Source organism: Peromyscus maniculatus, chromosome 21, assembly GCF_049852395.1.
Source record: "Peromyscus maniculatus bairdii isolate BWxNUB_F1_BW_parent chromosome 21, HU_Pman_BW_mat_3.1, whole genome shotgun sequence".
Taxonomy (NCBI): domain Eukaryota; kingdom Metazoa; phylum Chordata; class Mammalia; order Rodentia; family Cricetidae; genus Peromyscus; species Peromyscus maniculatus.
Window position 1 is genome coordinate 26,452,648 of NC_134872.1, and position 70,532 is coordinate 26,523,179.

A 70,532-nucleotide genomic window follows, 5' to 3' on the forward strand; every position below is an offset into this window, starting at 1 on the left:
AAGAAGCAGTTCATACCCTTTCCATCCCTGCCAGCTAGGAGGCTGTGTTCTCAGGTCAGACTTGACTGAGGGGTACATGGTCTGAAGAGACCGCAGTCAGGACCCAGAGTCCTGGGGGCCATGTCTCAAACTCAATCTGAATCAGAAAAAAAAAAATGCTTTTATCTCCAGTACCAATCTTAATAGATTGATAAGAGCCTCCTACGTGGAAAAGCCTAAGTGTGTGTGTGTGTGTGTGTGTGTGTGTGTGTGTGTGTGTGTGTGTGTGTTTGCATGCATATTGAGAGTGCTACTCTGTCATTGATTAGTGATGTCTGCCAATGGTCTAGGCATAAGAGTGTCAGCATGTGTACCAACCATTTCCAGGCCATCCCATCTGAGGAAGGAACGATGGAAGACACTAATTGTTGGGGCCCCTGCTATCAGGAAGCCAGGTGACACACCGTGGTCGGGGAGGAACCATGGAGCTCTTCTCCCGGTCTTCTCATGGGGATCCTGCCATGCTCCAATGCCCAGCTCAGGGCCTCCTCTTTCTAGAAGCCTTTCTGAACTTTCACCCCCACCCCCACATCTCCACCAGTAACTTGTCCTCCTCTTCAAGTCCCAAGGCACTCACCATCTGCCTGCCTCCTTTGGCTTTCTGCTTGTGTTGCTGGCACCTGCTCACACAGTCAGTTCCCTGTGGCAGCTTGGCTCTGGGTTTCGCCTCCCAGAGAACTCAGTGACAGGTGTGGACTGGTGGACGGCCAGTGCGCTAGACCCACAAAAGGGCCCACAGTGGTCCTCCTCTCAGCTGCAAAGATCCAGGACATGAGGGAGGCATGAGCCTTGGTTGGATCACTGTCCTGCGTGAGCTTTGTTGCGGGTGCTCGGTTTCTGTGGTTACTCTCATAGTGACGATAGCCTGCTCTGAGTCCTCCATGCTGACGTCACACGGTGGGTGTCACTGCATCTGATTCTCATGATGACTCTGAGGCACAGGAACTGCTCTCCTTGTAGCTCAGATTTTAAAAGCAAATGTAGCTGGGGACGGTGGCATGTGATTGTGACCTGAGTGCTGGGGAGGCAGAGGCAGATAGAGCCCTACAGGTCCCAGCGGGAGACCCTGTCTCCAAAAGGAAGGTAGATGTCTCCTGAAGAACAACACAGGAGGTTGTCCTCTGCCTTCACACCCATGCACACATGCAGACGTGCACCTGCACATACCTGGACATGCATGCAAACGTGGATACAGAAGTGTGGGGATAGAAAGAAAAAGAATGGAAAAGAGCCCAGACTTATCCAGGTCTGTCTGGCCTTGGAGAAAGGCCAAGTAGAAACTGAACTTATTGATGGAATTCTCAAATTCTCTGAGATCTGAGGAATGAAGTCTGTTTGGGTCTCCAGCTGTTCCTGGAAGAAGTCAGCAAGCCAGATGTGGTTTGAGAAGGCCGTGGGGAGGCCCTGGCTCTGACAGGTGGCTGTGGCCTCTGCTAATCATAACCCTCACCAAATCCTAAATTCCAGGGTCACATGACCCTCCAGTGAGGCCCAGTAGCCCATCCTAGGGTACACACATCCTGGCCTCCACAGCCTGGGCTAGTTCTTATCTTGACCGTGTGACTTGTTTTGGTCATTAGCAAGTATCACACACATGGAGGCCTGATAAACACCCTGAGAACCCTGCCTTTGGAAGTCAGTTCTCATGCTACAGGGAAAGCCAGGAAGGATCACAGGATGTTCAGAGGCCATCTCAATGGTACCTGGAAGATGAGAGGCACTCCACCAAAATTCCACAATGCAGCCCCACAAGAAACCCAACCACGGGCTGGAGAGATGGCTCAGAGGTTAAGAGCACTGGCTGTTCTTCCAGAGGTCCTGAGTTCAATTCCCAGCAACCACATGGTGGCTCACAACCATCTGTAATGAGACCTGGCGCCCTCTTCTGGCCTGCAGGTGTACATGCAAACAGAACACTGAATACTTAATAAATCAATCTTTTTTAAAAAAAAAAGAAGAAACCCAACCACACAGCTAAGAGCAACAGAACCACTCAGCTGAGCCATGCCAACTAAGAGAATTCAGAGAAGTCATACATCACTGTTAAGACTTAGAGCTGTTTGCTGTGCACTTGTAGAGGACTGAGACACCGGCTCTCATTCCCAAGGTATCATTACTCCACACAGTTGAGTCCTGACCACTCAGAGGCAGGTACATGTTCTCACATATGCATCTAGACCACACAGGCTATGCACGGAGATCAGTACATACTCCTTTACTGGATACATTGGATACGTGTATGAGCATATTCCCAACACACACACACACACACACACACACACACACACACACACACACACACACTGCAGGGGCTGGGGAGAGCATGCACACATAGCCTGTGAATCTCCGGAGGCAAACCTGTTCATCTTGTACGTGTCTGCCTGTATGTGATTTCAGAAATGCACATCATCTCCTGTGCCCAAGATGGTTACTTTCCTATTGCTGTGAAGAGACACTGTGACCAAGGCAACTAAGAAAAGAAAGCACTTAATTTGGAGTTCACGGTTCCAGAGGGTGAGCAGATGAGGATCATGGCAGAGAACACAGCAGCAGGCCGGCACCGTGCTGGAGCTACAGTAGCTGAGAGCTACCTCTGATCCATGGGCATGATGTAGAGAGCCACAGAGAGACACTGGATAATGGTATGGGCTTTTGAAACCTCAAAGCCCACCCCAGTGACCCACTTCCTCCAACAAGGCCACACCTCCTAATCCTTCCCAAACAGTTCTACCAACGAGAGGCCAAGCATTCCAACATCTGAGCCTATGAGGGACATTCTCATGCCAACCCACCACAGTTCCCAAACACCACAGCTGATAGAGGCAAACACATGGGGTAAGAGCCTAAATAAACAGCAGCTGGGGAGCATCCACACACCTGCACCCACACTCCTGGAAAGCCTAACCACCCAACTGCTCCAAGCCCCTCTGCCTATGTGTTTTCATCAATGTAACCTCCACACCGGGCTCCGCTCTTAACTTTCCGAGTTTGGTATGGCTTCATTCAGTAAAGCTACCAGGCCCCTTTCCTGTGTACCTGCAGCTCCTGGCCTCAGCTCACACCTGTTCTGCAGGGTCACAGCCCATGACCTACTCCACGTGGCTGTGTGGGAGAGAAGTGGGGGGCTTCAGAGAAGGTATTTCCAGATGCCTGGTCCACAGTTCCTTCTCCTTTGCACCCGAGTTTCGGCCTCCGTGAGCCGCTCACCTCCCCCAGAGCTCCAGGCACTTCATTTTCTCCGGGCCTTTGCACAGGCAGGACTCTCTGCTCGGCATGCTCTGCCTAAGCCCTTCAGCTGCCGACTCTGCTTGCTCATCAGCTCCTACACCACAGGTCTTATAGGGGATCCTCTTCTGCCGTTCCCCCACCCCCACTGTGTCCTGCATTTCATATCCAATGACGTCAACCAGCCATTAATCCATCTTGTCCACAGCTGTGTCCCCAACACTATCACAGAGCCCTGTTCCAGAAAGGGCTCCGTGCATATTTGGTGGGTGAGTGGACTTTTGGCTCCTGTCCCCTCCACGGTCCTTTCCTTTCTGTGCTCACCAGCCTGTCCCATAAGTAGACACAGAGGCACCAGCTAAGAATCACCAGGGGAGAGCGAGGCCTCAAGGCCACCCACCCATGTGCCACTCACTTTCTTGTTCAAGCCCACCACCCCTTCTAGGGTGAGCCTCAAGGACCCCCCTGCCTGGCTCTGGGAAGTCCCAACTTAGGAAAGGACAGACATAGATGGAGTATGGATAGGATTCAGGCCACAGACAGCGGCTTCCATGTGCCAGGTGAAAGTTTCATTTTGTTTGGTAACTCACTGGACTCCACGAAGCCAACATGGCCCACATTCCTTCTCCCTCGACGCTTGTCTCTCACGGGACTCAAGAACAGGATTGAAAAGCTGGGCTGCCCTGCCAGTGACCATGAGGCTGGGAAAGAAACATGGACCAGGAGGTTGGGCAGGTTCTCAGTCTGGACCTACTTAACTTGGTTTTGCCAGTCATGGGTACTACTGGGAGTCATGGGTACCACAGGGATTCATGGGTACCACAGGGATTCATGGGTACTACAGGGATTCATGGGTGCTACAGGGATTCATGGGTACTACAGGCTTGAGTGAAGGGTGGCCTTGGGCCAAATCAGGTGATGTCAGGCCTCAGGCCAGGGCCAGCTGGGCCAAGATCATTGTGAGGAGAGGTCAATCATCCAGCAGGAGCCACAGGGTGTCATTGATGGCGCCAACCAAGGGACCAAAAAGCAGAAAGAACTGAAGAGGCTCCGTGGAGGAGAGGGAGGGGAACTCTCAGAAGCCCCAAGAAGGCAGCTGGGTGAGAAGCAAGGGGCAAGTGAGCTGGGGTGTGTGGGGGATGGAAATCAACCCATGGAGGACATATGAACTAACCCCCGCCCCCCCCCACACACACACCACAGTGAGGTGAAGGCAGAGCGGTGACTCCCCCTAGAGGCCTCTCCGATTCCTGGATGAGTGGGGTCATCTTGGAGCACGATGGGAATTTGTATCTCTGTGGTACTTTATCCACTAACCTCCAAGAGATCCCTAGACAGAGGTGGGTGGACACCACCGTGAAACTCAGCTCAAACTGGCTTGAACAGAACTGACTCACAGTTGGAAGAGTCCAGGCACGGACGAGCTGGTACCAGCAGCCACGAGTTCCTACGAGATGCCATTTATTGAGTGCCTACTGTGTGCTTTAAATTCATCTCCTCTGGCTGGGGGTGGTGGTGGTGGTGCACACCTTTAATCCCAGCACTTGTGAGGCAGAGGCAGGTGGATCTCTGTGAGTTCGAGGCCAGCCTGGTCTACAAAGTGAGTTTCAGGACAGTCAAGGCTACATAGAGAAACCCTGTCTCAAAACACACACAGAGATATAGACACAGACACAGACACAGACACACACACACACACACACACACACACACACACACACACACTTCATCTCTTCATTAAAGTCCTCCAGAAAAGCTAGATCCTTTATTATAAGCCCGTTTTATTTAGTTGGTTTTTCTTTGGAACAGAATCTCATACAGCCCACGCTGCCCTCAGACTCACCCTGTAGCTCAGAATGACCTTGAATTTGCCATCCTTCTGCATCTATCTCCCAAGGGATGATAGACATGTGCCACTACACCTGGTTTAATTTAAACCCATTGTCAGAAAAGGGCACTTTTGTTTTGATAGTTTTTCTGACTGCATGGGGTCTCTCAGAGCGTTGGGTTTAGACATTTTTCCCCCATTGCTGGGCTCGGCTCAGACTACCGTGACACCCTGAACCTTGAAATTCCAATCTCAACAATGCTGCAGCCCCAAACGTCTTCAGTGTTGCTGCTTCAGCTCCTTGAACACCCTGTTCGAGCCTTCCTTTAGACTGACCCAGGCAGGGCACAGAGAAGCCTCAAGTCGCTGCAGAGAACATCCCAGCTGAGAAACTCTCCAGCGCCCCCTAGCGGTCCTTAACGTGGCGGTCTTCTCAGACATTCGTACTGGTGGAGACATCTCTCGACAGGGCTGGGGTCACGGAAGCCTGCTTGTTAATGAGATAGATACACCAGGGAAATGCTGCCACAGGGACTTTATGGCCACCAGCCCTTCCCACTGCCTTGCTTCCTAGCCCTCCAGTTCTCCACGGTGGCTTACTACCTAGCAGGCAGGCTTACGTTAATTAGCGTGAGTACTACATGACAAGCTCCCGTCCAGAGATGTGCACTGTACACTAATGCATGCCTTAGATATTAAGCGCCCTCCCCACCACTCAACATGCAAAACGTAAAGTTTGCCCCGTTACGAGGAAAGGGCACCCACCCCAACAGCCCTGACACTTCCACATCCATTCCACAGCTCAGGGGCCAGCCTCCCCTCCCCTGCCCCATGCTCCAGAAAGCTCAACACACCATCTCCTTTGCAGGAATCTCTAGAAGCACCAGGAAATGAGAACTCGAGTGACAGAAGTCGCTAACGGGGAGAGGGTGAGAAAAGAGGAAAATTCCAAATGCAGACTGCCCAAAGGCCACTGAGCTCTTCTACAGAAGAGGAAGCCACGCAGGCCAGATGGGGTTAGTTCTAGAGGAGATGGGGGAAGAAGCTTGGGTGTGAGGGTGTGGTAATTGTTGGCCTTTGATGGCTTGGACTCCTAGGTAGTCTAATAGGCTATGGGTCTCAGATCAACATGGGTAAGAAAGGGAGACACCTTGCCTGTTAGACATCTTAGAGTAAACCTGGGTGGTGGGCTCGATTCCTGATACATTTCTGTTCTGTAATTCTTAAGGTCTCTGTCCTGAAAGAGAAAAGGGCGCCAATACCGCTGCCCCGAAGCGCTGGTTTTTCCATTCCCGAGTGAATCTGTGGCTGGTATCATGGTCCCACCAGAGACACCTACAAAGATACCTGGTTGGGGATGGATGAGGGAGAGATTGTCTGATGCAGTCGCGGCAGATCTCACAGCTCAGGACGTGCAGAACCATGCAGGTGCCCTGACAGTGTCTCAACGGGTTGCCTGGAGGGTCCTCGAGGCCTTGGGAAAGCAGGGTGCTGTGATGCTGGGTCTTGGGTGCCCGGAGGGTCCCCGATGTTCTGGGAAAGCGGGATGCTGTGATGTCGGGTCCCTATGACTTTGAGGAAGATGCCCCGGGTCTTGAGTGTGAATCTAAGCAAAGGAAGAGGAGCGCAGCCCCCCCCCCCCGCTCCACTCCACACCCCCTCCCCGCCTATAAATAACCCCAAGTGTCACTTCAAAGGGCACCGGGAGCTCAGGACAGGGGCTACGGGGGTCGGCGGGCCCCACACACCACGCCCCCCACCCCGGGCGACTTTGCATAAATAAACAAACCCCCAGCCGCGGCCCCGCGGGAGGCGGAGGAGGAGCGGGAGGAGGGCGAAGGAGGAGGGCGAGGGAGGGGCGCGGGAGATTAGTTTGGGAAGTAGCGCCCGGCGCTCATCCGATCCGCGCGGCCGCGCTGGCTGTGTCAAGTTACAGAGGCGCCGGAATCGGCCCCAGCACGGCTCACTGCGGCCACGACCCACCTCTGCCCATGGAGCCCTGCATGCGCGCCCCTTCGCCTGGGGACTGACACCCGCTCGCCCCGGAGACTCAAGACACCTAGTAGGACCCCGAGAGTCGCACCAGCCCGAGGACTCTGCAGAAGCGAGAAGAGAAAGAGCGGGAGAGGGGGTCAGATCCCCCAACTTGGGACAATCTTCGAAATAACATTTTTCCTACTTTGGCGTACCCCGATCGCTCCTGCTGGTGGCTCTCGGCTGTCCCCCTACTCCGACTGCTCATTTTCTGTCCTCTTTGGAGAGCAAAGGAAAGGGACGTCCTCCGGCCACGCTAGCCCCCCCGTTCCCCCTGCCTCACTGTTGGGATTGTGCTTCTTGGATCTCGTTTTTTTATTTATTCTATTTATTTATTTATTGGTTCTTAAGACGCGAGGGGATGGTGGCGGAGCGCGCCCGCAAAGCGGCAGCCACCGGCACTCGCGGCCCTGGGGAGCTGGGCGCGCCCGGGCCCGGGACGGTGGCGCTGGCGGAGCAGTGCACGAGGCTGCCGAGCCCCGGGTGCTGCGGACTGCTGGCTCTGGCGCTGTGCTCGCTGGCACTCAGCCTGCTCGCCCACTTTCGGACCTCCGAGCTGCAGGCCCGGGTGCTGCGCCTGGAAGCGGAGCGCGGGGAGCAGCAAATGGAGAAAGCTATTTTGGGACGAGTCAACCAACTGCTGGACGAGGTTTGTGCCCTTTGTTGCTGGCTTTTATCCCCTCCCCGCGGCGCCCCCTCGTACAGTCCCGGGGACTCCAGGAGCCGTTGCGGGCGGGCGGGCGCTCGCTGGCTCGCTTGCACGGTCGCCCCAGGTTGTCTGCACTAGGATTGAGGGAAGGGACCGCCTCTGGGCTGCCAGAGATCCAGAGCACCAGGCCAGCATGTGTAGGACCTCCCAGGTCCGGGAGACCCCAAAGTCTTTCTCTGGGGGCGCCCTGTGCGCACGACAGTCAGGTGGAGGAAGGCAGGGAGCGCAAAAGGTGCGCGGAGGCCGCCTGGGCTGGTGGGAAATAGGCAGGGGAGGCTTGCTGGGCTCTGGTGGTCTTCTCCATTCCACGAGGGTGGGTGCTGCCTGATTCTTACGGTCACGTTTGGAAACAGGGCAAGAGGGTGAGCCATTTAATGACCTAAAGGGGCAGCCTCTAAGTAGATTGCTCATTGCTGGTCCCTGTTTGCCGGTCCAGGCCCCTGGGGCCCAAGAGTGAGTTGCCTGTCTCTGTCCTCCTTAGGGTCCCGTTAACCTTTGATTCTTCCGGCTGTGGCCGCTGGAAGGGTCCTAACTTCCTCCTCTCAACTGGGAAAAGGATGCAGCGCTCCCTCCCTCCGTCCCTCCCTCCCTCCGTCCCTCCCTCCAAAGTGCTCTATCCCAGGCAGATCAAAAGTTACTAATGTGTCTTGTCTCTTTGCTGGGGCAGTCCTGAGAGGGCACAGGGAGGCAGTGGCGTCCTCCCTAGAGAGGCGGGAAAAGCACACTCTAGTGGGGCGGGGTGGGGGTGATCAGGAGGGAAAGCTGAGCGCCTCAAGATGGAGAGGGCTTGTGGCTTAAGAGAATCTGAACAACACGGAGGACCCAAGGTCCTGGAGGAGGCTGGCCTGGAATGGTTGGGGGGGCTGGGCGCGGTGGGGGGTATCTTTCACACAGTAGGAGGAGGTGTGGGATAGTAACCAACAGGGTGCTAAAAGCCAGCAGCCCTGGGGTTTTGTACCCACTCTGAGATTTATTTGGATGCTGTGCAACCTGGGACAAATACTGTACCCTCTCTGAGCTTACAGAACGATGGCAAGCATTAGCCAGGTCTAACAGGCTTGGGTCTCCTGTAGTTGGGTTTCTTTGGGGTACCTCTTTTAGAGTTCTCTGGGTGACCCCATGGGGGAAGTTGCAGGCCACAGCATAGAGGGTGGCCCCGGGACAAGTCCCTGCTGTGTGAGTGGCACCCCATGCCTCCTGCTACAGCTCATTGCCTAGACTGGCCAGAAGGCTCGGGCAGGCCACCCACAATTCCCTAGGCCTCGGGCAGTCTTGCTGGTTGGCTGAGTGGGGAGGGTACTGGCTGGACTGTGAAGAGAGTTGCAAACCTTCCCATGTGCGCCCAACCCTTGCCAAGCCCTCCCTGTGCCAGGGCTCCAGTGCTCAGGACCTGCCCAGGTCACTGTTGTCTTTCACGGGGAGTCCCCTGCTCCAAGCAGTAGCTTAGTTAGCTCATGACTTCAAGACCTCAACCTCTAGAATGGAGAAGGACCCCAAGGATGATCTGAAGTGACCCCATTTTACAGAGGGGGGAAACTGAGGTCTGGAGAAGGGCAGTAGGTTGCTCAGGTCCACGTGGTGGCATCCAGTATTAGAGCTAAGCCTCCCTACCCTGGCATCCGTTCCTCTTGCCACTATGTCCTGCTGCTGTTTACCAAGAGCTAGCTGACTGGGGGTGGGGGGCAGTCAGGGGTGGGGAAAGTGCCTTGGGAACACTTCAACCTTCCTGAACTTGAGTGGGACGCAGAGAGAAAATGAGTAGGCACCGTATCGTGTGGGAAACGTCACCGTAACGGAGGGAAAGTGGTCAGGAAATGTGTTACATTAATGTTATGGTGGTGGCACCAAGGTCGGCTTCCTGAGGAAGTGATTTTTAGGGCCAGGACTTAAAGAGTGAGTAGGAGTTTGCCTGGCACAAGGGGGTAAAGCATGAGGCTTTGTGCTAAGACACCCCACCCCCCAGGGAACGGGTTCTAGGGGCTGGGGGAACCAGCGGTGGGGTGGTGCCGCCTTGGGGCTGTGAATGAAGACCTAAACCATGAGGACCAGGGAGAGAGGCATGGTTGAAGGTGAGGCTGGATGAGATGGGCAACTCAGGTCCAGAAAGACCTTAGAGATTGCTAGATGGGTAAGGGGGAAATGGAGAACCACCAAAGGGTTGAACGGAAGGTACTTACATCCCTCCAATGGGAAATGACAAGGGGCTGCTGGGGACCATGGCTCTGACTGGTGTTGGAGACAGGGATGAGAGGACATAGCGGCTGCAGGGGTGGTGACTCCTGGAGGCAGTTGTCAGTGGGTATTGGAGGGAGCCGTCCTGCCATGGAACCCTGGCCAATTGGAGGCCTGCAGTCTGGGGGCTGCTGGAGGGATACTCAAAGGCCACATGGTGTCATCCTGTAATCACTAACATATGCGACGTATTCTATTGGAATTAAATAAAAATTGAACTGGAGTTCCACAAGCACTCTAGTCTCACGGAAAGGGCTTGGCAGACACAGGAGCCGGCGACCGGCTGGGCAGGCAGTGGATATGGTGACAGTCTCGAAAGAAGTCCAGATGGGGAAGCCCTGAGCAGGCTGGGTCAGCTGTGATTCTCGGTGCTGTGACAAAAATAACCCGCCAGAAACAGCAGAAGCGAGGAAGGGCTTATGTCCGCTCAGCTCACGGTTTCGGAGCTTTCAGTCCCTCTGGTGGGAGGGGACAAAACAGTTCTTTCCGTGTGTCCCTCCAATTCCCTGCGGACCTCCAGCTGCAGACGCTCACCCAGGCTCTTCTGCCCTATGTCATCCTCTCTGGAATCACCCTCACAGACACACCCAGGTGCACTTCCACTCATCTCCTGGACATTTCTTCATTCAATCAAGTTGATAAGACTAACCATTACTATGGGCAACTGTGAGGCCTGCCAAAGCGTCCCGAGTGCCACTAGAAAGGGAGGCATCCTTTGTCTCTCCCCCCCCCCACCGCCGGAGGGGGGGGTTTCCCAAGTACAGGCAAAGAAGCAGAGGAAGGGGTGAGAGCTGACAGGATGGCTCAGTGGGTAAGAGCATTTGCTGAGTAAGCCTGAGCATTTGCTGAGTAAGTTCAATTTAGAGTTGTATTCTGTCTCCACGGGCATGCATGTGCATACACACTTGCGTGTGTGCGTGCGCATTCACACACGATGATAAATAACTTTTAATTAAAAAATAAGGAATGGGTGAGGCATGACCTGGGCGAGAGAGGGAGGGCGCGTTGTTTTGTTTCAAAAGAGTTTTGTGACATGGTTGTGAAGTGAGCCCCTGCTCTTATGTCACCGACACAGGGAGCCAGAGGGCTTAGGGACTAAAATTAAATTCCCGCTGCTATCATGAGCCACACCACCCCCTGCAGTTAGGTTTCTTCTCTGCCAGATCCAGGCTCCAAGGCCATCCAGGTACTGCTGTGAGACCTTCAGGAGGCGGCAGACACCAAAATGCATGAAGCGGCCCCACCAGCAGGGGGTGATGATGCCCCGGGGTCCTGGGGTAGCAATTATTCCTGGGGCAGGTGAGCCTGAGCCCCTCCTTGAAGGAGGAATGAGGGTCTTCAGAAGGGGCCCGTGCAATGGTTTGCTGGTTCCCTGAAATCCAGAAAGACACCAAGCGGAGTGTGCAGAGGACAGAGATCAAGTCTGTCGGGCTGAGAAAGAGGGAGCTGCTGGGAGGGCAGGCCAAGCAGAGGGACCCAGTAGGAAGGACACTTGGTTCTGAAGAAGCAATCGAGGGCAGCTAGCTCCTAGGGGCCCAGGAGCTGGTAGATGGGTCATCACTGGACAAAGACCAACCTGTGGGGACTGAGAATGTGGTTTGACTCAGCGCCTCTCTATGGTCTGGGACCCTTAATGAGCACTCCAGCTGCCTGCCGGTTGATTTCCTTGCTGTGAAGAAAGAAACTGGAATGTCCCAAATGGAGAAAATCAGACGACACCTAGGCGAGGACTGAGCAGGAGATGGGGGGAGAGGGAGGAAGGGGATAGGGGGGAGGGGCAGGATTGAGATTAAAAGCAGCCAAATTCATTCCGGAGGCCCAGGATTAGAGAGGGCGGGTCTTGCAGCCCTGTGGACTCTGGGGGAGGCCAGACAGACTCCCACCCCAGTTACAGCGCTGTCCCCAGTACCCTTGCTGTCATTGTCTCCTGGAGTGGCTCATAGGGTGCACTGAGGCCACACATATGATGAGGGCGGCGCCTTCCATCCTCCCCACTCCCCATTGGCTGGCACTCTTCTATCCCACTTTTCAGATAAGGAGACCCATGTCGCTAAACCTCCCTCCCACTCTCTGTGACTCATTCCTTCCACCTTGGGGAATCCCTGGGAAAGGAAGTTATAGAAACTTCCGGGCCAAGATGTTGACGGAGTGCAGGCAGACCCCTACACCCCTAAAGGACCAGTTTATGAGAATGTCTCAAGTCTATGGGGTATGTGTACAGGGAACTTTTATTGGGCTGTTGAGAGGAGAGATCAAAGCCGGGATAAAGAGACTGAACCGCTGGGCTGTGGACTGAGGCGGGTTCTGAAGGGAGCAGGCTGTGTAACAGGGCAGCTTGTCTGTGCAGCAGCATCCCGGGCCCATGACAGCTGCCTGAGCCTCAGAAAGCAGACAGACCCTAGATCCAGGCACCTTCAAACAAAGCCCAGCATGCCACCGAGTCCATCCCAAATTGCTGCCTCCTTTTGTGCAGGGGGTGAAGTCTGGGGCTCTCGCTCCTCTGCGATGGGAAGACAGGAGAGTCCAAAGATGCTCCTCATGCTAGTATCAAAAGACCAGAACATGATCCCTGCTGGAGAGATGTAGGAAGCATGTGTCCTCCATGGCACCCTTTCCAGTCTCTAGTTAGCTACTAGCTCGTTGGTGGTCAATATATGACGCATGTGTGCCTGGCTCCCATTCCAGGGTCCCCAGCAGACATGGCCCATCGATTACAGATCACTTAGCATGCATGGCCTTGGAGTCTTGCAGCAGTGTTCCAGGAAACTCCAGAGAGCTAGCAAGAGTTGACATTCAAAGTGAAGAGAGCTGTTTCATGACTTGAAGCTTTTTTGTTTTTTTAAAGACCAAGTTTACTTAGAATAGATTAAGTGAGAGAGAGTTGTCCCAGTCTCTGGCTTCTGTGGAGGCTTGCCAAGGTAGGTCCAAGCAAGATGAAGGCGCTCACTGGGTAGCCAGCCCTTGCAGGACGGTGGTGGGAAGTGAAAGTACCAACACAGAGTTCTATCAGCCGGAAACCAGTTTCACAGTTCAGTCACTCCCAGAAAGCTGTCTTTCCCCCTTACTCCAAATCCTTCTAGACTCTTCTCAGTGTCCTCTGGAGAGATTTCTGGAGCCATGAGAACTCCCTCCCTGCTCTGACTTGCCTGTGGCACTTCCTGGACATGCCTGACATGACATTTAGCTCAGAGAAAGGAAATGCAGACATAGCACACACTGCTGGCTTCCCTGCCCAATGGGGGCAGACATTACCAACCACTCAATAAATGCTCTCCCTGAGCCAGGTCAATCCTTCTCCATCCAGGGCTCCAGGCTATACTCCCAGCCCATCAGAGCCAATCCACAAGGAAAAGTCTACTGGCTGTCTGTGACTTAGCCACATGGGCCAGGTGTTGTCCTCTGGGTAGCCTTTAAATGTCCTGTCTATTTGTCCATACACAACCTGGTAACAGGGATAGAGTCTCTAGGCTTGTTATTGAGTGTGGCCTGGGACTTTGCGGGTGGTAGGCAGATTTTACCAATCATCTGTATGAAGATCACATGTGTATGTACACGTGCTTGCAGATAAACAAGTGTGTGGAGATGAGAGGACAACCTGAGGTGTCGATCATTCCTCAGACAAGTCTGTGTGTGTGTGTGTGTGTGCACGTGCATGCATGTTGTGAGTGTAACAGGATCTCTCACTGGCTTAGAACTTGCCAAGCAGACTAGGCTGACTGGCCAGTGATCCCCAGGGGTCTTCCTGCCTCTGCCTCTCTAACATTAGGATTACAAGCACACACACACACACACACACACACACACACACACACACACACACACACAAGCGCGCGCACGCGCACCATGCCCAGCGTGTGTTTCCGATTTTAACATGGGTTCTAGGAATCGAACTCAGGTCCCCATGCTTCATAACGCTTTACAACTGAGCTGTCTCTCCCCAGCCTCTGATTCACGATCTTGTTGGAGGCTAGGAAAGGCGTCCCAGCCAGCTGAGCTTCTCATGCTTCCAGGCCCAGCTGTGCGCTCAGCATTTGCTCACAGAATGTCACAGCAGCCAACAGAGGGTACATGTTCTGGCAGCATGCCTGGCCCTGGCTGGAGGGTAGGGGTGGCTCTACTTGATCAGTTCTGCCTGGGCCAAGCAGCTGGGCATCTTCCTCTTCGGCCCCCACCCCCAAGGTCGAGTGCTCCATCTCTGCCTTCCTAAGGCTGCTTGGCAAGGTTTTTGTGCACACGCGTGCGTGCACACAGGTGGGCAAGCCCACAGCATCTGGTGTCACACTGACCTCTGCCACCAGTTGGGTGACACTCAGGACCCTGATTAGAATAATGCAAATGTCAGTGTCCTCTGCACAGAGGTGGTGGTCGATCAGATGAAGTCACCCAGGTATGGTGACAGGAACCACTGCCACCCCACTCGTCACAGGCAGCCACTCATCCTCAGTATTTATTCATAGCCACGTGTATCGGGGTCTCACTGTGGACCTGGCATTCACCGTCCAGAGCTTTGCACCTGCGGACTCACTAAAGCTGTGCGACAATCTTAACATGTACTTTCTGTTTTCACTTTTCCTTCTTGACAGAACGAAGTTGAAGCCTGTAGAGGTTAAGTAACTGGTTAGCGGTAGTGGAAGCTTTCAACCTAGGCGGCGTGGCCACTGGCATGGACTTGCCTGCCTGAAGGCCAAGACTAGGAGGTGATGGGTTGGGTTTGGCCCCTACAGAGGTGACGCTTAACTGAACTGGCCTGGTGCCGGGCCTGGGTTACTGCCCACAGAAATGGCTCCACGGGTGTGTTCCTTTCTTCTAGTCTTGGTAAGGAAGACCCCAAGGAGCGTCCTCATCCTGGCCTGACCTCAGCAGTGCCGGGTTCTTACTGTTTACACCAGGAACTGCTTCATCGTGAGTCTGGGGTCATCTGATGGGCAGAGCCACGGTCCTGGTTCATCATTCTGTCTGTCTATCTGTCTGTCTGTCTGTCTGTCTGTCTGTCTCTGTGTGTGTGTGGGGGGGGGGTGATGGAACTAGGCCCCCACTCCCAGCCCCTTCTTCTGCTCCCTTTGGCAGACATCTGCCCACCCCGAGCAGCTGGTGTTCTCTCAGCCAGTGAGGGGATTAAACAGGCTCCCTCAGAGGAAACTGAGGCCCAGGGCTGGGGAGGACCCTAGTCAAGCTAAGGGCCCCTACCTCTTCTGGATGTCATCTGGACTCCCAGCAGATCCCATGCCACACTCCCTGCCCCGCCCCCTCCCCCCATGTGGCCGAGGTGATGTGTCACTCTAGGGACAGACCTGCCAACCCTCTATGGCCCTGAGGACACTCAGGAGGGGACTGCTGGCAGCCAGACTCCCCTGGCCCTTCAGCTGGGCACAAAGGGGTGGAACTGTCTGGGAGAGGCGGGGCCCAGCCTGCCAGGAACACTGGACTCCTGTCTCTCCTCTGGAGGCTATTGTGGGGTTCTGGGAAACCCCACATGGCTGGAGTCCACTCCGGATGGGCCTCTCTAGCCCCTTCCTTTCCTGACCCAACCCCAGCTTCAGTGGCCTCTGGGGGAGGCGGCCTAGTCTACCCTTCCATCTTGTCTTCCCTCTCCTCCCTGCTCTCCTTTCTCAGACTCTCCCTGCCAGCCAGCCTCCCCAGGCAGCCTCATTTTTTACCTGGTCTGTAAGCTACCGCAGGGAGACCTAGCTACCCGGCTGCTGTCCTGGGCCCCGGACACCCAATCACATCCGATCACAGTCGTCAGTTGCACTCAGCGTGATCTCCCAGGCCGTCTACACAGAGTCAGGCTCTGATAGAGCAGCCTGTGGGGCGGGCCAGGGGCAGACATCTGAGACAAGGATGCTGGAGAGAACAAGCTGAACAGGCACTCACCGGGACTCTGGACCAGTGAGAAGATTCCCGGGCCCGGCAGAAGGAATGGCGACCTGGGAGGCCCAAGAGTGGCCCTGCTGCCTCGAGTCCACCCCCTCCCTAAGCCTCACAGAGCAAAGGAAAGAAGCCACGGGCTCTATCAGGAATGCCAGCCTAGGTCCTCCAGCTTACATGCCCCTGTGACGGGGAGCTCATTACCTTATATTATTATGACTCATGGCTATTTCAGGGTTGGTCAAATCTCACTTTCAGTGTGTTCTTCATCTTGACAGAGTTCTAGGCTCATCCCCCACCTGCCCCCACTAATTTCCAGCATGAATGGAAAGCCCCTAAAGTTATGTGTCTGAATCAAAGGAGGAGGGGTCTGAGGTCTCTCTTACACATCATCTGTGGTCACCTGGGCTCCAGCCTCCCACAGACCTGTCTGTCTCTCCTCTTCCTCCCTCCTCCTCCCCCCCCCCATCACATCACCATACTGCCCAGGCCAGCTTCCCACCCATTGCTCTCAGCCCAGAGGTGACTCACCTACCGTCGGTCGCTTCTGGAGCTGCATTGCATTGTGGGGTGCTGCCCAGACTGCAGATCCTGATGGTTGGGTTCAAGTCCAGCTCAGCTGTGTGACCTTAAGCAAGCTGATAGGCCTCTCTGTGCCTTGAGCTGCACCTCATTGATAATCATGAGATATCACCCTCTATGAGGGATTATTCTAGACTTTAAGGATTAGGAGCCAGGGATTCGGCTCAGTCAGTGAAGTGCTTGCCAAAAAAGCATGGATCCTCAAAAATCCATGGTTTTTGTTTGTTTTGTTTTGTCTTTTAAAGCCAGACATGATAGCACGTGTCTGTAGTGCTAGTGCTGGGTGAGTGGAAATAGCAGATCCTAGAGCGCTCTGCCTGGCCAGCCTGGCCAAGTCAGTAAGCCCAGGTCCAACAAGAGACCCTGCCTCAAAAGATAAGTTAGAAGGCAACCAAGGAAGACACCTGTGTTAACCTCACACAATATGCATCCGTGCCCCTGCATACACACACACACACACACACACACACACACACACACACACACATACACATACACACACACATGCACCTGTGCCTACACTCACAGACACACAACACATACACCTGTGCCCACAAAAACACATACACATGCACCTATGCCTACATGCACACTCATATATACAAACATACACATATACACTTATACCTATACACACATCTATAATACACACACAGACAGACACACATACATATATACATACACACACACATGCTGCACATATACACACAATTTATACATACAAACATACATATATAAATATAAATACACACATACATATATACATACACACATATGCACACTTATGTCCAAACATACACATGCACATACACACACACACATAATCACACACATGGAGTTAATGTGTTTTTATTTTAGCTGGCATTTAGCTAATAGATATTTTTATCTCCATCTATCACAGACACGGCATGAAGGGCATGGGCTCCAAGCCAGGCTTCCTGGGTCAAGTCTGGCACTCTTATACCCTCTGTGCCTCAGTTTCCTGCTCATGAAATGGGTTGTGGCAGACGCTGAGTGAACACCCAGACATGAAGTTTGCCCGGTTTCTGAGAAGTGCGCCGCTGTGCTGGCTTCCTGTCTTCCTCAGCACTGGCCCCTCACCTGGCTGTCTGCCTCAGCTCGGCTGTCACCTCCCTGTGATGGGCCAGGGCTGTCACCTCCCTGTGATGGGCCAGGGCAGTCTGTGGCCGTGACTGTGGTCTGTGGTCACTCGCTCCTCCCAGCTTCAGCCATGCTAACAATGGGGTCGTGGACTGTCCCATGTCACTCCTTACAGGGTCCCAGGGCCCGCTTGGTTCCCGAGGCTCTACAGAACACACAGCTGCACTCCACTCCCGACCGGGGTGGGGAAGGAAGGAAAAGAGGTAGAAAGCAACCCCAGCTCCCCCTACCCAGGACTCTTGTCCCTGGCTTTATCTCCTCAGGTCCCTGAGGTGCCCTGTACCCCATTCCAAACCACTCCCACCCACAGCCAATTGCAGGACCTACCTAGCTCCTTGACTCCCCAGAGGCAGCAGGCAGACCTTGGGGTAGCTAGAAGGAAGGACTTCCCCATATGAGGTCTGGAAAGCTCACACACAGGTACAGGCACCTCCTTTCCCTGAGCTTTGGAATGAAGGTCGTGTTTTTCTGTGGTTCTCACGCAGCCATTAGAAAAGGCTGCATTGGGCACCCATAGACGCTTGGGCCCCAGCTTCCCAGCCCCGGGAGTCTGTGATCAGACGCCAGGCTCTCACACAAAGACTACAGGGAGGAGGGCAGTTCCTTGGCCTCCTTGTGGCCGGCAGCCCTGGAGTGGTTTGGGCGAGTCTGATTTGGGTTGAGTGGGTGTGGGTGGGTGTCTGAGTTTCCTCCACTTTGATTACACCCAACCAGGGCACACAGCCACACTCGGGCCTGTCCCTTTCCCAGCTCTTATCTGTGGGCCCCTCCTCCACCCCACCCCCTTTGCTGCTCTGGGTTCGGGCCACACAACTAGCCTTGGGTGCTGGTTTAAGCCTCTGCCGCCTACTGTGGGTTCTGCCCAGGCCCAGCTCAAAGCCATAGGGAGCAGGTCCCAAGGGCAGACCAGAGAGATGCCTGACTGGGTTGTGTCCACAGCCATGTTCACCTCTGGCAGCTCCTGACCCCCAGATTTAACAGGCGTGCCACAGGCAGGAGGATCATTGGAAGTACAGGACAGTCAGTTCTCACCCGGTTGGTATCCACAGGTGTCCTGGGCACACCAGCGCCTCCGTGGCATGTAGGAGAGGCAGACCACCCGAAATCAGCTCAGGACAGGGGTGGCCCACACCACCCCAGCCGAGCAGTAACTTGACTTAACCTCAAGGCCAGCATCTCTTCTTGTTGCTCCATCCCTCCAGCATTCCAGCCATCTGGTTGGTCCAACATATAACTAAAGCCACCCCTACTTTATGGCTGGGGGCATTGGAGCCCAGATGTCTTATCTGTTAGTAAGAACTGTTAGTGGGGAAGTTGTGATGGGACCCACAAGCTTGGCCCTACCACATCATCTCAAGCTCCTATCCATACCGCAAAGCCTCACAGAGAATAAATGGTTCACCGGAGTCTGTGACAGCACCAGGTAGTCCCAAGGACAGATAGGAGTCATACGATCATTTATTAAATTAATTACTATGTGACTGTTTCCCCCCCCTAAAACACTTAGCACCATGGGTAGTGTAGAGTACTTAGTGTGGGTCATTAAAAGAAAAAAAAAATATTTTTTTTGAGATAGGGATGACCTGGAACTTGCTTTGTAGACCAGGTTAGCTTTGAAATCACAGAGACCAGTTTGCCTCTACCTCCTGAATGCTAGGAGTAAAGGCGTGTGAGACCAAGTTTGGCCTAAAATACTTTTGAGACAGAGTTTCATGTAGCTCGGGTTAGTTTCGAACTTGATGTGTAGCCGAGAATGACCTTGAACTTCTGATCCTATTTTCTCCACCTTCTGAGTGTTTGGATTAGAGGCATGGACCACTGCGCCCGGTTTGTGGGCTACTGGAGATTTAACTTGGGGCTTTGTCCACGCCTAGCCAGCAGGCACCCCGCTAACAGCTATAATCCCCACCCATTTTGTTGGTTGTTTTGGTGGCGCCTTGTGGGGACAGTCTCACTCTGTAGCCCAGGCTGGCCTCCACGTTGCCATGATCCCCCTGCTTCTACCGTGTGCTGGGATTACAGACGTGCCCCCACGACCCCTGGCGTTCTCTCTCCGGTGCAGGGGATGTAAGCCACAACCTCACGCATGCCAGGCAAACGCTTCATACCACTGAGCTACAGCCAACCCCATGGAGTGTGTCACCCTCAACTGCGAGGGACTATCACCGATGCTTCCTGTTTGGCTGTTCTCTCTCAATATCAGCGTGGATATTGTCAGGAGACAATATCTCGTTTTGAAGCCTCTTCTTGAGGGAAGACCCCGGAGTGACGGTGACCCCGGGCCTCTAGCCTCGCCACCCTCTACCACCATCTGGACCCATGAGTGACAGAGGCTGGGGTTGGGTAGACGCCTGGTCCCTTTAAGAGCCCGGAGCCAGGACCTGGGGAGTGAGTGGCCCCTAAGCCTAAGCTGGGTTGGAACTGTGTTCTCTGGGGAAGCGAGTGGCTGCCTGGCATCTTCCCTTTGATACTGACACCAGCATTTTAATAGCTGCGACCCATCGGGCTGGTGGTGTTTCAGCCCTGACCGCACAGGGCATTCCAGGAGGCCCTGGCTGCCAGCCAAGACAGCAGAAGGGCCCCTCAGCATAGAGGGGCTGGGGTCCATGCCCCAACCAAGACTGCAGAAAGTGTCCCACCCACCTCCAGCCTTAATCTAGGGTGTCTCACTAGGGCCTCACGATATCTAAGGGGCCAGGGCTAGTGGAGTAAGCAACCAAAGCTGGTCACTCAGAGGGTGTATCTTGGTGACCTGGGTCACTCATTCCTCTCTGAGGGGGTTTGGCCTTCAGTCAACACCTGACTGAGTTAGTCATAGCCCATGGCCCCCAGCTCCCCACTGCAGTGGGGCCTGAGTCGAGCTCACCGTGACACCTGATTTGTCAACAGCCAGCGTTTCCTGAATGCCCGCTGTGTGCCAGGCTCTGTTGTAGGCACTGGGCACATGGTGACGAAGAACACAGAACATATGGTTTGTCTTCCTGTGAATTTATCTTCTGTTGGCAAAGGGGGAGGCAATAGGCGAGAGAGAGAGAAAAATGTAAAGGAGGAAATGAAGTAGGGAAGGGGACAGGAAGTATGTGGAACGGGGACAGGAAGCAAGGAGGGACTCATTAGGAGCATGCCAGGTGGACAACTAAAAAGAGAACATTCTAGAAAGAGAGCAATCACACTTGCAAAGGCCCTGGGGTAGGAGGAAGCCTGGAGAGATGGTGGTTCTGGCAACTGCTGAGAACCGGGCTTCTGGGTCCAGGTTGGATGTGGTGTGGAGGCATTAGGTTATCAAGGTCATTGGGCTAGAGGTGTGCCCAGAGCAGGTGGTAGCCTGGGGTTGGGGAAAAGGGCTGATCTGGGTGTGTCTACAAGGTACAAGATGGGGGCGTTTGCTGGCAGGGTGTGTGGGGAAGAGTCATCAGTGATGAGTTGGAGGGTGGGAGAAACTGAGTCGGCTCTGATGGGACCTGTGTGGGAGGGATGGGGCAGCAGGCTGTGGGCTCAGCCTTGGGACTCTGTTCTGAGATGGCAAAGAATAAGCTGTCAGGCAAGCAGCTGGTCACATGACCCAGAGGAAGGTCCAGGCTAGAGGTGTGAATATGGGGCTGTCATCAATCGTTGCAATAGTTTGGATAAGAGTAGACCCATAGGTGCATATATGTGAATGCTTAGTCACCAGGGAGTGGAACTGTTTGGAAGGATTGGGAGGTGTGGCCTTGCTGAAGGAAGAGTGTCACTGGGGGTGGGCTTTGAGGTTTCAAAAGTCCATGTCAGGCCCAAGTGTTTGCTCGCTCTCTCTCTCTCTCTCTCTCTCTCTCTCAGTGTGTGTGTGTGTGTATGCTTGCAGATCAGGATGAGCTCTCAGCCCTTCTTCAGCACCATGCCTGCTTACTGTTATTTGAAACTTAGATGGTCCTTTAATTAAAAAAAAAAAACAAAAACCCAGAGCCCGATATCAGGGTGAAAGCTGAAAGATCGGAGAAGCAGAGCAGCCAGCCACTAGTTCTTACCTCTACGAAATCCTCAGCCTAAAGAGAGTGAGTTCCTGTTTCCTCACACCTTATATTACCTTTCTCTGCCTAACCACCACTTCCTGGGATTAAAGGCGTGTGTGCTTCCCAAGCAAAGGCCTGAGATCTCAAGTGCTGGGATTAAAGGTGTGTGCCACCACTGCCTGGCCTCTGTGTCTAATCTTGTACACAGAGGAGGGGAAAGAGAAGTGTGTGAATACTGCTACAGGTCAAGGAAGACAAGAATTGGCCATAGATTCAGCAGCCCAGGGAGGTGATCAGTCACCAGAAGGAAATCCTCTGCCAGGCAGGGAAGGTGAAGGTAGCCAGGTGTTTTTTTAATGTTTTTGGGGTGTGTGTGTGTGTGTGTGTGTGTGTGTGTGTGTGTGTGTGTGTGTGTATACGTAACACAAGCTAGAGTTATCTGGGAAGAGGAACCTCAACTGAGAAAATTCCTCCATCAGATTTCCTGTAGGCAGATCTGTAGGGCATTTTCTTCATTAATGGTTGATGAGGGAGGGCCTGGTCCACAGTGCTGACTAGCTTTATGTCAACCTGACACAAGCTAGAGTCTCTGGAGAGGAAGGAGCCTCAACTGAGAACAATAAGATAGGGCTATAGGCAAGCCTGTAAGTCATTTTCCTAATTGATGGGAGAGAGTCAAGCCAGCTGCGGTTGGGGCCACCCCTAGGCTGGTAGTCCTCAGTTCTATAAGAAAGCAGGCCGAGCAACCTTGGGAAGCAAGCCAGTTAGCAGCACCTCTCCATGGCCTCTGCATCAGGCCCTGCCTCCAGGTTCCTGTCCTGTTTGGGTTCCTGTCCTGACTTCCTTCAGTGATGGACTACAATGTAGAAGTATGAGCCAAATAAACCCTTTCCTCCCCAACTTCTTTGGTCATGGTGTCCATCACAGCAATAGAAAGCCAACCAGGACAGACATTGGTACCAGGTTCAGGGGGTATGCTGTTTGGGAAGGACGGTGGAAGAAGTCTGGGACTCTGAGCTCACAAAGCTCTTGAGTGCTTGAGCTGGATGGGCTGTCCCGTGGGAACCCGGAAGAGGCTGTCAAAGTCGGTGCAGCCGCTGCAGGCTGGCTTGTGAACTTCCAGAGGGAGGTGGGAGAGCTCTTCAAAGACCCGATCGGGCTTGTCCGCGTGGTATTTTGAATTGAGAATCTCTGGTGTCTGGCCAGCAGTGATTAGCGAGAGACCAGTGCCACTCAAGTGAAACCTTTGTTTCTGCTGGGACAGTTGGTGCTCTTCAGCTAGAGCTGAGAAGTAGCGGTAATGAAGAAGAGCCCAGAATCATGGAGGTGAAGTCTTTGGGGATTTTCGGGGGTGTGTGTGCGGGGGGGGGGGGGGGGGGGCGGCCGGCTAAGGCTGCATCACCTGCTGGCCGCCATACTCGGTAAATGTGTAAGAGGGTTTTTTTTTGGGGGGGGTTGGTTTTGTTTTTGGGGTGTGTGTGTGTGTGTGTGTCCTACGTATTACTGGTCTTGGCAGCATGAGAGCTTCTGGACTGACAGGGTCAGGGAGAGCAGCAGCTGAGGATTGGTGCTGGCAGAGGCCAGGGGAGACCATGGGTGAAGGTGCAGCCTCAGCTGCGGTGGAGACCCCAGGATTGAAGGGGTCATGGGAAAAAGTGGAGACTGGCCTCCCTGCGACAGGGTCGGAAAACCCAGGCCATTGGTAAAGTGCAGCCTGTGGAGGTGTCAGGATCGTGGAATGGCCACCCGAGACAGAAGCAGCTGTGGGGTGGAGCCGGCCTAAGCCTATGAAATACACTCTGTGGGCTGGGAATGACGGAGCCGGAGAAGCGGGGCCTCCAGAGGGGTCTCAGTCAACCCCTGTGTTACCCAAGCTGACCTCCTAGCAAGGCTCATGTGAGAGTCCCATGTGAGGCTCACATCCCTCTGCAGAGAGGACACATAGACCCCGGCCTCCATAAGTAGTCCACCATGTGCCACCATTTGGCACCAATGGATTTCATTGCAGCCATGCACACAACTTCCTGGGACTTCAGATATCCCGCCTCTTTAGGGTCTTCCAGATTGGCACTGTAGTTTCAAAGTGGGGAGGAAGAGGTTTGGTGGAGAGGGGTATCTAGGGCCTGTTCAGCCTCCCCAGCCCCCCCATCACCCATCCCTGTCCACCTGCCTATGCTGGCCTTGAAGGGGGTGAGTAGAGTGGAAGGCTTTGTCCTCGCCCAGGTACCCTGGTGGAGAAGGAAAGAAATAGCAAAGAGCTAAGAAACATGTGCCATCCAGTCACCACGGGCAGCCACTAGTTTACAGGGCCCTGAGTAGAGCCTGCTGAATAACGATGAGCTGCCAGGCTTTGACCCCAGAACAATCCCGTTTACCCACCACCACCACCCCCACCACCCCGCATCCCTTGATTGGCCCCTCTCCGCACACACACGCCCCTTCATCCCCCAGGACGGCTTCCCAAGGCTGGGGCTTCGCCAGCTCCCGGTGATTTCTCTTGTCTTTTTTGCGCAGAAATGGAAGTTCTACTCACGCAGACGCCGGGAAGCTCCCAAGATGTCTCCGGGATGTAACTGCCCACCAGGTAAGGAGCCCTGCGGACGGGTCAGGCCCCACATCCCGGAAGTCATTCTGGTATTTCTGTCCAGCTCGACTGCTGCCTCTCCTTGAGCTACTACTGTTCATCTTCCTGTCCCCCATCCTTCCCTCCGTCCCTCCTTTCCTCTATTCCTCTCCCTCCCTCCATCCGTTCATGTACCCATCCATCATTCATTAATCTAAGCACACCCATTCATTAATTCCTCTCCACACCTGACGCTCTCTAAAGTAGATTAAGTGAAAGCATATCACTTGGCGGACGTGTTTTGAAATAATTCATGATGGACTATGCAGAGTCCAAGAGAAAAATCAGCCCAGCAAGTGTGGGGACTCTTCTTCCCACGTCACTGTCGTGCCTTCCGTTTCTGAAGGCCTAGGAGGTAACAAGAATGTCTGTCACCTGAATGATGGATGGCCCTGTGGTGCTGGAAGTATATACTGGATTCAAATTCTGCTTTGGCTATTGTCTGGCCTTGCATGAGGAGATCCGGGATGCCACAGGACCTTGGCTCACACAGTCTGCTCCTCAGCTGTCTCTTTCTGTATTCAAAGCCATGTACAGAGGGCCTGCTCGGTCCAGGCATCATATTCGGTGTTGGGTTCAAGTGCGCTGTCACCAGTTACCACCACTGATAAGTGAGAGGTACTTATCCAGCTTCTGTGTGTGTGTGAGGATTCCTCCAGTTTCTGACCGTGTTCATTAAGCTAATGACAGAAAAGGGATGGGCACTCTTTGGACTGGGATATAAGCCTTGGAAGGGACAGAAAGAAAAGGATTTGGGGAAACACAGAGACATGCTTAATAATAATAATAATAATAATAATAATAATAATAATAATAAATAGCTGGAGGCTTTGCGTGCTCAGGGTCTCCTAGTGCACACTGAAGCCTCCTAGGTAACTATGGTGGGTAAATGGCCCTGGAAAGGCTCCGTGTGGGCTCCTGGGAAGGTCCTCCCCTGGCTTTAGAAGCTTATAACCCTCTAGAAATGCCCCACAGGTTCCCTGAGCCAGGGACGAGAGACTGACAGATGTTAAATGTATCAATCGCTTTTTCCCTTGCTGTGACCAAATGCCTGGCAGGAAGCACCTAGAGGGAGAAAGAGCTTGTCTTGGCTCGCAGTCGGAGGGGGCACAGTCCATTGTGATGGGCCAGGCACAACCCCAGAATCAGCCCCTGCCTGTGGCAGCAAGAGGCTGTTTGTTCACATCTCAGCAGATCAGGGGAGGGAGCGGGAGAGGGGTAGGTTTCTCAGATCACCTTTTCCTTTTTATTCCTTCTGGGATCCTAGCCTGTGGGGTGATGCCCAGGGTGGGTCTACCCTCCACAGCTAAGCCTCTCTGGAAATGCCCTCACAGACACACCCTGAAATGTGTTTGCACAGTGATTTTAAACCCACTCGGCCCAACAGCACACTAAGCATGCAAGCCACGGAGGTACCTGGTGGCCAGGCGTGAATGGGCTAGTGCGCTATCCCTGAAGGTGTGACACTTTGATAAGGGCCACAGGTCCCACAAGCTGCCTGTCTGGATTAATGAAAAGGGTGTCCAGAGCCCCAGGAAGCCAGCTCCTTCTCTCTGAGGCTTAGGAGATTGGTCCCCGGAGTCCAGAGAGCCAGAGAAAGCTTTCTGCTAGATCCAGGAGATGCCAAAATGAGCGAGCTGAGATGTAGGTGTCGATGAGGTGACGGGGTCTGGACAGGTTTCTGGGCCTACCCGGGCTCTGTGTGACTGTGTCTATTGTCTTAGACAAGAGTGGCACCGTGGAAGACGGTTTTGAATTCCATCTCTGACATTTATCCGCTGTGCAGCCGTCAGAGTTTCCTGACCTTTCTGTGCCTCAGTTGCTTTGTCTGAAACAAGGATCAAGGTCACTTGGTAAATACGTGGTGGAGATCAATAGGCTTGTTAGCTGGCTTCTTAGTGCCTTACCTGATATTAAGCAGTAATATTATTATTATTATCATCATCATCATTATTTCTTAATCTCCTCCGTTGTCTCATGTCTGTCAATGATGTACCAAAATTCTTTGCTCAGCTACCATATCCTGGCATTGGAGGCAGTATTGGTTAATGTTCAAGGCCATGGTCATCACCTGCCCCTGCTGACTATGGAAGGCAGAGGCATCTCACCCCACAGTGAAAAGAATTTTCTTAACACAGAAACTCACCTACTCTACCTAACAGCTATTTTTGTCACTGTCCCCAAGTGAGGACCTACTGTGTGCAGGGAGCAAGCATCTCGTATTGGTGGATAACCTCCCTCAAGAGGCTGAAAAATGGCTGGGACCATAGCTCAGTTGGTAAAGTGGTTGCCTAGCATGCACGAAGCCCTGGGCTCTGTTCTCAGCATATATATACTCGCTGTGGGGGCTCATTCCTATAACTCTAGCACTCGGGAGGTGGAGGCAGGAGGACCAGGGGTTCAAGGCCATCCTCTGCTTCATAGTGAATCAGAGGCCAGCCTGAGACTCCTGAGAGGAGACCCTCTTTGGAAAATAAAATGAAAACTCATGGTAAAAAGAGGTGAGGGGAAACTGAGCATCCCAGATGCTTGCAAGTCCTCAAATGGGCAGGAAATCCCTCTCCTACCCCTCCCAGTACCTGAATCCTTCTTTCAGATCATTGCCTTGGGGTTAGAGTTTACAAATCTCTCTGTGGCTCCTGATGCCTTTGTAAAATATACAAACACAAAGTATTACACACCTTTATCCCTGTATACAGTAGGTGCTCAATGAATGTCAATAAATTGGTAATTAGATTCTTCCTCGTAGTCTCCACCCACGGTCAATCTACTTCACCTGTGTTGCCCTGCACTCTACCTCGAGTCTTGCCCGCCCTGAATTTCCCTCTATTGGACACATCAAATCAACACTTTCTGCCTATGGTGGCTGATATATCAGATCCTACAGCTCCAAACCCATGCCTGTCCCCTTTGGTTCCTGTGGTCCAAAGAGGCCAAAGCTGGAGTCCTGTGGTGGGTGTGCTCTTCCTGGTGGCAGCCCTGGGTCCCTGGGCAGCATTCAGGAGTCTCAGGACTCATAATCATGGGCAGAAAACCTGCCTCCTGCCCTTCCTACACTGACCTCGCCAGCATCCTCCTGAGATCCTCCCTGCCCCAAAATAGCTCTCTTTCAGCATCCTGCTGCATACACTGTTTGCCAGGGGAGCGATGGGCTCACAAGCCCAGGGCAGGATGCCAGAGGTCAAGCCTCAGGGAAGAGGGCCGCAGCAGCCAGAAGTTGAGGAATGGGTGTGGGCCCTTCACAAAGCACACAGGGCAGGGGGAGGGTCCTGAGAACAGATATATGTACCGTGGGACTTCCTAGACCACTTGAGGCCAATACAAAGATCAGGGAAATTCACCTATTCTCTGTCCCTGTTCTTACTAACACGTGAGGAGCAGGACAATATAGGCTCCAGCTAGCAAGGAAGCAGCTCCTTCAGGCCCGTCGTGCTGGGGCTGGGTGGGGCTGGCAGCAGGCATGCTGCCATGGGACCCGTCCCTTTTGCCCAGGCCCAGTCTCTTATAGGATGGGGAGGCTGGGGTCTTGACTATCAGGCTGGAGGGGTTGGGCAGCAACTGTGGGAATGTGGGATGGTGTCATCCACCAGCTTGTCAGCCCCAGGACAGGTACATGACTAGAAGATGGATGTGGGGGAGAGGAAAAGTTGCTTTGGCCAGGCTGGTGGATGATGCCACAGCCACCATGTGGTTCAGACATTCTGTGAGGAGCACTATGAAGTACCAGAGAGCCCCAAGAAGCAGGGAACAGCAGGTAAATGTCACCTAGGAGGTAGCACTGGAGGTTGGCCGTACAGAACAAGGAAGCAAGCTAGAGGGTACACTCAATAAGGGTGCTAATCTACCACCATGACCGATGTCTTGAGTAAAGGAACTTCAGAGGGTAAATGTCTCTTACTGAGTGTGTCACAGGAGCGTGGTGCAGAGCAGGGAGGTGGCTGTGCTGTCCGTGTCTTGTAGATTGCTTCTCTGAGGCTCTGGCAGCTCCTTAGACTTTCACCGGCATAAAAGGAGAGTGGACAAGTGCTCAGTAGTCACACGCAGGTGGTCAGAACTTGAGGAAGAGCCACCCTTCAGTCCTGCTCACCTACCTCTGGCCAGACCTTACTTACAGGATGGCCCATGGAAAGCCGGACAGACCAGTGCTGAGTGGTTCATGTACAGATTGTAATCTTAGCCCTGAGGAGGTAGAAGCAAGAGGATCAGGAGTTCAAGGTAGACCTCAGCCACATGGCAAGTTCAAGGCCAGTGAAGTCCAGAAGGCCAGTCAGTAAGTATTTATTTCCATGGAAGGTGGGAGAAACAACATTGAAGATTCACTAACAGTTGGATCGCAGGTCCTTCTAGAGAATGCCCAGAACAAAAGCTTTGAGGAATGAGGAGGTGGGTGCATCTGAGGTTGACCAGTAGTTTAAGGAACTTGGAGCCCAGAGTGGTGACAGGAAACAGATGAGCAGAGATTAGGGTAGAAAGATGTCAAAGGTGCAGGGAACCAGGCTCTGCTCAGACATTATGTTGAGGGTGACTGACAGCTTGTGACTTACTTTCTTCCTCTTTGACTGGGTACCTCAACAGAAGCAGCTTAATGGAGAGAGATTTGTTTTGGTTCACGGTTCGGGATGATACAGTCTGTCATGGTGGGGGAAAGCATGGCGGATGAAGAGGCGTGGTGGCAGCAGGAATCTGAGTAGCTGCTTGTTCACATGGCATTGGCCGGAAGACAGAGAGCTTGGATCAGATATAGAAAAGTGGCTGTAATCGCCAAGACCCACTCCCTATTGCATCACTTCCTTTACATAGGCCCACTTCCTAAAGGGTCCCACCACCCCTCCCCAAACATCACTGCTTGCTGAGGACCAAGTGTTCAAACTCTGGGAACACGTCATATCCAAATCAGAGTAGTTGGTAATGACTGCCTGGAGGCCAGTGCCCGAGGCATCTTGCATCCAGATCATCAAAAAGTGTGGTAATCGCTTAATAATGTCTGCTGTGGGTGCAGGAATGGTGAGCAGAAGCTGCGTCTTGCACCCAGGCTGTGCTTCCTCACAGAGCATAAATGTATCATCAGGAAAGGTTTGGGGAGGAAGGATGTGGTCCAGTCCAATGTGTATTTCAGAACAATAAGTCGTTGTGTTGTGGATGATGCCTCCAAGGCAGGAGAATTCCCTTCCAGCACCAAAGATTGCCATCGCAGGAATAGGACTTTGTTTTCTCATGACCCTTGGTTACTTTCCATGGGTGGTGACAGCTGCTGCCACACACCCTAAACCTCTTCTTTGGCCAGCCCTGCCCTGTTTTTCCTGGCTCCAGATTTTTGACCCCAACAGCCAACATGGGTAGAGCCTGTGGCCAGGGCTTTGGTCTCAACTAGGCTCCTGTCACCACTTCTGAGTGGCAGCTGAGCAAATCCACAGACAGGGTCCTCTCTCTGTGGCCCTTATTCCCGTTTTAGCGAACCCAAGAAACAAGAGGCGGAAGACCAGAGGCTCCCTTGGTACCTCGGCCAAAGAGGATTGCAGAGTAGAGGGAGTTACAGCAGGGAAGTCATTCAAAGTAGAGAGACAACAGTCTTCCGGTAGTTCCAAAACTCTGCTGAACCTGCAAATAATTGCCAGGTTACTTCTGAGTCATCTGTGGCTAGTCCTTGGAGCGGTTCCCCATGCTCAGCTAGGCACACTGCATTACATGCTTCCTGCTAGCATGGATGTTCCAGCTCACCCTGCTTCTGCTGCGGTGTGAAGGTTATGCCTTCACCGGCAGTGTCAGCCTCGTCGCTCCCCTCTCCTGAGCTCCCTTACAGCCAGCTTCAGTCCCACAGTGACTGCGGTGCCCTGCTGCTGTGAGCGGGCAGCAGCAGCAGCTTCAATGGCTCCTTAACTCTGCCCACTGCACTCCGCTCCTCTGCTCCAACACCATCTGTGGCTCCCCTGTGCTCACAACCCAATGCCACGCCTACCTTCTCTCTCTAGCCTGGTCTCCGCCAATCTCCAGCTGTTCCCCTTATCTCTCAGTAAACCTGGGCGGGACCTTCTGACCCATGCACCGCCCCCCACCCCCAGTCCCTCTTCAGTTTCTGTTCTCACCTTCTCCCTGCTGAACTCTCAACCCTCCCATCCTGCCGCCTTATCACCTCTGCAGGGCCTTCCCCCCATCGCCTCCCACTTTTGCCACGTCCCTTAGTTTTGCTATGTGAAAGCCCCTGAGGCAGGCTCAGCGCATGATCCAGGTGAAACCTCCTAGTTATGTGTCTGAAATCGGAAGTGGGAGCAGACCCAGGAGGTCACCCTTGCTGGGGTTTCTCCTAAGCTGCAGTCATTAGCCCATCAGCTGTCTGATGTGGGTGCTGTAGATGCTTGAGAGCAGTATCAGCGTGGGAATGATAAAGTGGGAGCGTCCTTGGTGGGGTTCCTAGCCAGAGAGAATGCTCTGCCCACAAAGCATGCTGGTAGCCTCCTCAGCACCGAATAGGTGTGTCTCACCGGCCATCCTTCCGCAGGGATGCACAACTGCAGCCATCTTGCCCCACTCCATGCCTTCTCAAAATTCGGCATGCTGCCCGGTACCTAAACAGGTTTTAAAAATTAATTGTGTGTACGTGTGTGCGTGTGCATGTGCGTGCGTGCGTGCGTGCGTGCGCGTGTGTGTGTGTGTGTGTGTGTGTGTGTGTGTGTGTGTGTGTGAATGTGCATGCCATAATGCACCTGTGGAAGTCTCAGAGGACAATCTGCAGAAGTCACTTCTCTCCTTCCACCACATGGGTCCTGGGGATCCAAACTCAGGTCATCAGGCTCGATCAGTGCCATTTCCCTGCTGAGCCATCTTGCCGCAAGCCGTAGGTAGGGTCCTGTGACGCCATCTTTTCCCTCACATCCCATCGGTCACAACTGCCGCTGAAGGTGGGCCTGGTGGTCCACAGCTGTAACCCTGCGATCCTGGCACTCAGAAGGTGGACGGAGACAGGAGGATGGCTGTAAGCTGGAGACCAGCTAATAGTGAGTTCTAAGCCAGCCTGAGCTGCATAGAGAGACACGCCTCAAAGAACAAAAGAACCGTTGGTTCCATTTTGATCTTTCCATATCCACAAGCATCACTTTGTCCAGAGTGCCACCGTGTGTCACCTCACATACTGCAGGAGCCTGCTGACCTGGCCACTTTCAACCCTTCATAAAGAAGCCAGATGGTGTTTTGTAAAGTTAATGCACAGCCCTCACGAACCCAGCACTTCAGCATCTCCCGTGGCTCTTAGGAATAGAGACAGAAATCCTCAGCACCCTCACCCTTATCTGTCATGTCCTCCCAGCATGCTCCTGGGGACATCTGTTTTGCTGGTGACCTGTCCACTCTGGGAGTGACAAGTCTGTGGAGCCCTGGCCACCTGGAACAGGGATGCAGGGGCTTAGAGATGAACCAGAACGCAGGTGCCGAGTCCAGATGTTTCCTTTGGGCCCTGAGAGCTCACTAGAAGGGAGGTTGGCTGTTAGTGTGGAGAGGGCTCTGTGTTTCAGAAGCCCTTGAGAAGCAGCTCCGGCCTGCTCATGGGAAACAAGGTCAGGTGACCAGCATGGGAGAGCCCCAGCAGCCCACAGCTGTGGAGTGGCCAGGTGCAGCCTAGCTGCCAGAGTGCTGTGTCTGCTCCTGGAAATGTGTCTTTTCTCCTGCCCTTGGCCTGTGTTTTAGGGCTCCTGGGGGAATCCTCTGAGGTATATTTCTTCCCCCATTTCCTCCTGAAAGCAATTCCAAACGATGCTGATAATGTGTTTCTCCTAGAGCAGCTCTGATAACAGTCCACCCGGGTGGTCACGGAGATTTGTAAGGAAATAAAAATAAAGAAATAGAAAATTCTAGGGAAGAAAAAGCCCAGAAAGCTTGCTCCAGACCCTGAGGGACTCAGGTGGCTTTCTGTCTCTGGATCTTGGTATCTTCATATATATATATATGAAGAGTGGGTGACGGTGAACCCCAGCTTGGCAGCATTTGGCGAAGGGAAGGCTTGCCTGGCAGGGTGGCTCCCCTCCTAGACAAAGCCTGGAGAAGTGCGCATGTGTGTGGCAGCTGCTCTCCACCAAGGCACCACAGAAAAAAGTGCGCATGTGTGCGAGATGAAAAGATGGATGGGCAGCATTGTGTCTGCTGCAAGGTAAAGGATGGCAGAAAAGGGGAAGGGGAAGGGGGGGACGGGGCTATAATCTGACCAGAGAGTGGCCAGAGATGCCATGGAGAGTTACAGTATAACAATAGAATGGCCAGAGGTGCCATGGAGAGTTACAGTGTAACAATGGCATCAGAAATGCCATGGAGAGTTACAGTGTAACAATAGTGTAACAATAGAATCAGAGTGGCCAGAGATGCTATGGAGAGTTACAGTGTAACAGTGGCATCAGAGTGGCCAGGGATGCCATGGAGCCATTACAGTGTAACAATGTCATCAACGGAGCTACCATCCACAGGGAGCATGAGTCAGCTATTACCAGAGCTGATCAAGTCCATGGACAGAGTTTACGCTAGGGAGGGAAAGCAATGACCAAGGGTTTACAATACTAGTTATGTATATGCAGTTAGAAATAACACAGTACTCAGAGGCATGTGTCCTACACGTGTGAAAACTTGCATGGTAGCCCAGGGTTGTGACTTATGCCTGTGATCCTAGCATGCGGAAGGCAGAGGCAGGAGGATTACAGATTCAAGTCCTTTCTGGGCCACAGAGTGAATTTAAAGCCAGCCCATACAATGTGTGTGTGGGGGGGAACCCAGTCTCAATAATAAAATAACTAAATGTGTGGCATGATAAGCCTCAGACTCAGTGGGGACACGGTGGAGACCTCAGGGTGCTCGGGTGTTTGGATGCCTATGTAGCTGGGTGCTGAATGTGCCAAAGCTCTTACCTAAGTTTGGAGCAACTTGACTGAACTCTAACCCATCTAAGTAGTTCCTCCATCTAAACTGCACAGTTCGACAGTTTTTTGTTATCATTGCAGAGTTGTGCTGCTATCTTAGTAACCAATTTTAGAACATTGTTATCACCTCAAAAAGAGACCTGGTACCTTTTTTCAGTACCTCATCACCACCACCACTACCCCCAGCCCTAGGTCAGCCCAGCCTCCTTTCTACCCCCGTGGATTTCACTGAACATTTCCAAGATTTATCCATGTGGTAGCAGGCGTCATTACGTCGTTGACATGATTTTTAAGCCTCTTTAGCCAGCTGAAAAATTTCAAGATTAGACCTGTGTTAACAGTGAGGTGGCTAAAGAATGTCACTGGACTCGCAGATATTACTGATAAACACTCCCTTGGGGTCCTGCAACCAGGATGTGACAGTTTTGGTATTTGAGTTCCACTTCCACTCTGGGTTGGTGACAATAATGCCAGGGGGCAAACGCTGCCTGGGTTCAGCAGGCTCCCAAGGTGGGCTCCCTTCTGTCCCTGCCCATCTTCTCCTGCTCAGGATCGCCACCTCTGAGATAACTTCATCAGTCCTGGAGGTATGACTGGCAGCTCTGATGCCTGACTCGTTTACAATGCCTTTCAGCAGTGATTGGATCTCCCGTGAGGGACCAGACAGACAGACTTACAGCCCAGCAGAGTCCTTGATGCCTGTGAGCATCAGTCTCCATCATCATAAGACATAGATGCCAGAACCTACCTGTAGGGGGTGGTAGTCAAGGGCCTGCTTGAATTTCTCTGGCTGGCCCATTGTACAGGAGGATGGTCCTGTGAGGGCTGTACGGTCAGTAGAATGATGCTTGCCCGGCAGTGGCCATGGGGAGCAATTGGCACACCATGAGAGAGGCATGATAACCCAGCCGTTTCAAGTGTGGCCTTATACCTCCAACACCCCAAGTTCTAATCTCAGAAAGCCCAGTTCTGTTCCTGCCTAGTCTTGGGGCTATGAGTCCGTCTCTAGACCTCATGTAAATGAGAGATAATGATAGTACAGAAGTTTGGGATAGCTGGGCTCAACGTGGGGCCTGACACATGCAGGACTCAAAATAACTGTTGGTTTCAACAATGGTGATGGTGGTGATGATGCTGGTGATGATGGTGATGATGATGATGATGATGATGCTCATGATGGGAACAGGAGTGCACAGGAGCTTCCGGTGACATGGAGCCCACGAGGAGAGGATATGGTCTTTATTCAGTGACCACATGGGGTCCCACAAGGCAAGGTCATCTTTTACCACGGGATTAGGTAGAGAAATAGGGCCTAGACTGCTCAAGGGGCTGCCAGCCCACGTCTTCCTCCCTTTCTGCACCTCTGGAGGCCAGATCGTTTAGAAGACACCGTCAGAGCTCTGAAGCACGTGAGATGTCCACTGCTCTCCAGGATGGGATGGTGGCATTTGCCGTGGGGTGAGGAGCCCTTGTCAGAGTCTCAGCTTCCTGTGTCTGGCTCTCCAGCCCTGAGAAATCCCCTTCCACCTTTGGGCTTCCGTCGGCCATCTTTTACAAATGATTATGTGTCTTAGTGAGGTTTTCCGCTCCTGTGATGAAACATCATGACCAGAAAGCAAGTTGGGGAGGAAAAGGTTTATTTGGCTTACACTTCCGGATCATAGTCCATCATCAGAGGAAGTCAGAACAGGAACTCAAGCAGGCCTGGAACCTGGAGGCAGGAGCTGATGCAGAGGTCATGGAGGGGTGCTGCTCACTGGCTTGCTCCCCCTGCTTGCTTAGCCTGCTTTCTTATAGAACCCAGGACCACTAGCCCAGGGATGGCACCGCCCATCATGGGCTGGGCCCTCCACTGTTGATCACTAATTGAGAAATTACCTTGCAGCTGCATCTCATGGAGGCATTTCCTCAGCTGAGGCTCCTTCCTCTCTGATGACTCCAGCTTATGTCAAGCTGACGCACAAAATCAGCCAGTACGACACGCTCTCACAGTTCTTGACCAGCTGTGTTATGCAGACAGGGAGGTATCAAGGGAGGGGAGCAGGCCCAGCTACAACCCAGCTATTAGGAGAAGACTGACTGAGGCTGCTGTGGGAAATGAAGAAAGGATCATGGCCTAATACTGAGTAAGGGTGCCAGTTGGCCGCTCCGTTGGAGTTCACTGATGCTGTCTAGGCACAGGGCTTTGGGGTCCTGGCTTATGAAGAAAGACTCCCCTTCCTTTACCCTCCAGCTACAGCATTACCTGGGAGCCTCTGGATGACAGTGTGTCCTCAGAGGCCATGTCCCTGATCCTCCTCCTGAAGCCTCACTGTGCACTAAGAGACCATGGGCTAAGTTCGGGACAGCAATTTTTTGTTCGGGTGGCTGTAATGGTATTTTTGTAGAAATCCCATTGTCTTGGAACTTCCGAGAGAGTCACAAGGGACAGTTGGACGGTTAGCTAGTAGGTAGATTCCCAGATGATGTCTCCTTGTCAGTTGAGTGCCTACCTGGAGATGTCAGTGAGGAAAAACATGGAGAACATAAAGACCACTTTGCCCCCCAACTGGGGAGATTCTCATGTCCATTAGGATCCCACAGGTGGGTATCATATATTCATTCACCTGTCGGAAACCTTCCTCTTTGACCTGTGGTATGAGGGGAGAAAGTATAGCCAGAGCAGCATGAATTCCCTCCTGCTACCCACTCACCCTAATCTATCAAGACATGGCTGGACTCCTGGACTGGCTATGGACTCCAGGGGCTGTCTGTGAGCAACCACTGGCAAATTACTTAGGCCTGCCTGTGGGTAGAGAGTGGATCCGGGATGCACTTGGCACTGTGGGGGTACCAGACACTCAGAGACAACCCTTCTTGTGCTCAACCGGATTAGGAATGTACTAATCAGAGGCAGAGTTATGGGAGGGGTGAGAGGTCAGCCCTGATCTGATGGCCTTAGAAAGATAAAAGGCCTCCCATAGGCCACCAGCTTGCTGGCTCCCAGCTTCACTGCTTAGTTGGGGAGATAGACATCTTGGGAGCTGGCTAGAGAGACTGAGGCTGGAGACCTTCTATTCCAGGAGAGAAACAAGGTCTCATTCAGAGGCTCCTGACAGCCCAGAGCCCACAGGCTCACTCACTGTGGACTCGCTTATTCATTCACCTAATTGTTCACTAAACAGCAGGGTCCCAGAACATCGGTCCTTAGAAGCTCATGACAGGCTGTAAGGCAAGCAGCTCCCTGCCCTGACTCAGTAGTGAGCACCTTGCTGGTCATGACCAGCTCTGCCCTGAAGGGTCCCCAGAGAAGCTTCCCACAGTGACACTAAAAGGAACTCCCTATGGGTCCAGGGGCCTATGCTCAGAGAGTTATAAGGGACCATGGGGCAGGCCACATCTAGGACACGGGCATAACCCTCAACTCTTCCCAGGAGCTGCCCTCGTCACCCCCGCTCCTAGTCACAGCCCGCACCAACCTCTCACCTCAGTTGTTCCGACCCCCTTCAGCCATCAGGGCATCCTCATGTCCTCTGCTGGTGGCCCGTGTGATCACCTGTGCACCCTGCCAGCTCCTGACCCCCTCCCATCATCTTTCGGAGGTCATGACTCACACTAGGATCTTGTCCCCATGAGGAGCACTTTAAAGCCCCACGGGGAGGGAGGAAATGCAATGGTCTGGTCTGGCACAGACACAGCACGCCCAGCAGGTGATGTGGGTAGAAGCGGATGCCAGCTCCCTACATAACTATGTGTGCTATCACAAGGTGGCCTGGCTCACTGTGACGGGGCAGCAAAGAGGGCAGAACAGGGCAGGGCCTGGGCAGAGCAGGGCAGGGCAGGGCAGGGCCAGGCCTGGGTGTCCTGGAGGCAGCGTGTGCCAGCAGACCGCCTGCGTGCACCCCAGCAATGCACCCTGAGGTGGAAGAGGGTGGTGTTCCAGGGACCTGGGTCCTTTCTGGTTAATTGAGGCTTCACTGCTCAGTACCCAGCATGCCTCCTTTCTTATTTCATTCCCCCACCCCATCCTTTTGTTTCCCCTTCGCCAAACGAGAATAAAAGAGGAAGAGAATGGACTTTGGGAGATCCTCTAAATGCTAGAGCCATTCCCAACCTTCCGAACGCTGCCACCCTTTAATACAGCTCCTCATGTGGAAGTGAGCCCCAACCATAAAATGACTTTTGTTGCTACTTCCTAACTGTAAGGCTGATACTGTTACAGATTGTAATGTAAATATTTGTGTTTTCTGATGGTCCTAGGGGACCCCTGTGAAAGGGTCATTTGGCTCCCCATAGGGTTGCAAACCCCAGGTTGAGAATCGCTACTCTAGAAGACTCCAGCTCCCAGCCTTGCCAACTTCGTGGAACCTGTTAGTTCCTCCCTCAGCTTGGCAGGGGGAAGGATCAGGGGGATCCCTAAACTGCACTTTAGGAGAGAGGAGGCCCAGGGCCTTTGATCACAGGATAATGCTGCCTTCATTCTGGCTCCAAATAGCCCCTCTAGCCTGTGTAGAGGAGAGAGCTCCCTCACCTCCCCCCCCACTCCTCCCCCACCTCACACCCCCACCCCCACCCCCCATTCCCACCCCACCCCGCTGTCCTACAGCGGCCCACAGAGCACAAGCCTCTTCCCAGGTGTGAAGTTCAAACTGTGAACACCAGATGGGCATCACGCAGGGCAGGACTGTGACAAGGCCTTTCTTCAGAAGACATCTCACAGGAAGCCCCAAATTACGTCAGGAACAAGTCAAGAGCAGAGCCCCATGGCTAGGGTGGGGCTGGCGGCTCCCCGCAGCCATCACTGGACAACTTTGGGGTTCGGGGAATGCCATACAAAGCTCCCGGATGCCATCCACCCTTGTGTTTTACAGGAAAGGGTGGTCACGTGGGGGAAGGGACGTTCTTCCCCCACCCTCATGGCCAGACAGGGATAGAAGTGTGTGCTAATCTGTCCAGGCTTTCCACCATGCCTCGTCCCATACATGGCCACAGAGACACTGAGTCTCATGGAGGCGGGAATTGGATGGACTCGGAGACCAGGTGAAAAGACATAGACAGCTCAGTAGCCAGGGTCAGCCAGCACCACGGGCCCCTGGTGGTTCCTCGGGCCAAACCAGCCTAACGGTTCCAGCTTTCTCTGTTCCTTAGACACCTAGTCTTCCTGACAGGTGACGCCTTGGGTAAAGCATAGCCAAAGACATGCTTTACCACATCCCTGAAGCCAGTTGGCCTCCGAAGCTACCACCGACCCAGCAGCTATTTCTAGGGGTGAAGTCAGAGCCAACCATCTCTCCTGCTACATTCTGGCTTCAGCCCTCTGTCCCATCTGCTGGGGTCCAGGGAATACAGCAGGTTCCCTAGATAGGCACCATTTGCCTTGACTCAGGTCCTTTCCTCCCTCCAATCCCATCCCTGTGGGTGGGCCTGAGGTGCCGGGAGCATGTGACTATAGACAGGCTCAGAAAGCAAACAAAGGAATAGACCCAGGGTGAGGGTGTGTGTGTGTGTGTGTGTGTGTGTGTGCACGCGCACTAGTGCACACACGCACACTGGAGAAAAACTCAGGTATCACTCTTCCTTGGGCACTGTCCACTTATTTTTTTGAGACAGGGTCTCTCACTGACATCTAAGACTCACTGATTAGTGAGGGATAAGCTGGTGAGTCATCATGCCCAGCTTTTTACACAGATTTTAAGGTGATCAAACTCAGGGACACCTTGCTTGTGTGGCACATATATTACCAATTGAGCCGCAGGAACCAGATTTTCTTCTAAAGCAGCTCAGGCTGGAGCAGGTTTCTGGTGTTCATCTCCGCAGTCTTCCAGAGGGAACTGGGTGCTACTCAGGGCATCTGCCACCTTCACACGTTCCTGGGACATGATGAGTCACTGTCTTGGTCTTGGAAAGCCTAAGTTCTCCTGGTCCTTCTCTATCCAGCCCGTGCAGGGAGCCGAGGCCCTGGAAGTGGGTTTCCCCGGAACCCTCCACCCATAGTGTCCTGGGCAGGGAAATACCTGCCCCTTTCCCAGCCATCCGAGAGGCCCGTTCCTTGTGTTGCAGGGTCCTCTAGAACCAGGAGTACCTGCAGCTTGCTGCCTTCTCCCTCACACCCTGTCAGAGCTAGACAGGCCCCGACAGGATCTGGTAGGAACTAAACCCAGGCAAGGGCTAAGAGACTTTATCAAGGTTGTCCTACTGTGGACAAGTGGGTTAATCTCTTGGGCCTCAGCTTTCTCAGCTGTAAAGTGGGGGTAGGAACGGTCCATCTGGCACACGGGAGGTACCACCTGGTACACCTGGTACATGACACTGAGCTCCCCTGAACCCCAGCTCAAGCTTCTACCCACACTCTCACTGCCTCCTCTCCTGTGCCTCTGAAGCACCTTGGCTCCGGGGACTGGCCTTCCAGAACATTCTGTTTGGGCAGGTGAGCCTCTCAGCTGCCCGTTGGTTGTAGTAAAGGCGCTGTATGCACAGAACCTGCTGACTACAGAACAGGGTGTGTGCATGGATAAGGGTCTGTGGTAAAGCCTTCAGGTCTACACTGTGAGGCAGGGCTTAGTCTGGCTCTCATCAGCGCTATGTGACCTCCAGTTCCTGATGCCCGGCTCCCACGTTTGTGAAATGGGCTCTGTCAGCCTCAGCCAGTAGCTGAGGAGAGGCCAGCGAGTTCACAAGGGTTAAGCACCTTTGAAAGATCTAAAACGGATTGCAGCAAACGGGCCAGTTGTTATTTACAGGGTGATGGACAAGGCCTGACCTGTGTCTTCTAGAAACCCATCCCCACTGGGCCTCCGAGCAGTGGCCACCGGAAATGCCTCACCAATTATATCCTGTAGTCTGTGCCTGGCAGCTGTGGTGTTTTGAGAGCTCTGGCCACAGCAGCGTCCGCGGAGCAGGTGACTTGTTCATTCACTCACTCAACAAATATCTATCAACACCTGCCATGAGGAGACTTCGGGCTCCAGGGTCCCAAGGGTCAACCTGATGAGCACATCTTTTCCCTACTGGAGCTTCCAGATCTAGCAGGAGAGACAGACAAAATAAGCACAAAACAAACGGGGGAGGGGGGGCGGGGAGCACGTAGCTCTGTTGACAGATTGTCTGCCTTCCATACATGGAGTCCTGGGTTTGATTCTCAGCCCTGCATAAACCGAGTGTGGTGGCACGTGCTTATAATTCCAGCAGTTGGGAGGTCAAGGCAAGAGGATCAGGAGTTCAAGATCATCCTCCGCTACATAATAATTTTGAGGTCAGCCTAGGCTACATGAGATCCTTTCTGAGGGGGAAAACATGGTAGGGGGAGAGGGATGGGGATGAATGGGAGGAAGGAAGAAAATACCACTGACTACTTGGGAAGAATATTAGCCAAAGAGATTCCTTTCTTTACCCAGCTTTGGTGGACTATGACTGGCTAATAAACATTGTATATATTTAAGTTTGCGACTGGATCGAGGGGGAAATCCCAGCAGGGCCGCTCGCAGGGCAGGGCTTTCCACGTTGGACCGTGTTCAGGGAAACGCATAGGAAGGGGGCATTTGAACTGACAAGTGAGTCAGCTACCCCAAGAGTTAACAGTTGCTTCTCAGGCTGTGAGAACCACTCAGGCAGAGTGTGACGTGGAGTAAGCCGCTGTGAAGGCATCAATCAAATGTGTCGGATAACTGAATCCATCTGAGCTTTTGGTCCGCAGAAACAGCTCAGGCAAAGACCCCGAGGTAGGAATGAGCTTGTGTCTGAAGAAAGAAAAGGAAGGTCTGAGTGATCTAGTGAAGTGAGTGGTCTGGGGGTGAGGGGTTCCGGGGGTGGGGGGCTCACATGGATGGCGGGGCCAGCTCTGCCATGGTCAACGGGACTCTGTGGTCCGTAAAGTTTGGAAAGTCTTCCCTCAGTGAACCTGGAATGCCCTGGAAGGTTTCGGGGGGGCGGGGCGGGGTAGGGAAGATGGGGACAGCCAGAGGCTCCGGTTCTGTTTCTTGTTCCTTTAGCATGAGCAGAGTGAAGAGAAAAGTCTACTGTGGGGGTCCAGGTAGGAAACGAGGGAGGTGGAGGAAATACGGTGACTGCGTTGCAGGGTGGTTTCAGGTGGCATTTGGCTGGCCTTGTGGATACCAAGCTGTGAAGCGAAACACAGGGAAACGGATCAGAGCCTTCGGACTTGCACCCTTGAGTGGGCGGAGTTTAAATGAGGATGGGGTTCTTGGGGATGGAGCGTGAGGAGCCACCTCACCTGTTGGAGCAGGTTTCCAGGCAGGGATGAAACCAGACTCTGGCTGGATGAAGAAGGTAGAGGACCAGCCAAGCAGCATGGAAGTGGCTGGCTGGTGACTTAAGGGTCTGGCAGACTGCATCCCCTGCTGTGGAATCCTTCGCCAGCGGAAGAAGGCAGAGGCTGAACACTCCGGTTCACTTCCAGGTCATCAGTGCACACTGGCTTAGGTGCCGAAGATCAGGCCAGAGAGAGAGCGCTGTCTGTCTGTCTGCTGCAGTCTCGGGGGGCTTGTTATCTAGAGGACGAGAGGGGCTGCTGGAGCCGGCAGGCCTGAGATCCCCTTCCCACCCTGGCAGACAGCACAGGCGTCAGCCAACCCCCAGATACTAGGATGAGGCCCCCTTTGAAACTTGAGCAAGGTGAGGTTAGGGCAGGACTGGAGGAAGCGTTGCTTCTCAGGGCACCTCTGGACCTCAAGAGACTCCAGAGGTGCTCATGGCTGGGAGCGTCATGCAATGCCTACTGGACCTGGGTGAAGGGACAGAATCAAGGGCCCTAAAGGGCCCCTCAGAGGGAAGCTGGGATTTCTGTGACCTTTCAGTTGACGTCAAGGAGGAAAATCAGTCTCCCGGGGCCTCTGCTGGCAGTAAGGAGGGAACCTTCATATCCTAGCCCAGCCTTGGCTCCCAGACCCCAGGCGCCAGAGCTGGAAGGGGCCCAAACTACCCTAGGAAGCATGACTACTCCATCGTTCCTCTGCTGAAACCTCACAGTAGCACCAGAGCTCTTGAATCCAGGCCATGGCAGCCCTGTGTGGCCCTACCTTGCTGATCTGGCTAGCAGCACAGCCATTATAAGGACTAAGACAGCTGGCCTCCACCTCTAAGGCTTTTGCACCCATTCTCCTCTCCTTGGGGTGCAACGTCTTCTCCTCACTTTTGCCCATGAGTTCTGTTCACCCATCAGATTGTGCCACAGATGAAATATCCTAGGCGGTGGTGGCCTCTGCCTCCCAGCCCAGGGTCACTTCCCCAGCTTCAGGTCACATGCCACTCACTGTTTAAAAAAACTCTCAGAGCATCTCTGAGCACAGCCTTACCCAGCTGTGCCAAAGTGGCACGCTTACATTCTGCTTCCTGCTGGGCAGTGACAGACAGCGCCCGGTCTACTCTTGTAGTTGGCCCGCTGCAGACCCTCTCCAAGTTCAAGGCTACCAGGCCCAGAGAGTGGTTTACTGGCCTCAATGGCATCTTTTCTTTTGCTCCTTCATGTGAGCATTCAATGCACGTGTCGCCGAGCACCCTTGGCTTGGGACCTCTAGGGCAGTGTTCTCCACCTATGGTTCATCACCTCTTTTGGGGGGACGGTCAGACAGCCCTTTCACAGGGGTCCCCTAAGACCATTGGAAAACACAGATATTTACATTATGATTCATAGCAGTAGCAAAATTACAGTTATGAAATAGGAACAAAAGTAATGTTATGGTCGAGGGTGACCACAACACGAGGAACTGTATTAAAGGATCGCAACGTTAGCAAGGTTGAGAACCACTGCCCTAGGGGAATAAAACAATCTTTTCCCTCTCAGGGAGGACCCGCCATCGCTGGCACCAGTGAATGTCAAGTCACAGTGGTGACTAGCACCGTTAGAGAGCGTGTGTGTGGCGCCACAAGAAACTAAGAAGGGAAAGCCACAACATTAACCTCAGAGCGAGATCCAGGAAGGCTTCCCCGAGGAAGTGGCCTTTGAACAGAGATGGAACTAGATCTGTCCAGGCAAAGGGAGGAGGGAAGAGAATGCTCTGAGGCTGGTAAGGGAGTAGGAAAAATGAGGAAGAGAAAGAGAGTAGTGGACGGAGCTGGGAACTTAGGAACAGAGTGACATTAGATGGAAATTGAAAGGTCGGCAACAGCTGGGGGCATGTGGAACTTTATCGTACAAATAATGGGAGCCAGTGGGGGATATTGGGCAGGGCCATGACCTTGGTGTGGCAGTTGAGACTCGTTTCTGTTCAGTTCAGGGACCAGACCCCAAGCCATCCCAATGTTTAATGCTTAGTCCCTATAGGATCCCTGCCCACCGAGGACCTATTCATGCCCATGGACTGCTCTGCCCCATGCTCACGGAGCATCCTGACCTGAGCATTCTCCCTCACTGGAAGCTGGGGACCATGAGGTTGAAGACCTCTCTCTACCCAGGGCAGGCTATGGGTGTCCAAACCAGCTCCAGAACTCACTGAGTAAGACCCGCACATTCAAGGACTGTCCTTTTGGAAGCAGAGAGCTGGGCTCCCCATCACGCTTGTTGACCCTGCCACATGGCGTGAGACGGGGTTCAGATGGGCCTTTGCTGGGACTCCATGGCAGAACTGATGGCAGAATTGATGGAAACCTGTATCAGGGGCCAGTCAAATGAAACTCTTGTAGCAGTGCAGTGAGTCAACTGTTTATGCTCTCCAGCGCTAAGCCTAGCATCAAAGGCTCTTGAGAAGAAGCAGTGGCTCCTAGGATGTCCACATTGGAAGGTGCAGATTATCTCCTCCATCCCCCACTGTTGCAGCAGAATAGGAGTCTAGGGAGGTCCAGAGGACCAGTATCTTCACGCTGCTCATGTGGTCAGTGTTTGACTGCCTGCCCACACTATACGTAGCTGGTCATGACATTCAACCCCTCCCCGTTCGAGCCAAGAAAGGGAGGTGGAGCTCAGGGAGTAGATCAAGACCAGACAACCTTAGATTCGTCGCTTCCTAATTTCTTCACTTGTTGAGTCTTCATCTGTCCTGAAATATCCACGAGCTGTGGCTCCCACCAACTATATCCACATGTGGCTATTTATTGACTTTGAGACAGAGTTTCCTTATGTAGCCCAAGCTGGTCTTGGACTTGAGATCCTCCTGCCTTGGCCTCCGTGGTTCTGGAGTTACGGGTATGTGCCACCATGCCCAGCTTCAGTTTTATTTAGTATCGATTAATGTCACCATCAAGAGTTACAGCAGATGGGTGTGGAGGCACACACCCCTACAGTGTCACTCCAGGCTTGCCAGAAAGGCTTGTCAACTCAACAAATGGCCTCAGAGCCTAAACGTAACTGGTGATGAGTCTCTGCCCTCAGTCTCTCTCGGCAGTGTGGGCATCCAGTGGGAGAGACTCATGATTTTCTCCAGGGGTGCCCCAGAGTTCCTGGGGCTCCTCTCCATGTGGGCCAGACTTCAGGCCCTGTGTGTGGCCCCTCTGACTTCTTTAGCTTGTGGTCCATGTGGATAGACGTCCTTGGAGGATGGAGGCATCATACATGACAGTCAGCTCCAGGTTGAAAGGATGTGCTGTTGGCCGAAGATTGTGTCGGGTCTTCGGGTGCCTCTGGGCCATCACACACCTCCTGTCTCTAGTTCCTCACCCCCCCCCCCCCAGTGTTTGGAGCCCAGGATAACACCCCTAATTTTCACCACTGCCCAGGCCCACTCAGTCAAAAGGCTGTCAATCCCCATGGACCCTGTGTCCCAGGCTCTTGACACATCTTAGCTCACCGTGACACTCGTCTCTGTTCTTGGGAACTAACACACCTCCCATCCAAGGACTGCTGTCTCCACCCGCTCTGTCTCCATAGGTTAAATCCCCTGCCTTGCAGACCTAGCTCACAGTAGGTCTTCAGCGTGTGATAAGCAACTCTACTGAGGTGTCAGGCCCTCCTCGAGCCTTGGCATACGACCTATGTAAATCTATGTAAATCTAGGCAACTTGAGCGTAAGGGAGGACCCTATCTCCCTCTATAGACCCTTAGAGACATGAACTTTGAGGAGATGAAGCAGTATGGCAGGTCTTCACAGGCCAAGGGAGAAGGGGACATGGGGTGAGCAATTGAGTCTTGGGTCTCCTTGGGTAAGACCTCATGCTTACGTGGGACTCAGTTCCCCTTGCGCTGCACGTCCCAGGGGGCCTCTGTGGCTTTGCTTATGCTGATCTTCCTGGGTTGAGAGTTCTGGGTGTCTGTGACAGCCAGGCCACACCCCAGTGACTTCCAGGACCTCTGCAGGGCACCTCACAGTTGTCCATCTTTCCTTCCAAAGCATTCTGCTTGCTGGAGATGGATGCTGTGGGCCTTTCTCATGCCTCCCTTCTTAGGTGTCTCCATGGCCTCTGTATCTCTCATCAGTGTCCTAAGTGTTGGGGTTCCCAGAACCCCGTTTGTCTCTTACACCCTCTTCTTAGTGAACTCGTTGCCTCTGCCCCTGGGATTCCCGTTTCCATGGAGAACAGTATTTTTCAGTTTTGGGTCACGACCTACTGGCTTGTGAAATTAATTTGATGATGACTTGTGATCAGCATTTTTAAAAAAATTAATAGGATGAAGAAAAATGAAGTCTCAAATCTCAGAAGCGTTGTGTGTAGGAAGGCCACTGCGGCTCATCCCTGGGGACGTGTCCCAGTTGGACATTCTTACAGTGACAGTCAAACTCTGGACATCCATAGACCTGGGGAGTCACAACCTCCTCAACCTGTGCTTTGGGCTCATTTTTTTTTTTTTCTTTCTTTTTTGCCCTCTGGATCTATGGGTCTAGTTGTCTACCTCCCATCAGGATGGCCACAGAGGCTACAATTACTAGGTTTCCTCTTGAACCAGCCCCTTGTATGTCCCCAGTCTCAGGGACAGGCAGGCATCATCTGTTACCTAGCATAGCATCTCCAGACACATCCTAAAATTGTCCTTCCTCTTCCTCTGCCTCCACGCCTGCCAGGCTCTCTGTCCTTGGCATTCCACCTTCCCCCTTCCCACCTCCATGTCTGTCCTCTCCTTCCACTGTAGCGATGCTTTCCTCCACCCCCTCCCTCCTGACCACCCCCTACCCCTACCCCCCACCCCCTCCACCTCCTTATCACTGCGGCTCCGTCATCTCCACTGGGCAAACTGGACAGGCTTTCCATACTGCAAAGCCAGCCCAGCAAGCCCTCCTTGTCCCCAGGGTTGGATTCTGAGGGACAGCCACGCCCTCCCAAGCCTCCTTACACAGCCTCCTGCCTGCCTCCTTCCTCAGAAGCAGCAATCTGCTTCAGGTGTTGGCTCCTGCCACCACGCTTAGTCTTAAAACATAGCCCGCCCGTTGTTTTTAAAACTATAGGTTGTGTAGTCCCCAGGTTGGCCCTTCGTGCCCTACCGCAGAGCCTGGAACTCTCCATTTAGCCAGCCATCGAGAACGGTCCGCCCACTGTGTTCCAAAAGCCGCTGTCCTGTGTGTTTGCCGTGCAAGTGTCTCTGTTATTCAAGTGTCTCTGTTATCTCTTTTTTCCCCATGAGAGACAGGGATTTGAGGGCAGGGACTTCGTACCCACGGGGATCTTGGTGCTGTTTTCCCCAGCCCCAGGGTAGGATGAATGAACTGTTCCTGGACCTGATACACAACACCTCCCCCGCCCCTCCATATCCTCCCTCCTTCCAGCCCTTGCCGGAAATAACCTTGTAGGAGGCTCCTGGCACGGCTGGAGGCCTCTCTCTAGGTAGCTGTGCAGGTCTCCCTGGATTACAGAGAGACCTAGATGAAGAGCTGCCCAATCCTGGGTGACAAGGAGCCCAGGGGCTCCAGGACAGGAGCCTGAGTGAAGAGGGGTCCGATGGACCCCAAGGGGGCTCAGGGACACTGTCCCCGTTCCTAATCAACAGGAAGGGCCTCTTCCTCCAGGATCACTTTTCAGCCAGCTGCTTGGACAGAACCTGAGCTGGGGATGGGGCATGGGGGAGGAACGGCGACACCCGGGCCCATGGGGCTGGCCAGTGCTGGGACCCACAGCCGGCCACGGTTACACACCCTACTTCTGCACCCCCAATGCCTGGGCAAGGCTGGCCCAGGGAGTGAGCTTGCCTGGTCTGCTGGCCCCCTCCTGCTCCCCTCCCCCAGCCCTTTCTCTCCTCCTGCTCTTTCCTTCGGGGACATTCAATCCTTCCTTTGATGGACAGCCAAGAAGAGACTTCTTCCACATCCTAAATTTGTTAGCACCCGCTAATCATCTTAACCTTCCTCCCTGCTGCACGCCCAACTGGTGCCTCCTTAAAGACACAGGGCACTTTTCTGATTCTCAGTGGGAGTCCCTGGAGAGGCCTCAGTACCACCCCCACTCCCATCCCCACGCCTGGCGCGGGGGTGGGGGTGGGGGTGGGGGGCGGCACGCAGAACTTTTCCTCAGGAGGCTCCTCTGTGCAGTGTCCTGGTGAACCCCAATATGAAGGCATTGGGTTGGGCAGAGGCAGCAGAAGTAGCGTGGCTGTTCAGAGCACCCTCAGTCCTCCTCAGGTGGGGCCACCCCAGGGTGCTTGAAGAAAGCTGAAGATGCCCTGAGCCTGGGGGGGGACCGTGCAGAGAAATTCTCCAACTCTGATGCTTCCAACCCTCACCATTTTCTCTTCTTCTCCAGGATCTGTACCCCCCTTCTCTCCTCCTCTATCTCCTCCTCCTCCCTTCTCCTAGCCTCTCTGTCGTCCCCATCCTCTCCCTCCTCCCCTGCTGGCCTCCCTCCTCCACCTTCTCCTCCTCCTCATCCTCTTTACAGCTACCATCTACTTTTACAGGCACATGCTTAGGCTTAGGCAGGACCCTAAGAGGAAGGAATTCTTGGCCCCATTGCACTACAGAGAAAACCAAGACCAGAAGCAAGGGAGCGAGGGGGCGGGGGGGGGGGGGGGGACCAGCGCTTGTCTGTGTATATAAGTTCAGCCCTAAGAACCAGGCCTCGGCTTGCTGCTGAGCACCATCCATCCTGTCTCCAAAACACAGCCCCGTCACTAACTGTGGTCTATTAAATGATGTCTCCCGAAAGCATCTTGTTTGGGGGACATATACATGGCAGTCCCCCAACACAGTTATGTATTTCCTCCCTTCCTCCTCCTCCTCCTCTCTCTCTCTCTCTTCCCCCTCTCTCCTCACCCCTCTCCTCCCTCCTTCTGCCCCTTCTCTCTTCCCTCCTCACAGGCGAGAATGCTCTGTGGCCTCCAGCCCTTGTCCTGGCCCTAAGCCTCCCAATAAATAACAGGTCTCAGTCCAGGGCCTGGGCTCTGCAGGATCTCAGCTCGGGAGACAGGCCCGTGCTGGCTCAAGCCTCAGGCGCCCTGGGAGACAGGGACAGGGCCCCCGCCCAGGCTGCAGGGAAGGAGGCTCTGGTCAGCTCTCCCTTTGCATCTGGGACTGATAGAAACATGGCAGGGCTTCTTCACAAAGTCAGGCAAGAAACCCAAAGAGAGTTCAAGAGCAAGGTCTTTAAGGGGGCTTGGGACTGGTCCCCAGGGAGGAAGCAGAGAGTTGCTGACTAGGGTCACTCTCTCTGAAAGGGCTGGACCCTGGCCCAGAGGAGCCTGCGCCCCTGTGTGCTTGGGAGATGGGCAGGAAGCAGCCCTTTGCTCCCAGCGCCATCCTGCTCCTCGGTCAGCAGTGCCTGGGCATCTACGATGGGTCTGTCCAACCGGAGGGTTTCCTGGTCATTTGCTCAGCTGAACCAGCTGACACTGGAAGGTTCTGGGGAAGAAAAAGGGTGGAGTCATAGGTTTCCTAGAAGTGTGTGTGTGTGTGTGTGTGTGTGTGTGTGTGTGTGTGTGTGTGTATGTTGGGGGGGGGTGTCACAAGGTAATGCGGCTGAGGTTGCCAATGATTAAAGAAAGCTGAAGATTTGAAACAAATCATGGTCAAATCATGTTTCAGACAGCCTGGACCCCCAGTGGACTGGGGTGGGGTTGGGGTGGGGCCCAACAGGAAGCAAAGCCCATGCTCAGAGCTCAAAGGGAAACCGCTCTGGGGGAGGAGAATAGAAGGAGCAGGGATAGGCCTGGTGGCTGACACTCCATCCCCTCGCCTGCCACCTGACTGGGGTCTTCTCCACACGGTTCAGGCAAATGGATTAGGAGGCTACACTGGACCAGAAAAGGACAGTCCCACACCCAGCCCGCTTATGAGACTGAAGCAGAGCATCTGTGGAGGAACAAGTGGGGACCATAGCATCCCTCCTTCTATGTCCAGATCACTGGGTACTGTGGACATTTGTACAGCCCCAGGCTGGCACCTCCAGCCAGCTTTCATTCCTGTGTCTGTGTCCTGTGGGGCTTCCAGAGAGGTCACCGTACCCAGATAGCCAAGGTACCTCAACCCCCACCTCAACGTCATCTCATCTCCACATCCCCTGCTACCTCAAGTGGAAGAGAAATTTTTCAACCACTTTACCAGGTCCCACGGGAAATGTTAAAACTATTTTTAATGGCTTTGAGGGGCCGACGGAACGACTCAGTGGGTAAAGGCGCTTTGAGTCAATGTGATGATCTGAATTTTATCTCTGGGACCCACATTCATGGAGCAGGAGAGAACTGACGCCCCAAAGCTGTCCCCTGACTTCCAAATTCATGCACCCATTCATACACACAAATACATTAAAAAAAAATTAGTGATATTTTTAATGGCTTAAATTCTCAACAGTATTATACCATAGCACTCACAGGGGGCAGTTTCCTGACCCTAAGCCAATGGAAAGTCATGCCCAGGCCTCACTCCTCTCTTGTCCCCTTAGGGATGGACAAAGTGCCCTCCTCTAGAATTCCCTTCCAACCTCTCCCAAGATGCCCCGGTCACCTGTCTGGTCTTTCGGAAGCCTCTGGATAGTGCCACCTCTGTGGCTCCACAACCCTTCATCCCCCACCCCATCATGGAGGCCTGTGGTCAGGAGCAGCCGCTCAGTATTCTCCTGCCCTGTCTTTGGGGGAGGGCTGTGGTTTTCTTCTCTCTCAACAGCAAGGGCCCATTTTTATTTGTTTTTATTACATAAAGAGCATATTATTTCTCTTTCTCTCTACATCTTTTGATCTTGGCCCAATCATTGCTCCCATTTCACTCAACTTTCTGACCCTAGTCATCAAGGAACCCTCTTTCTTCAGAAGCCAACTGTGTAGTCTTCTCTTGTGACAAGGGTGATGTCACCTGCGGTCTTCCCAGGATGCCTCAACCTGCCACCAGGGAGGTTGGCTGCAGCAATCCCCGAGGGACCCCCATCGGCTGGAGTGTCAACAGTCCAGACAGACTTCCAGGCTCCTTGCTCTGGGTGAACTGCCTGACTGATTTTAGCTTCCCTTGAATATGCGTTCTACCCTAGTGCCTCCTGGGTCAGCAGTGGTCCCACAACCAGCTCCTGGGTGAGGTCAGAGGTCAGGAGAGTGGGTGGATTGGCTCCGCTTGATGATTTACTAACCACTCTCCCCATTAACTGGAGAGGTGGTAACTAGGACACACATTAGCATCAGCTGAGAGCCAGTAACGACCACAACTATGGGATGGGCTCTGTGGAGTGAGGTGGAGGAAGGCTGTCCCTTTGGACCATGGCTATCTGAAAGACTGTCTGGCTTCTCTAGAGCCATGTTTGCCCACATACAATGCCCTGGATTTGATCCCTAGCACCACATAAGCTGGGCGCGTTAATACATGCTGTTAATACCAGCACTCGGGACTTGGAGGTTGGACTCTAAGAAGTTCAAGGTCATCCATAGACAGCAAGTTTGAGACCAACCTGGGCTACATGATTCCCTGGCTCAAGAACAACAAAAAGATGCCAACCCTCCTTAAATGAAATCTGCACTAATCCATGACCCTGGGGCTGAAGCTCTATGGGAGCTTTGCCATCTATGTAGTGCCTACCACAAACAGCTGTGTCTCAGTCAGCAGGACCTGGGTTTGAATCCCAGTTGTGGCGTATGAGGGCTTCAGGAAGCATGGCTCTCAATCTTGCTCAGTCTGTCCCCGGGGGGGGGGGGGGGGACGGGTGGGGACAGGTGGGAATAGGACTACATCTCCTGGGGACCTCGTGAGAGACCTGGGAATGCCACCCCGTGAACATGTTCTTTCCTCCGTGGAGCAGGTCCAACATGGGACCTTGGGAGTTTCTCTAGCAGTGACCCCCATTTGGAGGAGGTTGCCTTTGGAGAACTCTGCCTGCCTAGCCATGGCAGGACTTGACTAATGTGACTCATGTTTGCTGACTCCTGAACGGTCACCTGCTGTTAGAGGACTGGGCTGTCATTCTCCTGCTGTGGGGAGCCTGGCTACCCGTAGTCTGCAATGCCCTTTTGAAGACAGGGAGGAAAATGGGTAGGTCTAGGCAGTTAGCGAGGCCAAGTGACCTTAGCTGGTGTTGTGTGACAACTTGTCCCTGGGAAGATGGTAACACACACATCTACTCACCTCAGGTAGGGAACCCGTGACCGACCAGAGTACAGACCCCACCAATTCCAACTTGGAAAACTAATGAGTTTTATTGGGGTTACTTGCAGGAATATGGGTGAGGGATCACTTACAGGAACAGAAATGACTCAAAGACAGATGCACCACCAAAGCCCACCCCAGCATGGGTGACAGTCCACAAAAGCTGGGGACCTGGAGGCCCCTGCACAGCCTGCAGGCAGCTCAACAGGTTGGAGAGTGTCCCTCCCCAGTGACTGCGGTCACTCCTCTAGGCAGCAGGTCTGGTTTCTGCTTCTTCCAGGCAGTTGGTCTGGTCTCGGAGTCTTGCAGCTTTGATTGAGAATTTTCTTTGCAGCGTGGCTTCCTTTAGCCTGTGAAGGACTCTCAGCTTTTACCTGTTACTCCGGCAGGGAGGGGCCTAATGCATCTGGTCAATTTCAGGGACTTCCTGAAGCTTTTTTGAGTTGTTTAACATCCCACTTAAGGGGCTTCCCTGCAGGGTGGAATGTGCCCATCTCAGAGGAACCTGTTAAATAATAGCAGGCCCAGACTGCTCTAATGTAGAGTGCAACCTCATCTTACCCACCCCATTCTAGAAACATCAGGATAGGGAGGGAAATTCACTTGGCTGCCCAAACCTGACAGGCCTAGCTCCTGGACAGTGAGTGAGGTTAGGCCCAAGGGGGACATGGCCAACTTGTCATCATTATCATCCTGGTGCTGTGTCAGGCCTGGCTCTGCATTAGGTCTGTGTTTATTGTGTTTTCCTAGCGCCTAGGGCAGAAAAGCGTGCAGAGACCACCCAGCCTCTTCCTCCCTGCACAACTCCCACGCCTCTGCCCTCTAGAGTGGCTGCCTCAGGCTGCCCAGCTGCAAAGCTGGGGGTGTCTGAGCAGAGGGTGAGGTGCGGGAGCCCCTTTGTAGGAACTGATGACACCTGATACCACACCCTACCACCCTCGGGTGCCAGTTCCCTCCAAACAGCATCTTCTCTCAAGTCAGTCTGATGGGAGGGGAAGCCACCAGAGCATCTCTGTACTCCTGGATGCTGTGACACCATGGTCCTCGTGTCCTGTGTATCATCCAGGGCCTTGTCATCCGGGGCCCCTAGACAGTCATGAGAGCTGCATACATGTGGGGATGTGTTTGCTTTGGGGAAAAAGGAAGAAGCATGTGCTGATTCCATAGCATCCATGAGCATCTGAGGGACAGGAGAAAATGGAAACAGGTTAGTGGCAGCAGGGCTTGGGATGGGGGTGACGCCTTTACACTGTCTTTAAAGAGTCATTTAAACAATGAATAAATGTCAGAAAACTAACAAGGAAGGAAGGAAGGAGGAAAGGAAGGAAGGAAGGAAGGAAGGAAGGAAGGAAGGAAGGAAGGAAGGAAGGAAGGAAGAGCCTAATCGAAGATCCAGTTTCTGCTCTTCTCAGCTCAGATGATCCCAGTTACTCAGGTCCTCAGTCACTCCAGAGTTCTGTACCCAACATGCTGTACGGAGGTCACCCAGCCAGTCATGCCACCACATCCAGCCCCTGCCTACCTTGCTTTGGGTGCCCACTTCATCCATTCATTTCCCTGTCTCTTCTCCCATAGGCTTAAACCCCGCTCAGTTCAAAGACAATCATCTGTACTGGCCACCAGACCCTGGGCAGAGCTCCTGCTCCTTCAGCTATGAACACTCTTGCTAAGACCCAGATCAAGTGTGACAGCCTTGATTGATTAGCTATGGCTGCCCAAAGTACAAGTAACAGCTCTGAAATCCATTAGTTATGTCTGCAGGGGACCCAGTATGGGGACTAGTGGATTGTGCTCAGGATTTGCTATTCCAGAGTAAACTGGCATGAAAAGTAGGGCTCCTCTCAAGGACTGTCCTGGCTGTGATGAAGGAAAGGCTCCTGTTTTTCTGGGCAATGTGCTGGTGTAGAATGAGGAAGATCTTTGCAGTCACCTGGGCCCAGGCATAAATCTCAGCCCCGTCATTCTTTTTTTCTTTTGACCTCAGAAGAACTACTTCTCCTAGGGTGTCTGAGTGTTTCGTTTGTGAGTTAAAACACTTGAGTTCTGAAGATCAGAAGTGTGTCATAGGAAGAGCCCTGCCTTCTGTGGCACACAAAGCAGCTGACATCCCGGCCACAGAAGGTTTGCGGGAGCCACTGGGGGGTCCAGGCTTCTGGTTGGAGGTTGTTTTCTTTAGATCCCCCTGACCACAGTTGCACACACCTTGACCCCTGATCACAGTTTGTACACAGCTTGACCGTGGCCTCTTGGGCACATTATACAGCTGCTTGAAATGTAGTTAACTGAGAGACAAAGTCAAGAATGATGTTTTTTTTTCTCTTGGGGATTGTAGCTCAGTTGGTAGAATGCTTGCCTAGCATGAACAAGGCCCTGGGTTCAAACCCTAGCACCACAGATGACTGGCACAGTGGCACACACCTATAATTCTGCATCCGGGAGGTAGAGGCAGGAGCTTCAGGAGCTTCAGAAGTTCAAGGTCATCCTCAGCTACATAGAGATTTCAAAGCCTGCCTAGGCTACAAGGGGTAGAAAAGAAAGAATAGAAATTAAGCAAAACATTAAGAAAATCTACAAGTTTAAGGCCAGCTGAGTTCAAAGCTAGCCTGGGCCACTTAGTGAGACCCTATCCCAACACAAAAAGAAAGAGCTGGGCGGTGGTGGCACACACCTTTAATCCCAGCACTTGGGAGGCAGAGGCAGGGACAGCCTGGTCTACAAAGCGAGTTCCAGGACACCCTATCTTGAAAAATCAAAAAGTAGAAAAGAAAATGTGGGGTGGGGGTGGGGGGAACTAGGGGTGTAGCTCAGTGGTAGAGCCCTTGCTTAGCATGTATGCAAACTCCTGAGTTCAATCCTCAATTCCCAGTACTGGAAAAACGACAAAATACTCACAGCCCACAGGCAGCTAAAACCCTCACTGAGCACCGACTGCTGATCATTTCTCATCACTGCTCTGCAGGGCCCCGCTGTACTTCAAGCCAGAGAGAAACAGCCTTCAAGCCACTTGCTTGGCCTTGTGCCAAGTGGAAGGAGGTGGCCTTGTGCCACGATACCCAAGGAAAGCACCAACCATTGCTTTCGGGTGCACGTGACTCACAAACACCCTTATCGCATTGTTCTTCACAGATACGTAGTTGAGGTGGAAGCCGGGGGGCCCTGCATCCTGTACTTCCTTCCAATCCTCATTCACATCTTCAGCCTGCATTGGCTGGACACTCATTTCCCCCTAGGCCAGCCATTCTGAGCCACGGGATTGAAACTAGGGGATCCGAGAGCGCCACAGAGAACAAACGTGTGTTACGAATTAGAACCCACACACCAGATGGGTCTCACGGCTCTGCTGGGTTTGCAGAAGGGCTTTTCAGATGTTGCTGAGTCAGCACCAACATCTAGACATCAGAGTTTTGGACAAAAGATCTAACTTTTCCCTTTCTTGGGTGTTTTCAAGACCAGCGGCAAACAACTGCAACTAAGGGTGGTCAGTCCGTCTTGGGCAGACAGACAAGCCCTAGGTGCTCTGCCCCAGGCGTCTCCAGTCCTGAGAGAATGCTTGTCCATTTCATTCCTGTCTGCTAACTTGCTTGGCTCCTTGAAGCCCCACAGTGTAGAATCCGTAAGCCTCGACTCTCCTGGAGTGATGAGCAAAGCCTGTGCCCACCACAGACCTCACAGCCTAGTAGAGAGTTCTAGGTAAGGAAAAAAAAAAAAAAAAAAAAAAAAAAAAAGGCTGGGGGAGATTGACATCCAAACAGAGATGTAAGAATAAGGAAAGAGACGTTTTGATGTCCCGGGATTGCGGTGAGTCGGAATCCACAGCCTGGAGGAGGAGGAGGAGGAGGAGGAGGAGGAGGAGGAGGAGGAGGAGGAGGAGGAGGTGTGGTCTGCGATGTGCACGCTGTGCTGTGTTTGCCAGAGAACCGGCTGTCCCTGTGGGTCATGGAAAGGGGACCCTGGCTTGCATAACTGCTGACTTCCTGGGAAGGACCCGAGGTGAGGTGGGGGATGGGGCAGGAAGTCACCCTCCTTGGGAAGACCTCTGTAGGTCAAATGGGAGGCTCCCGCTGCTCCTGGGAGATTCAGTCAAGAGTGACAGGTTCAAGTTCAGGGATCCTGGGCCTCCAGATTCTTATCAAAATAAAGCTGAACCGAGCTAAGTGAGTCCACCCTGCAAGCCCAGCCCTGATTACTTCTCATTTCATCACACAGCCCATCCCCCTATCTGACCTGATATCCCCATCTGTGTGTGGCCATCGGCCCCTCAGCCCTGGGCTGGGGCAGGGGGTGGGTGGGGCTGTGCCCGGAAACTGCTCAGCCTGAGAACAATGCCTGCCCTTGGACTGAGTCTGCAGAACCCAGCCGCAATCTCTACCACCCGTGAGACCTACGCAAGAGTCCATCACTCAGAACTTTTCACTCTTGACCCCAGCCTGGAAGTGTCAGGGGCCCAAGGAAGCAAGGACATATACAGCGTGTCCTGCTGTCCAGAGCTGGGCACATGGATCAATTGTTTCTCTTTTAGCTGGGGCTCACCCAGCCTGATCCATCCTGTCTGCTAATCCTCCCAGAGTCCTGCCTGCTGGGTCTGCATTTCCAGAGCTTCAGCGGCTCCTCAGAAAGGCAGTTCACAGGGTGGTCAGCAGCTAGACCAGCCTGTCCCCTCCGTAGCTTGTGGCCCCGACAGGAAACATCGCCCTGTGTACTCAATGTCCCGGTATGTAAAAATAAGCTACCACCACTGGTATCCAACTAATACAAGACTCGTAAGGGCTGCCTATGACGATGTCCGCAAAACATCGCGTGTGGTGGCCAGCCCGCGTGTGAGAAGAGCTTTCCAAGTGTGCCACATGCTTCTGGAATTAGATGTCACTTGGTCATGCCTCCTATAAGCATTGTCACTGCTGTGGCGCCGTTAATCACACAGCTAGTATACAGCAACGTTAAGGTTTTTTTTTTTGTTTTGTTTTGTTTTGCTTTTTGGACTCTCGTGCTGTGACTCTTTGTGAGACGCTAACACTCGTGGCCTCAGTGTGTCCTTTCTACCTAGAGCCTCTCTGTCTCTTTTCTCTATGCTCAACGCCTAAATTAAAATCTCTTCAACAAAATTTCCAGCTCCGGACCGGTGTTGCGGTAAAGTCACTTGCCGCCAAAGGCCAGGAGGCCTGAGTTTGATCCCCAGGACCCACAGGACAGTGGAAGGAGAGAACTGATTATAGAGATAGTCTTTAACCGCCCCACGCTTACCATGGGACACGTACCCACATGCGCGCACGCATGCACTAATAATGAACTTGAAAAGCAAATCCCCGACTCTCCTCTGCTATATCCTGCTTTAGTCCTGAAGGTCTTTTCAGCAAATGAAGCCAGGAATCCTGTTCTGGCTGGTGAACTCCCAGAAAGCCTTGGGAACTCCTGGGACTTCTGAGGGTGGTGTGTGGAGCTGACTAGTCCCTTCCCTGAGGGTGCTCTTGGGGAGGCTGTCATTGTTCCGGGATGGGTCAAGTTTGGATGGGGTTAGCATTCCCACATCAGTGGGGGAGCCAGTGTGAGGACAGAGATGAGAGTGACTGGAAGATGACCCAGGGCTGATGCCGCAATGTCCTCCCAGGGCATCCTGCAGGTTCCCCCTTAGCTGTCTAAACCTCTCCTCACTGCCGAAGGCTTCATTCTTAGTTTGCTTTTACAGCTGAAAAACTAACAGACAGACAGGGGTCAGGAGGGCAAACTTCAGAACCCAGAGCGTCCCAAGTGCCGGCTCCGCCGCTCCTCAGCTGTGTGACTTTGAACTAATTATTTCATTTCTCTCTACTGAAAAAGACTCCTCCACGAAATGGGGCGATAGAGCACCCTTCCTGTGAGGAGGGCTGTGAGGTCACACTTTCCTCTACAGCAGTGGTTCTGGACCTTCCTAATGCTGTGACCCTTGAACACAGTTCTTCATGTTGCCGTGAGCCCCAACCATAAAATTATTCATTGCTGCTCCATACCTATAATTGTGCCGCTGTTAGGAATGGTAATGTAGATATCGGATAGGCGACCTCAAGGGAGTCGGGACCCACAGGTTGAGAACCTAAGCCCTGCAGCATCTGGCATGACTGTGGGCTGGAGATACCACCCCTGTGGGCCACTCTGCCCTGTGTGGACTGTAATGACATCACCTTATAGCAATGTTATGAGGAGCAGAGAAAGTGGCGGCGAGACCAAAGACTCCGGGCAATACCACCCCATGGTGGGGTAGTCAGTGTGATGCAGTCATTAAAAAGCCCATTTGGGGAGCAGGTGAGATGGATCCGTCGGTAAAGGTGCTTGCTGCCAAGCCTGACCCAAGATCAATCCTCAGTCTTTCTTTCTCTCCTTCTTCTCCCACTCCTCTCTCCCTCTCTCACCGAAGTGGCCCCTTGGAATCCTGCAGAAGACTAGACTTGACCTCCGTCACCTAGGCAAGGTCCTACACCCAGGCTCGCTGCCTGTGGATACCTGCAGGCACTTCCCAGAGCCTCAGGGCTGCTTTTCCTGGGGTAGAGAAAACTGCAGAGGTGGCAATAGGGTCCCCTACTTCTGCTGTGGACTCCTCCTTCATCATCTCCACAGTGGAGCCTGGCCCCGGGCATTCACTGTAGCCGTTTCCTAACTCGCTGTGTGGGCACTGGGATAACGCTGAAGTTCTGTTCGGAAGGAGGAGGGGGGAAGAGCTGCAGGGGAGGATGAGGAGGGAGTCTGCAGTCCTGACAACCCCTGTGCCTCTTCCCAGCCACCTTCCCCCAGTCCGTCCCCAAGCATTCACCAAACGAGGAGGGGTAGCAAATGGGAACACAAAAGGGACAGTCTCTGCACTGAAAGGCGGGGCACCTAAGAGCAGAGAGGTCAGAGCATCCTGCCAGATAGGGAGTTCACCTCCATAGGCTCCACAGGAAACCGGTCATTGAAATTGCCCTCAGAGGACCATGGGTGGCAGCAGTTCGGCCATGGTCTTGGGAACAAAGCTGTTGAATGAGGACTTCTAGGGTTGCAGCAGGACTGGCTGGGGGGGGGGGGTTCTCCCTGACCCCCACACTTTCGTCGCTCACACCCTCGGTCTGCCTTTTTTTTTTTTTTAGGATGGAAGATCCCACCTATCTCAGGTTGGCTTTGAACTTCTTATGTAGCTGAGGGTGACCTTGAGTTTTGATCCTCTTGAGAGCCGAGATTACAAGTCTGGGCCACGGAGATCAGTTCGTGCAATGTTGGGGATAAAACCTAGGGCCTTCGGCATGCCAGGCAAGCACCAACTGAGCTATAACCCCAACCACCTCTCTGCCAGTCTAAACAGCTGAGTGGGAAAGGGGATAAAGGATGATACAAAACATCCTACCTTTGGTATGAGGCATGCTGGAGCCTTTCTGCTACCTAACAAGGCTAGAGCTGCGCCTCCCTGGAAAGTCAGAGCTCTTAGCCCTCATCTCACCTCCAGGTGGGTCTAGTCTAGTATAGTCTAGACCTTGTCACACATGCCAGTTCCTGCTGATTGGCAGTAGAAAGAACTGCAATTGCCTAGGCTCATTGGGGGGGAGGGGTAACAATGCCTGATGTCTGTGTTCTATTACGGTGAAGAGACACCGTGATCACGGCAACTCTTATAAAGGAAAGCATTTACTCAGGGATGGCTTGCAGTTTGAGGGGTTTAGTTTATTAGCCCCACGGCGGCGGGGAGCATGACGACATGCAGGCAGACATGATAGCTGGGAGTTCTATGTCTGCATCTGAAGGCAGCAGCGAGAGAGAGACCCTGGGCCTGGCTTGGGCTCTTGAAACCTCAAAGCCCACCTCCCGGTGACACACTTCCTCCAGCAAGGCCACACCTACCCCAACAAGGACACACCTCCTAATCCTTCTAAGCAGTGCCATTCCCTGATGACTGAGCATTCAAATAAATGAGCCTATGGGGGACATTCTTATTCAAACTGCCACAACCGATTAGTAATGTCTACTGTGAGCACAAGAGTGTGTATTTAAAGAATTCCTTCTCTGGAGAGACATAAACAGTATCTCCCCTTCCCTCATAAGGTCCCAGAGACAAGTATGATTCCACTAAAGATCTTCCCGGGGAACCAGTGAGTTTATTGGGCTTGCATACAGAGCACATGGTAAGGGATTACTGATGGGAATGTGAATGGCCTCAAAGCAGCCTCATGGAAAAGTCTTTCCCCAGCATGAATGGTGGCTTCCCCCTAGCTACGTAAATGGGAGGTTCCTTCCCTTAACCTTCTCCAGCATGTATATTCTAGCACCCAAGGCTGTGTGCAATTGGGGCAGGACTGCATCCAGATGATTAGAAGGAGAAGCTGGCCTCTGGGACCAGAGTCAGTGACTCTCCTCGTCTCTTCCGTCTAGGAGGGGATGGCGATAGTCAGCACACTTGGCAGTGAAGAGCATTTGCAAACAGACATAGCCAATCTGAGGAAGACAGTGGCTGGCCGTTTTGTTCTGAGGACTGTTTTCTACAATAGAGAGAGGGAGGGAGACAGACAGACAGACAGAGGCTGTACCTGCTACCCACGTCTTGCAGGCCCTGGCACTCGAGCTTACCTGGAAGGCCTGGACATGTTTGTGACTGAAGAAAGCATGACAGATCTGAGCCGTGGAGTGCTGCAGATGTTTAACAACTGGTTTATAGGGTGGAAAGGGGCTGCTTGGTTGCTTTTGCCGATTTCTACCATGTGAAATCCTACTGTGGCCGGTTTTCAGCTGTCCGCGCATGAGGTTCCGAAGCGCCAAGCTAAGGAGAGCTGTGCCTACTGGCTCACGGGAGACCAAATGTGCTGATTTTGAGCAGTTGTCGGATTTTCTAAAGCCTCCTGCCATCCCCCAGACCTCTACCAACTCTGGGCTGTTCTGAACTAGGTTTCAGGATCCTTTTGCACGCTGTGAATCTCTGGCAAGCTACAGCCAGAGGTTTCTTCATCCATAGACTGGAGTTCATTGTGTCAATCATAAAGCATGATTTGCCCAGCATGTTCCTGGGGCAACCAATCCAGATGCTCTACCTAGAAATTGACCTCAGTACTACCTATCAGGGTCCCCATGTTGGGGTCTCCAGACATGGCCTGCTGTCCCTTGAAAGTAAAGACAGCCCAATTGAGTTCCTTCCCACTCTGCAGGCATAGTATGGCTGGTATTGTAAACAACTCAAGGTCCTTAAAGAGTCTGGGATACCCAGTATCGGTCATGGTAGAGACAGGCCGGCAGTGAGAGGTGTCGAACAGGATTCAGACCCCAGCTCCTGGGGGCCCCCGCAGTCAGGCAGGGACAGAACATGAATTCAGAGCACACTGTGACTCTGTACTGGCTCTGCCTAGGACCAGGACCAGATTTGGAGAGGGTCTAAGTAAACAGAACCTTCCACTCTCAAGGACCTCCTGTTTCCAGCATGGAAAACATTGAGTTCACATAAGCCAGGTTCGAAACCAGGCAGGCAGTGGAGAGTTTAAAGCCTAAAAAATAGCAGACTAAGAGATGCAAGCCAGGTCAAGCATGGTGGCGCACGCCTTTAAAATCCCAGCATTTGGGAGGCAGAGGCAGGAAGATCTCTGTGAGTTCGAGGCCATCTTGGTCTATATCGTGAGCTCCAGGACAGCCAGGACTACATGAAGAGACCCTGTCTCAAAACAAGCAAACAAACAAGAAAAGCCCAGGTGCTGCCTAAGGTCATGGGTCACCTTAGACAAGTTGCTTAAGTTGGACAAATGCAGCCCAACTTCTTCCAAACACAATAAAATCCTTATTTTAACATTTTTTTTCTTGTAACTTGATGGCATGGCACTCCAGCACAGACTCTTCTGATGACAACATTGTGAGGTGCTGCCAGGTTTGAACGCTCAGAGTCCATATCAGTGAGAAGGGGTGAGCCTGCCGCTCCCACCCCAAGCTTGTCCCAAGAGCGGATGTCATTTTGCAGAGACCTTATCAGTACTATGCCTCCTGCAACCCGGGTAATGTTGTCTTATAGAATAATTAGTGATTTGATAAGTGCATGAAGGGCCCTGAGAACGTGGTGAATGTCGACTGCATACGTGAATGAATGAATGAATGAATGAATGAATGAATGAATGAATGGCTCCTCCTACCACAGGCTTTTCTCAGAGTCCTCACGATCCATCCATCAGGGCTCTTTGGCTATGCTCCCGCTCTCTCCCATAGGATGCTCTAACTTCTCAGCAGGAGGAAATGAGCGATTCCTCTCCATGTCACCAGGGCTTAGCATCAGGCCTTTGATAACACGTGGGGTTGTTGTTGTTGCTTAATGCAGTTTTCCTTCCTCAAAGGGTGTGTCTGCCTGTGTGTTCTTCATCTTTATGTAGCCATAGCGTGGTATAGAACGTATTGAAGAAAGGCCCCTCAGAATTCTGGCCGCCCCAGGTTGCATCACAGGATCTGCTCCTGGTTATCTATTTAAAGGAGGTAAGACTGCCTTGCTCCAAGAGTGGCAGGTAGCAGATATGAGGAGCAAGGTCTTAGACAGAAGGTTTCTACTCCGGGTATCTACTGTAGACTGCCTCTGGGCATCCTGTTGTGGCCCACTCCATCCTTCCTGGACCCTGTGGAATAATCTGCATCATTCTCTCCTCTGTTCCCATGGCCTGCAGCAGGCACAGGTGGCTTCCTCCTTCTTCAGATGGGGTGATGTGAACAGCCACTCACAGAGTCCCCTCTCTTCTCCCCGCTCTTCCCCCCCCCCCCCCCCCCGTCATGAGAGATGGAGCGTTTTGTTAGGAAGCTCCCTGATGAGGAGTCAGGAGGCTGGATTTTGTTCACATCTTCACCCAACCTTCTTGGGCCTCTCGGTCCCTACTCTGTCTAAAGTAAAGTTGACGATGCTTTGAATTGGCTGTCCTTTGAGTGCCAGGCCAGAAAAATGGACCAGTCATGAGTCACATGACTGACCAGAGCACAGACATGTGACCTGACAGCACCACTACACTTTACAGAAGTGCCAGCTGCCCATCCACTGCTTATTGGACACAGCACCGGCCAAGGGCCCGGTGTGAAATCCAGGGGTCCCCACTGCAGGCCGGTGAGAGGACATGGAGGAGGGTAACAGTTGGCTCTGTCATGATCTTCCAGAAGGATCAGTCAGAATGATGGCACTCTTCCCCATGGATAGAAAAGGGGTTGTTGTGGACAAAGCCTTGTCCTGTCTCTGAGTCCATTCCACATCAGTTCTCTCCATCCATCTACGGGTCCTAGAAATCAACTCGGGCCATCAGGATCGGCAGCAAGAGCCTTTACCCGCTCAGCTACCTCCTCCTCCCTTCCAGCACTAGGGATTTATCTTGTTGCTGTGACAAAATGCCCAGCGAAAGCAGCTTCAGGAAGGAATCATTTGCTTTGGCTCCCACTTTGAGCTCAGCGTCCATCATGGTGCAGAAGGCATGGCACCGGACCTTCCTGTCGGTGGAAACACTGTGTCCGTAGTCAGGAAGCAGAGGATGAATCCTTGACACTTCCTCATAGACATGCTCGGAGGTTGGTCTCCTAGGTGACTCTAGGTCCTGTCAAGGTGACAGTCATTGCCAACCCCCTACACACACACACACACACACACACACACACACACACACACATCATCATCATCATCATCATCATCATCATCATCATCCTGTGACAGCGTCAACAAAGGAGCTTCTTCCTCACTGAAGTCTCTGTGAGTGACAGGCTGAGGGGCGGTGAGAACTTGGCAAAGCAGAGCCCCTGGGAGCTGTCGAGAAGTCCTACAGAGAGGTACAGGAGGTGGTGCCGGATGGTAACCTCACTCTGAGGGAGAGGCACGCTGTAGACGTGAGTCGGAAGCACTCCTGGTTTACTAACAGCAGCCAGGTCCACCACCAGAGCTCCACCCTATACCACCAAGAGCATCCCCAATCTTGCAGACTGGAAGCTGGGCCCTGTCAGACCCGGTAGGCTCTGTGTAGCTGCCCTTCATATGGCCAAACCATCCAAAAATCCCCAGAGTCCCAATTTTGTCATTGTTGAATACTTTTCCCCCCAACCAGGAGGCACAGCCTTCCCAGGAAGCCTATGCTTTCGAGATAGTTGCAGGTTCTGCATGACATCCTCCTGTCCCTCAGCTTAATAGGTCCCAGATGCTCTCCCTCCCTGACCCTCGCTGCCCCCAGCCTGTTCTGGACCCCTGCCATCTGGCCCAGAGCTTCCCAGTCAGCCACTACACCTTTTTTTTTTTTTCTTTCTGGTTGTTGTTTTTAATTGAAACATTTTGTTCACCCGGACATGATGGCTTGACAGAGGCCAGCAAGATGGGCTGTTTCTTCCTGGATGGGAACCAAAACACAGAATGGTACTGGCAGAGGGGGGAGGGGAGAAGGAAGTGGCTTTGAGGCCGTAAGGAACCAGTGGAGAAGCATCGGGCGGCCATGCTGGCAGAGCATGAAAGGCAACAGAAGCAGCTAGCTTCTAAGCTGACGTGGTCAGGTCAGCAGGGGCTGAAGGGGACATGCAGCCGGGACCCCTCCCCTTGGGGCTGTGGGCCCCCCCCCCCGTAGCTCCCTTCTACAGAAATGACATTCAGACAGTCTCCTGTCACTGCTTCCTTTCCTACCCTCTTGGCTCCCACCCTCACAATGCTTGAACTTGTAACTCTTGATAATGAGATGGGGCTGCTGCTGAAGTCCAGTGCGGGAGGAGGGAACGTGGAGGGGGCGGGACAGGAGGGAAGGAGGGAGTCCAGAGAGAGAGAGAGAGGGAGAGAGAGAGGGGGGGGGCTGACCCCCAGACTGAGAAGTAGGTGTCGGGAAAGCAGTAGTGGGCGGTAGACCTGGAGGGCAAGATGTCTGACTCAGTGCCTAACAGAAACCAGGCCAGGCCAATAGACATCAGGCTGGGAGGGGAGGGCTGGAGAGCTCCCCCCCCCACCTGCTCCTGTTGCCAGTTTTCCATTGCATGTCCTGGGAAAGCCTGCAGGAGTGTGAGCACACTAACAGCATCAATCTCTCCAGCATCTTCTGTGACCTCTCTGCGCTTGCATTGGAGGCCACCTCGGAGCAACCTGAACCATAAACGCGCACGGGCAGGTCCTGAGAATGCAACTTGACAGGCAGGAAGGTGAGGGGTGGGGACCCCTAGACCCCCTCTCAGGGCTGAGCCGGGGGTCCGGACCCCTGCATTTCTCATCCAATTATAAAAAAACATGGAGACAAAATAAAGGGGAAATGGATCACACTGGCAAGAGTGAGCCAGGAAAAGACGAACTTTGAAGACCAGATGGAAACCTGTTTGCCAAAGAATTCTTGGATGTTGTTTCTAAGGTGACCCCCCCCCTCTCTCTGGCAGCAGTGACACTGACCAGTCCTTTTCTCTCTCTTTCAGGACCTCCTGTAAGTACAGGCTGCAGCTGGTCCCCGTGTGTGCGCGCGCGCGTCTCAAAGGCCTGTGTCGTCTATGGTAACAGGGCCCTGGGTGGGGCGCTGACAGCCCCTACTGTCTTCCAGGGGGGGTCCTTCCCCAAGTCCCACAAAGATCTAGGACTCTGTATCCCTTCAGGGCTAGACAGTGGCCACCCTGGCCTTCTGGCCTTCATTTCATTCTAGAAGACTGGCTTACCCCTTTCTTGGCCTGCCTTCCAAACACACACACACACACACACACACACACACACACACACACACACACACCAATAACAATGGTGAAAGAAGTGGTAGCTATCAGAAAGAAGGAAGATCACCCAGCTAGGTTCTGCTCCCTCCCCCAATGTCTTTGTCCCATGCAGAAAGCAGGTCAGGGCACAGCTCCAGGCTACGGAGACTCCACAGTGCCATCCACACCCCTGCGTGGGCAGCCCCATTCTGGCCAGGCCCCTAGGGGCAGCTGAGGTCGGTGGTGGTAATAGCCGTACAGGCCACATGTCCTGCTTCCTGGGCCTTAGTCTTAGGGGTGGGCAGGGAGCTGGACCTTTTCCAAATGCCCGGAGAAGAACTCAAGGAAACACCTCCCTAAGGTAAAGGGCCCAAAGCCAGAATCACGTGCTCTTTGAGGGACAGTCTTTGATAGCCCTACAAAAGACCCGAGGGCACTGGGGGACCCTGGGGACCGGCTCTGAAAGGGCCCAGCCACTTCACATCAGATCTCTCTCAAGGTCACTGAAATCTACCCCACCCTCTCCCCGTCCCTCCTGAGTTGCTAGGAGGTGGCTTTGGGGCTGTGAGGAACCAGTGGAAGTCAGAGGAAGAGAGTACCCTATTTGTGAAACCAGTGCACCTGATTCTTAAAGAGACCGTTATTTAATACTCTGTGATCACGCTGAAATCCCACCCCTGACCCCCGACCCCTAAGAATCCTCCCACCACTTTGTCTGGTTAGGACTCGGATAGCAGAGCAACCAAGGAGGAAGGTGCATTATCATGGCTGGTTTAGGGGCATCAAATGGCCATTCCTGTCCCCCATCTTCCAAAATAGATGGCGGGGGGCTGGGGATGTGGCTGAGGTGGTGGAGTTGGGGTGCTTGCCTAGCATGCATGGAACTCTGGGTCTAATCCCCAGCATAAATCCCAGCACTTGGAAGATGGAAACAGGAAGATCTAAAATTCAAGGTCATCCTCAGCTGTATAAGGAGTTCAAGGCCAGCCTGGGCCACTTAGATTTTGTTTTTTCTAAAAAGGAACTATGGTAGGCCACCTGCTGGAATGGGATCATGTATCCCTTCCTTTTTTTCAAAGAGTCCACATCTGCCTCATCCTGAGGACACGCCAGAGGTGGCATTAACTCCAGGTGCCTCATTAGAACCTCGGCATCCTCAGAGTTGTGCCTACCTGCCTGGCATATCGTTCCTAGCCGGAGTGGGTGCTGTCATTTCTGGATTCTGGGGACTGGCAAAGTGGGGTATGAGTGCCTACCTACAGTCTCTACCTGTCTGAGCTGTGGAGCAAGGGGCAAGGCCCAGGTAGTTCTTCGTGCTTCTAAGCTTGACGCAGAGGAGAGTCCCCAGGTCCTTGCCCAGCTCTGACTAACACGACTGAAAAACAGAAGGACGAAGAGGGATGGGTAGGGGATGTGTGGGACGGGGGTGGGGGGTGGGGGGGACACTTCCTCAGCCCCGTGTGCTTTGCTTCCTGTAAGGAAGGATGTTGATGGCCAGAGGTGAGGGTTGGACAGATGGCCATCTGCTGCCCTGAGGGCTGTCTCTTAGGGGCTAGCTCAGCACTCCAGTGGGGATGCCCAGGTTCCTGTGGGCACAAGGTTGGCACACACCGAGGATGCATTGATGTGGCAGCAGGAATTAGCAAAGGGTAGCAAATTAGCCTCTCCCGCTGCCCCCAGCCCAGTGTCCAAGGCCAAAGCCTGTCTCCCCTCTGCCCCCCTTTCTCATCATTTGAGTTATAGGAGCACACAGCACCCTCTGTTTAAAAAAAAAAAATCTGTAACTCCTGTTGATTAATGTATTTCCTTTATTTCTATCCCACCTCACTCCGGGAGAGAGGGGTTTAAAACTATGTACTAGTTGGGTTTTTTGTTTTTGTTTTTGTTTTTTGTCAATTTGACACAAGCTAGGGTCATGTGGGAAGAAGCTCCTAGTTGAAAAAAAAAAAATACCTCCATCGGACAGACCTGGAGGCAAGTTATTTTCTTGACTAGTGATTGGTGCGGGAGAGGACCCAGCCCACTGTGGATGGTGCTGTCCTTGGGCAGGGGGTCCTGGGCTGTATAAGGAAACAAGCTGAGCAAGCCATGGGGAGCAAGGCAGGGAGCAGTACCCCTCTGTGGGCCTGGAGTTCCTGCCCTGACTTCACGATGGACTGACATCTGAACACGCGCCCCCTTGGTCGTGGTATTTACTTCAATAGAAAGCCAACTGGAACAAACAAGGCAAGGAAACAGGGGTGGGGAGCTGAACAGGAGAGGCAGAAAAACTGGGATTTGAGCTCCCTGTTGGCCCATGCAAAAGGGGAAATCAGTTTTTTGTTTTTTCAAAAACTCAGTCTACAGTTAGGTAGGAAGGCATTGGACACTCCGTGAAAGGTGGCTTTCCGTGGTTCTGTGCCTCACCCACTTGTCCTCACCTAATATTGGGGTCTAATAAATGGCTCGTGCTAGTATTTGCTTAGCACTTGCTGTATTCAAGTCCCCGAGTTCAGTGTTACACTAGTTTATCTCATCGTAAAGACAGGTGCTTACTCAGTTCTCCCGTTGTCGAGCTGAGAAAGCGGAAGGCGCCTTGGATTTCCGGTCATCCTCATCACTCACACAGAAAGTGCAGAGCCAAGACTGAGCACAGGTGGGCTGGCTACGCAGCTCTTGCTCCTGTTCCAGAAGATTCTATCTCTGCTACCGAAACATCTCCACCTGTGCTGGGCCCCACCCTGTGGGCCAGGGCTCAGGCTCAGCTCATTTTTTTTTAATTGAAAAGCTTTTTTCCATACCCTTTATCTTGTGTTCCCCCCCCCCCAATTCCTCCCAGATCCTCCCCACCGCCCTCCCCACCTGAATTTATGTTCTTTTCTCTCTCATTCACTTTCAAAAACAAACAAGGAACAAAAACAAGCAAGAAACACATACAAAAAACCCACAAAAACGAAAATCAAACAAGCAAAAAACCCACAAGAGGAAAAAATAAAAATGCCTAAACAAAGCAAAATGAAACAAAAGGTCCACAAAAATGCCTTTAGTTTGTTTTGTGTGGGCCAAGAACTCCTGGGCATGGGGCCTGTGCTAAAGCGTGATTGATAGACCCAGTGATACTCCACCGGAGAAAATCTGGTCTTCCCTTCGCCATTGGGTATCAGTTGCAGATGGCTTCTTGGTTAGGGGTGGGACCCTGTGTCTACTTCCCGCCTCAGTCCTGGGACCCCATCTGGCTTGAACCTGTGCAGGTCCGGTGTGTGCTGCCACAGTGTCTGTGAGTTCACACGCATCAGTCCTGTTGTGTCTGGGAGACATTGTTCCCTTGGAGCCACCCATTACCTCTGGCTTTTTCTGTTCCCTCTTCTCTACAGACTCCCAGGCCCTGAGGGAAGGAGTTCAGTGAAATCATCCCCACTTAGGACTGAGTCCTCCAGAGTCTCTCACTCGATGCAGACTGTCCACTTGTGGGTCTCTGTGTTAGTTACCAACTACTTCAAGAAGCAGCTTCTCTGATGTGGGTTGGGCAAGGCCCTGATCTATGGGTGTAGCAGTATGCCATTTCGCTGTTATATCCCTTTATCAGAATAATAGTAGTGGGTTCTCCCCTAGACCCATGACCTCTCTAGTCTCAGGTTTGGGGCCACCTGAGCAGTGTTAGGTGTTCCCACTCACAGAGTGGGTCTTAAATCCAGTCCAAAAAGTGGTTGGTTACTCCTACAGTGTTTGAGCCACGACTACACAAGTGTATCTTTCAGGCAAGTCGCTGATGTAGGTGACAGGGTTTATAGCTGCATTGACTTCACCTTTCTCCTCTGGTGATGTGCAGAGTACCTTCTGGGACCATGAACGCTAGTCACTAGGGTGAAGGTTCTAGTGAGGCGCCAGCTTGACTTCTCTGTGTTCACTGGCATAAGTCGGTGCTGTCTCCGGCAACAGGCCCTGACCATCAGGTTGGGGCGAGCAGCTGACAGCCTTGGCAATAGCTTGCGATGTGTGGGCATTCCCATGGGGCCCCTTTGGCCAACAACTCAATAATGTATAAGTCATGCCTAGACTGGAGGTTTTATTTGGTGGCATAAGATGTCGAGTTGAGGTACTGGCTCCCCTATTTGGTGACTCTGTTTACCTTCTTTTCGTGTGTGTTTCTATTTTAAGGAGCGACTGCAGAGTTTTTGTTGTTGTTGTTGTTGTTTATGTATTTCAGATACTCACCTTCTATCAGATGTACAGTTGTTAAAGATCTCTTCCCACTCTGTAGGCTGTTGCTTTCCCCGAATGACAGTGTCCTTTGCCATATAGAAACTTTTCAGCTTTTTAGGTCCCATTCATTAACTCTTGATCTTAATCTTATATCAGACTCAGGGTAGCTGGTCTTCTGTTGAAACCCTTGATGCATTTGGAGTTGAGTTTTGTGCAGGGTGAGAGATACGGATCTATTTTCATTCTTCTACACACAGTCATCCAGTGTAACTGGCATCGTTTATGGAAGAGGCTGTCTTCTCCAATGGTTGTTTTTTACTTCTTTGTCAAAAAATCACATGTCCATAGGTGCGTGACATTGTGTCTGGGTCTTTAGTTCAGTTCCATTGATCAACTCAACTCCATTGTCGACAAGTCTGCCTTCATGCCAGTCCCATGCTGCTTTTTTTTTTTTTTTTTTTTTTTTTTTTTGGTTTTTTGAGACAGGGTTTCTCTGTGTAGCTTTGCGCCTTTCCTGGGACTCACTTGGTAGACCAGGCTGGCCTCGAACTCACAGAGATCCGCCTGCCTCTGCCTCCTGAGTACCAGGATTAAAGGCGTGCACCACCAACGCCCGGCCCCATGCTGCTTTTATTTCTGTAGCTCTGCAACACAACCTGAGTCTAGGATAGGCAGTTCTCCTATCGTTCAGGATTGTTTTAGCTACCCTGCTTGGTTGGTTGGTTGGTTTGGTGTGTGTGTGTGTGTGTGTGTGTGTGTGTGTGTGTGTGTGTGTGTGCATTTCTACATACAGTTGAAGACTGATTTTTCAATTTCTGTAAAGAACTGTATTGGTGTTTTGGTTGGGATTGCATTGAATCCATAGATTGCTATTGGTAGAATGGCCCTTTTCACAATATCACTCCTACTCCTCCACGCAGGTTTAGCTCCTGAGAGCATCTCAGGAGTCTGCCCCCTCTTGGCAGAAGGCAGCTATCAGTACAGTACCTTCTGGGTCAAACCTATCTGAGGTCAGGGTCCAGCCACTCTCTGGATTTTGTGGGTTTCTCAGAGATTTCCTGTATGTATTGCTATGGTTGAAAGTATAATTGATAGGATACTTTTGGATAATTTCTATTTATTTATATATTTAC

The 70,532-nt window shown here is 52.8% G+C and overlaps 2 protein-coding genes across 2 annotated transcripts in view; both read left to right on the forward strand.

Moving 5' to 3' along the window:
* The first annotated feature begins 6,950 nt into the window (after nt 1–6,950).
* LOC143269867 (collagen alpha-1(XIII) chain-like) lies at nt 6,951–60,466 on the forward strand. Its single transcript, XM_076557088.1, has 4 exons — nt 6,951–7,775; nt 24,182–24,251; nt 60,137–60,236; nt 60,316–60,466. Exons 1-4 carry the CDS (start codon nt 7,488–7,490, stop codon nt 60,464–60,466), a joined length of 609 nt encoding a protein of 202 aa, XP_076413203.1. The 5' UTR covers nt 6,951–7,487.
* Nucleotides 60,467–64,953: 4,487 nt separating this feature from the next.
* The window catches only part of Col13a1 (collagen type XIII alpha 1 chain), an 84,703-nt gene continuing 79,124 nt past the window's right edge, over nt 64,954–70,532 (forward strand). The window contains exon 1 of the mRNA XM_076557178.1: nt 64,954–64,958. The gene's annotated coding sequence lies outside the window, so the exon portion shown is untranslated. The remainder of the gene's footprint in view (nt 64,959–70,532) is intronic.

What these genes read in the sequence shown, in the direction of transcription:
- LOC143269867 (XM_076557088.1), top strand. Translation starts at nt 7,488, where the DNA reads ATGGTGGCGGAGCGCGCCCGCAAAGCGGCAGCCACCGGCACTCGCGGC. An exon ending in TCAACCAACTGCTGGACGAG is followed by an intron (nt 7,776 to 24,181) that starts GTTTGTGCCCTT and finishes TTTTTTGCGCAG; the next exon opens with AAATGGAAGTTCTACTCACG. An exon ending in CTGCAGATGTTTAACAACTG is followed by an intron (nt 60,237 to 60,315) that starts GTTTATAGGGTG and finishes GCCGGTTTTCAG; the next exon opens with CTGTCCGCGCATGAGGTTCC.